The sequence below is a fragment of the Meriones unguiculatus genome, chromosome 6 (genome assembly GCF_030254825.1).
Source record: "Meriones unguiculatus strain TT.TT164.6M chromosome 6, Bangor_MerUng_6.1, whole genome shotgun sequence".
In the NCBI taxonomy this organism is placed as follows: Eukaryota; Metazoa; Chordata; class Mammalia; order Rodentia; family Muridae; genus Meriones; species Meriones unguiculatus.
The window spans coordinates 92,818,510-92,890,598 of record NC_083354.1 but is presented as its reverse complement, the minus strand read 5'-3'; the positions used below and the strand labels follow the sequence as shown (position 1 = coordinate 92,890,598).

Here is a 72,089-nt window from a genome sequence, read left to right as displayed (position 1 = left end):
AAACTTTTTTTTTGGTCCGTTTAAAGAGAATATTAAAAACTTTGGAGTTACCCTTAAAAATACAGAGATATGATCATGATTTAACCACTATTATTCATGTATCAATTTGTTTTACTACTTGAATGAGTTCATCACATTGCTATAGATATGACTGTATACATCTTCTGGTCATGTGCTAGTCACAAACACATGTGGCACCGAAGGGATTTTGCAATTGAAAGTTAAAAATATGGATCTGAATATCACGTATGTGCAAACTAGGTACTTTTCAAGGCATAAAATATTCACCACATCTGAGTGCACCCACACATGAAATTGAACCTTAGGCATTGCATACAAATCTCCTCTATTTAGAAATACATTTTTCTTTTTTTTAAGTAAGTATTTTATCTTGTAAATAAATATAAAGTTTTTATTATCATTAGCTACATAAAGGCAGATTAAATCTAAAATTCTCTGCTCTCTGTCATTCTCTGAGACGAAATGTTCTCAATATTTGACATTTCCTTCTATACTCTTGTTTTCCATTATAATTTTTTTTTCAATGCAGTTTATTCAGGAACCTTGAACAATCATCAGACCTTGGGGAAAGCCAGCCCACAGCTTAAATAGCCTCTGGGTAGCCAACCCCAGCGTGCCACGTGGGCAATGCAGATAGGTCCACATACATGGAAGCAAGCCAGATCCTCAGCCTTAGCCAAATGTGGAGTTATTTGTGACAGAGAGCACTCACCATCGGGAAGGTGGAAGGCAGAAACCAGCTCCATCTTTAAGGCACGGCATTACCCAGCTCTCTACAGTTCCCCCTTTTTGTTTTAGACACATCAGGCAAGAGTAGAGGTCTGATCTCTGATATTAGAAATAAATTGGGACTTTGTACCGATGTTCATTTAGGTGTCATCCACCCAAAGAGCATCAGACCCGTCAGATACCTTTTTCTCAGAGGCGGGACCTGGGGCATCAAACAGCATGCAATCAGACTTGCTCTTCTCTGGGTCCAAAGCGGCTGACCCTGAGTGCAGTGCTTAGCCTCGCATCCTGAGCTTAACATTTAGCTTTTTATGGTAGCCAAACATGATTGGGGAGACTGTCCTGCTTCAATGGCTGTAAAGGCCTGAATGATCATGGCTGCATTACGCTGTTGTGAGACTCTAATCTTGCATAAACACCACAGGCAAACCAAGGAGACCAACACCAGAAGGCCTGCTAACGCTCCCATGCCCGCCCATTCCTTCAGATGATTCATGGCTGCAGCAATCCATGGTGATAATCCTGTGGCTAGTCCTGCATCCACTCTGGTAGAATTAACTGTGATAATGGCCACTCTCAGCTGCTCCATCGTAGTATCGAATTCTCCAGTCCAATTACCTAAAATATAGCTAGACAATTGTTTAGACAGATTTGCAGCACAGGAAAAATTCTCATGTTGTATGCTAGTGACACAAAGTCCAGCATACTTTCATTGGCAGCCAGGTTGAGCGATTTTCCATAGGGTATCAATTTGCTCCTGCACGAGGTCAATCCTCTGATTGAACACCATCAAGCCTCCTTTCAGTTGAGCATTAATTCCTTTTTGTACATCTAAGGCATGAGCTACATTGGCTAAAAGATTATTCAGGGTCTGAGCAGTCTGCCCAGTATGACTCATGGCTAATGCCACGGTGGTAGCTCCAACAGCCGCCAATGAGATGGCAGTAACAGTGGCGGCTGTAGTTCCAAGATCCCTTTTCTGTCTGAAGAGAGTCATAGCATGAGGGGCATCAACGGGCACAGGCACCCAGCGAGGCATGCGAGTAACCAGGGCATACCTAAATTTACTAGCATTCCAGCATTGGGCAAAAAAGCAAGTATCATCACCACAATTACTTGGCTTTATCTAGCTAATAATGAATAAAAATGGGGGCTATAAACAAACAGGTGTGGGTTTATAGGAAATATTATGAGAAGCCTTAACCCCCTCGTTGGAACATCTTGCATCAGTTCTAGAACTAGCAGTGGTGGTGTCCCGGGTCTGAGTAGGTTCAGGAGACCATTGCCCCCAGGGGCGAGACGTGTTCCATGTAAATTGACTAACTCCATGTTTTCCTCCACTTTTGAAAGTCATTTAAGGTTCTTAAATTATCTTTTTTTTCCTTTTTTAATTTTTCATCAATTACACTTTATTCATTCTGCATCCCCCCATAAGCCCCTCCCTCCTCCCCTCCCAATCCCACCCTCCCTCCTCCCTCTGCATGCATGCCACTCCCCAAGTCCACTGATAGGGAGGTAATACCATAAATACAAAAGGGCTTTTAGGTTAAAAAATAACATGAATTTGAAAAAAAAAGAAAAGAGAAAAAGGAAAGGATCTCCAATGTGTACAGCAATAGATGCACAACAACAACAAAAATAAAATAAACTCAATGAAATTTTGAAACTTTGCTATTGACTTGATATATTAAACCCAGAATAGACTCTTCTTTGATATTTATTTGTACCTAGCATATTTGGAATTGACATTCAACTTATACTCAAAATTTATTTTCTGTGTTAGACTACAATCCCAGGAGATGTACATGCTGAATATCCACAACATTATGAAATGAAAACATAGAACTTTAACCTCTTACACAACAAAGAAAATACAGGTTGATCAAGAAAACTATCCTACGAAACATTTCATATGGATTTTGGTTTCTCATGTGCAGTCTCACCAAGCCAGCTCATATTAATCTATTTGGAAAAATAAATAAATAAATAAGATATGAATAAAAATAAGGCTACATCATGTTACTGCAAAATTTTTTTAAAATAGTCCCTTTTCAGGGTGAATGTCTAGTTTATTCTATTAATGTACCTCATAGAACCATAAAAACATCTCAAACACGCTTTATTCTGATCCCTCTCATCAATTGTAGTACTCTGAATTTTTTAATAAGAGGGTAACAATCAGCAACAAGATGCACATTCCTATGTAACTAACATAGTGTAAACTTCCAAGAATGCACAATTAAATTATAACCCTTAACTACATCACAGAAATTGTGCACTAAGGTTGTATAAATGCTTGTGTGTGATTAAAAAAGTGAGAGAAAGAATTTGTATGGGGAAAGTAATATTTCTTATCTGTCCATGAATAGAATTCTCCATTCCCATGGTTTTATTTTACTCCTTCATGCATAAAAAACTTTGTTGAGCGTAGAATTTGAAACCAAATGAGAATAACACTTCTGATGTCCATATTGGTTTGATATTTATCATATGATCTTAGCATAGGCACAGGTAATAAGAAGTGTGTAAAATATTCTTCATTTCCTACCAGTACATAGTATTTGTTAATTTTCATGTATGGAGTCTGTGAAAATTTGGATACTTTATGGAAATTTGGATATTGGAATTATTGTTTTATGCATATTTCTGTTGACTTTCTTGAGGGTAGGAGTTAGATATTGCTATTTGATTTTTCCTTTTTATTTATAATGTTAGCATGCTTATATATAGAAAAAGGTGTTTATAAACAAATGATAGCTAAAATTACAATATTAAGAAGTGTGAGTGGGAATTATAATTTGGAAATATTAGCAGTCCAGAATCTATGAGACATAAGAGTCAAGACTGATAAAAATCATACCCTAGGCTCTAGGTCTATATCTTATTTCCACATTATCTTGTGCATTACTAATATCGATTTAAACTTTTTGATAATGGAACAGATTTGGAAGAGTGAGTTATCTGATGAAGTGACATATAGTTTGTATAACTGTTAATATTCAAGAAGTGACAGAGAAATATTATGACAGAAAAATATGTGGTTGACATCTCCATGAAATCATCTTCTATCTTCCACTCTGAAGTGTGTAGCTTTCTTCACACACATGCACAGCTTATTACTGCTTGAAGAAAGAAGCTGCTTCCAGTGTTTCTGTTGTGATACTTCCTGGCTATCGTATTCAGAGGCCAGTCACTCAGTCACCTGCTCTACTGAGCACGGGTTTATCCAAACACCGGCATGTACCACAGAACCCACACCTGGAACATGCACATATTCACAAATCCTGTAACAGGCTCACAGATGCTTTTTACTTAGCATGAAGACCGTGGGCTGTGAACTTGATTAATTTCACCATGTCAAAACCAGTAGAATTCTAGTATGGTAAGCCTAGATTATACGCAGAATAGGCTGGGATAATTAATGTCTAAATTTTACTTCATGTTTAGAAAACATGGGAAATGCCAATAACACACATTAGCTGCATTTAGACCTAATTTTGCCAACCACAAAGGCAATTTCTTTGAGTATTGAACCTTCAGACTTCATCTTGAAACAATTATATACTCCCTTGGTTGGAATAATTCCTTTTCAAGAAAACAATAAAATGTGGTATGGAAGTAAAAATGTATTACAGATTTCTTTTTTCTCTGACCCAGGGAAATGGAATATTTTCAGGGCAAGCATTCTGACACTACAGATCTTAAGGATACCATTACCGGTTAAACATTTACATTCAAATATATATATTCTTCATAGAAATTAGATTCTCTTGAGATATTACAGCTTCCATATGCAAACTAGTATTTCTATAACATAAATTACAACTCTCAATCTACATAGCTTCTGTTACAGTTGCAGAACAGTGGAAAACATGATACTTTATTATATGTTTGATGATACAAGAATTTTTCCATGATTCATAATTAAAAAAAAAAAAAAAACAAATGCAAAATGTTGGTATGGCTTTTTAGAAGCTCGGGGGTAATTATCAATGACTCAGTTAAAAATCTGTTAAAATAAGACACTTAAGTCAAAAAGTTGAATCAATACCATGAAGTAATGTGCTACTTTGTCTTTGTCCACAGTTCCACCTGAATATAAGCTTAAAATTACTTATATATTAAATATGACCATGCTATTTCTACTACAGTATACTTATGAGAAGCAGAGAGACATAAGACTGTCAATAGCATTGTGTAAGTACATCAGATTTTACAGGAAAGAAAATTGGTTTTTCTATATTTTACTTGGAACATGGGAGTTAGTATGCATTTTAATTGCAGGAATTATATGGTACAAAATATTTTACTAATGTTTTTAAATGCAATCACAACTGGATGAAGGTTGCAGGTTCTCCTTTCAATACATATGCATCTTCTCCATGGTGCCCATAAGAGTCTGCAACAAAAGGTTTGCCTACTCATTCTATGTGTCAAAATGTTATTGACACAATCATTAAGGGTCATACAGAAGTATCTTTGGGATATTTCACATATGTGAATAAGCACAATTTGCATTGAAATGGATGTCAGACATTACAACTTCATCAAAAAACTACCCTTCCTTTATATCATCACAGTTATCTCAATAAGGATGATGTAACTCTCCTTGCAATATAAATTATCTCTACTTCAGCTCCACTTATTTCTGTACAAAGACATAAGTGACACTGATATTTTTCCAGTGTTCATCTCTATAATATCATCTAATTGCACTGATATTATTGAAAATAAGTGTCCATGTTATATATAATGGGCTTGAAAATTATTCTGATATGTGAGACAAACAAATCTGTGAATGTTTTGGTCTAGGTAGTCAGTTTAGATGATTTTTACTGTGTCTTTGGTTTTGGGTCAATAACATGAAGGGTTAGATTCTTTATCTGAAAATGGGTGGCAATGGTATTATAGCCTTAGAAATTTCTGAGAAACATATTGACAAGCCTTTACATATCTGAGCTATGGTTTTTAAAGGTGGGGAGACATAGCCAGCCCACAGAGGAAGAGGATCCAGGCAGTCCTGATGAGAGCTGATAGCCTAGGGTCAGACAGTAGGAAAGGAGGACTTCCCCTATCAGTGAACTAGGGGAGAGGGAGAGAAACAGAGGGGTAAACTGGGTAGAGATGAAGGAGGGAGGTACAACTGAGATACAAAGTGAATAAACTGTAAATACTGCTGCTGCTGCTGCTAATAATAATAATAATAATAATAAAGAAAATACAAAAAAATAAGTGAATATATAGAAAAACTTTCTTGAGTGTCTTCAATATCCTAAGAACTGTAAAATGAATATAATGATAAACTCTTTAAGTGTCTTTTATTCTGTGACACAATTTTATTAAAATTTTTGTGACTAGCAACAGCATAGGATAGAGCTTGGGTGACTATGGAGGCTATCCCCTTGGACAATGAGGCTTGTTGATTCTATATTTTATAAAAGTTCTCATGGATATCTCTTTTGACATCTACTCCTTGAAATATAGCAAAAGGAACATATCTTACTGAAGAAATTTGGGAAGAATATGTGACCCTGACCAGAACAAGTATGATTCCAATTGAAAACATCAGAAATGTGTACCAAACAGGTAAATTCAATAGCTTTTTTTCCAAATATAATTGAGAAAAGTTAAATAAAACTAACAAAGAACCTTAACTGCCTCTCCATCTCAGAAAAATAAGCAATTAAAATCCTTAAAATGCTGAAAAAATAAATTGAACTGTTTATTTCTCTCTATTTTTATATTCACAGAAACATGGCCTAAATGAAGCCTTTACCCAGTGAGATGTCTGATTGGTCCTCTTGACTCATTTTAGAATGTAACTCAGTCATGTAATCAAAAATAAAAACATTCATACATGAGGAATGGAGTGTGTTCTGGTTTATCATAATGTACAAAACTCATTAAAATAAATAAGACCCATTTTGAGTAAAAAGTTGGGCATTTTAAATCAATAGTTAATTTTCTTTCAAAATTGTCTTCATAATAAACCATGAAATGTGTTTAACCTCCCTTAATTTGTCCTCAAATTAACATTTCGTAATTACAACGAGACTCATCACGGTCTTTTATAATAGAGATAAATGTGAATTCTTTTATATTGTTCATCCATCACTTGATATTTTCAAAAACTCCCAATCAAAGTTCTGCAAAAAGAATTATCCTGTTGCATACAATCCCAATAATATAAGCAAATATCAAATGATCAGTTATTGATAGAAATTTTCAATGTGATTTATTTATGAAAATTACTTCAGTCCATATACCATTGTTCATTCATTAACTTGTATTGAGGATATCAAAGAATGATTCCTTTGATACCATATAACATGTTTTTAATTTTTTATTTACAGAAGATTAAAGCTATTTGCATCAACAGAATCTTCATGGAACCACAAGCTTACATATAGTTCCAGAATAGCCTTTTGTGCCAAATTCTACTTTCATATTTCCTATGGATGTCTGACCATTTCTTTGAGTCTCATCAGTGTATGCCCCTTTCATGCCATGCTGGAGTTTTATATAATTAAGTGAATTATAACATAGTTGATTACTCCTGAGGTGAAATCTTTTGCTGAAGATACCATGCAAGTCAAACAAAACCTGAAGACCCATGAACTGGAACAGACCAGAGGACCTCCACTTTGAGGACTAGCTTTTATGGTAGCAGAAGGCTCTGTGCTAGCTTCAAAAAGAGGAAGACACCCAAAAAGCTGTAATGCCTACCTATATTAATAACAAAGATGACATGGTAACTATAATGGTTCTGTAGTTGCATTCACTTTTTTGTGGAAAGCAACAGTATGTTTTTGGTTTGTATTGTCTGCTTTGCTTTCCTTTGGTAGGATTTACTTCTTTATTTTATTTTTAATTATTTTTGGATCAAAAATGGATTTTTAACACAGTATATCTGATTACAGTTTTGCTTCCACCTTTTTTTCTTTTCCGCCTATTTTAGTTTGCCACTATTTCAGCTCCAATCTGGATAAGTCCACATCCAATCTGTCTATTAAGAAAAAAAACAAACAAACAAAAACCAGCAAGCATCTAAAGACTAATTATAAAATAAAACAAAATAAAATGCAGTAAAATAAAAAATAGATGAAATTGGGTATTTCAGGGTGGTTTGGCTATAGACCATATTTTTTGCTCCTGGATGCTGAGATAAAAACCATATGCCACTACTGTCTGGATAAAAGGCAATTTTGAGATTTTGGTTATATTTTATTTCTTTTTACGCAAACAAATTTGAGATGATGAACAAAATACTAAAAGTGATATTATTTGAAGAGAGCCTAATGTCATGATCCATGTATATATTGTTTGATATTTGAATCTGTCAGAAAATAATTATCTCTTTAAACAATTAGTCATCAGTAAAATCAACTTTTATAAATGTTGAGATTTTGAAATACAGCACATATTTGTAGGGTTTCTAATATATAACAATAAACAAAAGATAATACTCCTATAGAATTGTTATCTTTATGCTCATTTTCTACTGTGTCCAAACTTTGCTAACCATCATTATATTCTGATAGTAGTTACATTAATACAAAATGTTATCAGCTAAAATGAAATGAATCATTCAGTGCCTGCATTTCTGCATGAAGTCTAGAATCTTAACAGAGTCATTTTTTATTTTTATTTTTATATTAATTAATTTATTCATTATATCTGAGTTGTAGCCCCCTCCTTCATCCCTACCAACCCTACCCTCCCTCCCTACCATGCTCCTCCTCAAGTCCACTGATAAGGGAGGCTCTCTTCTCCTTCACTCTGACCCTAGTCTATCAGGTCTCATTAGGACTGGCTGCATTGTCTTCCTCTGTGGCCCAGTAAGGCTGCTCCCCAATCAGGGGAAGGTGATCAAAGAGCCAGTCACTGAGTTCATGTCAGATACAGTCCCTCTTCCTCTTACTAGGGTTCCCACTTGGACACTGAGTTGCCATAGGCTACATCTGTGCAGGGGTTCTAGGTTATCTCCATGCATGGTCCTTGGTTGGAGTATCAGTCTCAGAAAAGAGCCCTGGGTGCAGATTTCTTGGTTATGTTGCTCTCCTTGTGGAGCTCCTGTCCCCTCCAAAACTTTCTGTCTCCACCTTCTTTCATAAGGTTCCTTTGCTGGGAGCCATTTGTCTTCCAGGCTGCTTTATTATTTTGATCTCAGCTAAAAGACTGCTTTCTCCCTGGCCTTCACAAGAGTCAGTGATAAGCTACTCTATCTCCTTTTGTTTGAGACAGCAGGTGGGATGTCTTGTCAAAATCACACCTTTTGCTTGACTTCCTTATGAATTCATTCATGTGCTGAGGTGCTTTTGCTCTGACTTTAAAGGAGTTGGAATAAAGCAAGTGGTCTAGTGTCTACTAGAACCTCTCAGGAAGGTCCCATGTGTTGTGTGTTGGTTTATTAATTTCAGTCCTCACTCCTGACTCAAGAACTATTCGACTCTGCTGCAGGGCTCCGTCACTCTGCCCACAGTTTGGCTATGAGCCTCAGCATCTGCTTTGATACCCTGCTGGGTATAGTCTTTTAGAGGCCCTCTTTGGTAGGCTTCTGTCCTGTTCCCTGTTTTCTCCCTCTTCCTATGTCTGTCTTGTTTGCCTTTCTGAGTCCAGGGTCCTCATTCTTGCTTAACTTCTTTATATGTACATATTTTATTATGTTTATCTTATATGATATGGCTAATATCCACTTATAAATGAGTATAAACCATGTGTGTGTTTCTGCTTCTGGGATACGTCACTCGGGATGATGGTGGTCTTTTTTCAGATATATTTTATTTTATTTTGTTTATTAATTATAGTTTATTCACTAAATATCCCACCTGCAGCCCCCTCTGTCCTTCCCTTCCAATCATACCCTCCTGCCTCTTCTCCACCCATGCCCCTTCCCCAGTCCACTGATAGGGGAGGTCTTCTTCCCCTTTCATCTGATCCTAGTCTACCAGGTCTCATCATGAGTGGCTGCATATCTTCCTCTGTGGCCTGGTAAGGCTGCACCCCTCCTGAGAGGGAAGAGATCAAAGAACAGGCCATGAGTTCATGTCAGAGACAGTCCCTGTTCCCATTACTGCGGAACCCATCTGGATACTGAGCTGCCACTACATCTGTGCAGGAGTTCTAGATTAACTTCATGAATAGTCCTAGGTTGGAGTATAAATCTCAGAAAACACCCATGTGTCCAGATTTTTTGGTTCTGTTGCTCTTCATGATAATGTTTTATAGTTCCTACCATTTGCCTGAAATTTTCAGGATTTCCTTGCTTTTAATTGCTGAGTAGTATTCCATTGTTTTAATGTACCATAATTTCTGTATCCATTCCTCAGTTGATGGACATCTGGCATGTTTTCAGATTCTGGCTATTACAAATACAGCTGCTATACACACATGGTTGATCAAATATCCATGTTGTGTACTTGGGCATATTTTTGGATATATGCCTAAGAGTGGTAATGATGATGATAAAAAAAAAAAAAAAAAAAAAAAAAAAAAAAAAAAAAACCTTGGTAGCAAAGCAGGACAACTTGTCCTTGTAAATACTGGTTTATTTAAAGGCTTTAATAGGGGAGGAAAACAGCCTAAAGCAAACATTATGGCCCAGGGTGCAAGAGTTCTCACCATGTTAGCTGTGCTAATAGACAAATCATAGTCTGTAGAAATGAGTTCATGTGCTTTGTGAAGATTATATTCTGCCCACATTCTGTTCTCATATTTAATATTAGAGGAGTAAATGCACTGTAACTCCTTGCAGCCATCAACCCATTTAAATTTTGCTATGACTTAAAATTGATAAATTTGACATGAGCTGACTGGTGTTACAAGTTATATGTTGTTTTGGTTTACTCAAAATATAGATTGGTTTTTAAAAAGTAAAAGAGAGAGAGAGAAAGAGGAAGAATATATTACTTTAGAACTTTAGAGGTATCTTTTAGTTGTCAGCATGTGTCTGATGTTATTTTTGTCTCCAAGAGTCTGTGTGTATGACATGTGCCTTTACATATGTGTGCAACTGTGTAGACAGGAGGTAGAGTTTGGGGAGTCTTTCTCTATATCTCTAACCACATTATTTTGAAAAAATGCACTCTTTGATCTTGAACTTTTTAGATATGCTAGGATGGATGGCTGGAAACCAGTGGGGTGGTCTCTTTCTGTCTTTCCACGGATCTGGAGATAGAGAGTGTACTACTCAAATCAGCTATTATGTGAAGAATATGGGAACAACTTTAGATCCTTTTGTTTGAATGATACATATTTTAAAATATTCACAGACATCTCTCTCCAGGTCAACTGCCTCTCTGTACACTTACTCTGCCTCTCTGTACACATAAAGAATTCACATTTCCCCTTTGAATTTCTTTTAACTTTAACACAGAGAAAACTATCAGAAGAATGGTCTAGGTCTCATGGACTCTAGGACTCTTGAAGAAATTTTCTGTGAAAATCTAAACTGAACCTCATACATATTTATAAATTCTACAGTGTGCCATATGTAGAAAGACATTACACAGTGCATGTTCATCTTTCAGACACATTTCTAATTTGATGCAAATTACAGTATGTTTTTCAGGTAAGTAAGTTTCAATTATTAACATTAAATTAGTGTGTAATAAACAATAATAAATAGAGTGAGATAAAACAAAAACTATTGCATCACCTGACTTTCTATTTTCTTCTTCCTAAGGTTGTCAAGAGCACTGGGTATAATGTGGAGACATCCCATTAAGGAAGAAATCCAAGGCCTTTCACTTTCTGTATATTGCCTGCCTATGGATCTCTGCATTTATTGTCATCTGTTGCCACAGGAAGCATATTGGATGATGGCTGATGAAGGCATCTATGTGTATACCAGAATTCCATTTCTTCATGTGAATACAGTGATATTTTATGTATTTAAGAAGACTATGGCTCCGAAGATGGCAGTGAACAGCATACACCATAGCTGAAGGGCAAAGGATCTGAAACTCAGAATTTGGTGAGTGGAGGGGCTGCTGAACACAAAACAATGACATTGAGGCTTCCAGAGAGAAAGGGGAATAACGGTGCACTGAGTCCATTTAGATTCCAGTCACCAGCGGACTCCTCCATGGTTTTCTCCTGGGGGGCACTTCCTCGTGTCCACATCCCTACTCCCTCTATGGCAGAGGCAACTAAGGAGGCCCACAGATTCCACACAGGCCGCAACAGTGGTGGCTCCTAGGAAAGAAATCCCGGCTCAGGATCTGGGACAGAAAATACTCAGTCCCCCGTCACCGCCGGCACTCCCCTGGGACAGGTCACCATAATCCTTCCCTGGTAGAAATGAAGGCTACAGAGGTGGCCTGCAGAGTCCACCACAGAGCACTGTGCCTGGGCCCCAGTACAGGTGGCTCCCAGCACAGCTCACAGTGCCAGTGGACACCAAGATCTGCTGCTTCATCACAACTGAACTGGCTGTTAGCCTACACCCACATTTACCCTATTAGGATCAAATCAGAAAGTAGAGAACAAGGGGAATCCTGGTGCTTTCCGACTGGTCCTGATAGAGAATGAGTGCGCCTTCAAGTGAGTGCTTGCGGAGGCCCAGATCCAGGGCCCCTCTATGCAAGCAGCCAGACAACAGATCCCTACCACCCACTCTCCCCTATTGTGGGAAACATAGGGATTCTTGGAACAGTGGTCCCAACACTCAAGCCCCTGCTCTGCAGTCTACTAGTGAATTCCAGGCAAACAATTCCTAGAGCGTAAGCAGATCTGCAAACCAGTGGCCTATAGGTCACTGAGGTAGTCAGGAAATCTGCACCTGCGCATTGTGCCTGCTAACAGCGCCTAAGAATAGCACCAGCATCACATTCTTCACTTAGGTACAGCTGAAACACAAAGGCATACTCTCAAACCAGTGGACCTCTCTAATCTTTCTGAAAAACACTCCAGAAACCAGCAAAAGACAGACCCAGTCTGAACTACAGATTACAGGTACGAGCAGTGAAGGTTACAGATAAGCAGATGGCCAGAGGCTAGTGTAAGAACACACCCAACAAAAATCAGGACATCATGGCTTCACCAGCCACCCCCAAAATCAATGGATATTTCAATTCATTGGAAACACAAGAAATGACTTTAAAACTATCCTTATCCAGTTATTAGAGGCTCATAAAGAGGAAATGAATGAATCTCTCAGAGAGATAGCCACACAAATAGAGACACAAAAAGAAGAAACAAACAACTCACTCAAAGAAATAGCCACATAAGTAGATGTATATAAAGAGGAAATGAACAAAGCTCTCAAAGAAATAACCACACAAATGGAGGCAAATAAAGAGGAAATAAACAAAGCTCGCAAAGAAATACAGGCCAATACAACCAAACGAGGAGAGGCATGATTAGCAACTTAAAGAGAGGAAATGAAAAAAAAAAATAGAAGTCATCATAGAAACGCAGGACTCCACATTCAAACAAATGAAAGAAATGGTGCAAAACATAAAAACAATATTAGAATCAATAAAGAAAATGCAAACAGAAAAAACCCTGGAGCTGGAGAACTTAGAGAAAAGAACAGGAACCACAAAGGTAAGCATAACCACTAGAATACAAGAGATGGAAGAGAGAATCTCAGGTGCTGAAGATACACTTGCAGAAATTGATATATCTCTCAAACAAAAAATAAAATTGGGAAAAGTTCCAAACACAAAACATCCAAGAAATCAAAGACACCATGAAAGGACAAAATCTAAGAATAATAGGAGTAGATAAAAAAGAAGATAGCAAGCTCCAAGGTCCAGAAAATATCTTCAAGAAAATCATAGAAGAAAATTTTCCCAACCTAAAGAAAGAGATGTCCACAAACATACAAGAGGCCTACAGAACACCAAATAGACTAGACCAGAAAAGACACTCCTCACGTCATATCATAGTCAAAACACTAAACCTACAAAACAAAGAAAAAATATTAAAAGCAGCAAGGGAAAAAGGCCAAGTAACATATAAAGGTAGACCTATCAGAATCACAACAGATCTCTCAACAGAAAAAAAAACGAAGCACAGTAAAGGCAATATACAGCAAGCCTATACCCAATATCCAACTAAACGGAGAGAAACTTAAATCAATCCCACTGAAATTAGGGGCAAGGCAAGGCTGACCACTCTCTCCATATCTCTTCAACATAGTACTTAAAGTACTAGCTAGGGGCTTATGGGGGGATACAAAGTGAATAAAGTGTAAAAAAATATGAAATAAAACATATTTTATATTTGTAAAAAAAAAAACACGGAAAAAAAAGATGAAGATATCAGAAGATGGAACGATCTCCCATGCTTATGGATCTGTAGGATTAACATAGTGAAGATGGCCATTATGCCAAAAGCAATCTACAGATTCCATGCAATTCCCATCAAAATACCAACATAATTCTTTGCAGACCTTGAAAGAATAATTCTCAACTTCATATGGAGAAACAAAAAACCTAGAATTTCCAAAACTATCCTGTACAACAACAGGTCATCTGGAGGTATCTCCATCCCTGATCTCAAGCTGTACTACAGAACAATAGTAATAAAAACTGCATGGTATTGGCATAGAAACAGAATGGTGGATCAAAGGAACCAAATAGAAGACCCAGAAATAAACTCACACACCTATGGATACTTAATTTTTGACAAAAAAGCCAAAACCATTGAATGGAAAAAAGATAGCATCTTCAACAAATGGTGCTGATCTAACTGGATATCTACAAGTAGAAAATGCTAATAGACCAATATTTATCACCCTGCACAAAACTAAAGTCCAAATTGATCAAAGACCTCAACATAAAATCAAACACACTAAATCTGTTAAAAGAAGAAGTGGGAAGAGCCTTGAACTCATTGGCACAGGAGACAACTTCCTGAACAGAACACCAACAGCAAAGGCTTTAAAATCAGCAATCAATATATGGGACCTCATGAAATTGAAAAGCTTCTGAAAAACAAAGGACCCTGTCATCAGAACAAAATGACAGCCTACAGAGTGGGAAAGGATCTTCACCAACCCTATATCTGACAGAGGGCTAATATCCAGAAAATATAAAGAACTCAATAAATTAAAAAGCAACAAATCAAGTAATCCAATTAAAAAATGGGGTATAGAGCTAAACAGAGAAATCTCTATAGAGGAATATCAAATGCCCTAAATACCTCAGTGGCCTACAGGCCTGGTGTACTGTCCTCCTGATATTCGGATCTCTCCTGTGCTCCAAGAATTCTTTTCCTGGATTCTACTCATAGACCCACAGAACAGGGGCTTCAATGTTGGGAATGCTGTCCCAAGGATTCCTGTGTTGACCACAGTGGGGGTGTGGTGGGAGGGATCAGATATCTGTCTGCTAGCATAGAGGGACCCTGGATCTTGTGCTCTGCATGTACTCACTTGAAGGCACACTCACTTGCTTGCAGGCCTAATCAGAAAGGATCACTCCATTCTGTATCCTTAGATTTGGGCCCCATAGGGGTAAATGAGAGTGTAGGAGATCCATCAGCTCCGTGGTGTCCATTGTTTGCCCACTGGGCAGGGAGACCCTTACTTGGGTTAGCCACTTCTCCCTTCTCAGTCACTGAGCATGGAGGCTGTTTGGGGCAACCACTGCAGCCTCTGCTGAGCACAGAGGCCCATGCTTGTTGCAAGGGGAAGTGCAGAAGGATCGAATGTTCACCACACTCAGGCCCCATAGGCTTATATAGGTGACCTGGATCCAAATTGTCCCAACTCACAAGTTATCCCCGCTTGCCCCGGAAGTCTCAACATAGATATTCCGGCTTCAGCTGCCCCTCCATTCACCAATTTCAGAGTTTTGGATCCTGTGCCCCTCAGATATGGTGCACACTGGTTGTCACCATCTTGGACTCCACAGGTTAATTTTCTTTTAAGTTAATTGTTAAGAGATTATTTAATTTTATAGTGGTTCAATTTTTTTCTACTATAACTGAATAAGTAAATAGTTCATGAGGTATTCTCTGATTTTCTTTTCTAATTACTTAATTACTAATTAATGAATTAATACTACATCCCAATATTACTTCCTCCCTCATTTCCTCCATGTCCCTTACTCCTACCCTCTTTCCTGTATCCTCCTCCCCTCCTCTTTAGAAAAGGGAGTCCATTCATCCTAGCATATCAAGGCTATCAGGACTGAGTGCTTCCTTTACCTTGGTGGCCTGGCAAGGCAGCCCTGGTCGGGGTGGGGTGGCAATAGAAAACCATACAAGAGAGTGCTTGTCAGAGATAGCAACAATGAACATAGTTGAGGAAATATCTTTGTACGATAGAACATCTCTTGGGTATATGCCCGGGAGTGGAATAGTATAGCTGGTCCTTGGGGCAGAGCTATTCCAGTTTCTGAGAAAGCACCAGAATGATTTCCAAAGTGACTGTACAGGTTTGCATTCCCATCAGCACATCCCCTTTCTCCAAATCCTCTCCAGAATGTGCTGTTACTTGAGTTTTTATCTTAGCCATTCTGATGGGTGTAAGATGTTATCTCAGAGTCATATTGATTTGCATTTTTCTGATGACTAATGACTTTGAACATTTCCCTAAGTTTGTCTGAGACATCTGATATTCATACAGATTGGGAAATGATCTCCACCAACCCTGTATCTGACAAAGGGCTAATATCCAGAGTATTTGAAGAACTCAAGAAGTTAAAAAGCAAAAAATAAAAAGTCCAATAAAAAAATGGGGTACAGAGCTAAACAGAGAATTTTCAATAGAGGAACACTGAAGGGCAGAGAAATACTTAAAGAAATGCTCAACATCCTTAGCTATCAGGGAAATGCAAATCAAAACGACTCTGAGATTTTACCTTACAACCATAGAATGGCTAAGATCAAAATTTCAAGTAAAAACACATGCTGGAGAAGACAAATCCATTAGAATTAAAAGAAATACAAAGCATACAGTCTGTAAATATCAGCAGCATTCTAGAATAGAAGTATTGAGAAGGAAAGAAAAAATGCAATTTTCTTTGAGCCTGCATGCATACAAGATATTGGACAGACCAGAAACTATGCTAAAGGGGTAATAAAAGTTTTGGAAAAGGAGTAGAGAATCACGAAGAATTAAAGATGCAAACATTTGATGAAGCAAACAAAATGAAACAAAACCAAAAACAAAACTCAAAAAGGATATGACTAAAAGGCCAGAATTCTGCCTAAATAAATAAATAAATAAAATCCACATCTAAAGATGCCCTGTATCTCCTTTTTTCAATTATGTTTAGTGTAGAGGCAATCTCCTTCAGTATAGATCTTTCCAAAATAATACTGCTTTTTTTATGAACACCTGAAAAATGTCTTAATATGAAGCATTTCTATAGCCAACTGAAAAACAATTTACTAAATTTAATTTCAAGAAAACAGCTTTGTGAAGAGCACATTTTGACAGTAAAATGAAATACTATTATTTTTGGGGGGGCTTTTGGTATCATTAAGATTGTGAATTTTGTATGATATTTCTCGAATTTCTTTCTGAAGGCACTTAGTGCTATGAACTTTCCTCTTAGCACTGTTTTCATTGTGTCCCATAAATTTGAGTAAGTTGTGCCTTCATTTTCATTGAATTTTAAGAATTTTCTAATTTCTTTTTTTGTTTCTTCCCTGACCCAGCTGTCATTGAGTAGAGAGTTGTTTGGTTTTTATGTGTATATCAGCATTCTGTTATTTCTGTTGGTGATGAGGACTAGTTTGAGGCCATGATGGTCTGGTAGGATACAAGGGATTATTTCAATCTTCTTGTATTTGTTGAGGCTTGCTTTGTGTTCAAATATATGGTCAATTTTTTGAAGGTTCCATGAGGTGCTGAGCAGAAGGTACCACTTGGGGATGGCTCTCACCATCACAGCACTGTGCTTTTCTGCACTCTCGTTCTTGTAGTCTTTGTGAAGCACAGAGACACACCCATTGTCAAGGCCTATAACTGGGCTCTCAGCTACACCCTGCTGTTGACACTGATCATCTGTTTCCTCAGTTCTTTGCTCTTTATTGGCCAGCTCAATGCAGCCACATGCATCATGCAGCAGACAGCATTTAGAATTTTGTTCACTGTGGCTCTCTTCACAGTGCTGGCCAAAGCTATCAGTGGTTATTTATTCAAGGTCACTGTTCCAGCTAGCTTGGTAAGGTGGTTAATGGTATCCAGCGTCCCTAATTTCATCATTGCATTCTGCACACTGACCCAACTTATTCTCTGTGGAGTCTGATTGTTTACCTCTCCACCCTTCATTGATCAAGATGCTCATGCTGAACATGGTCAAATCATCATTGTGTGCAGTTGTGTTCCACTGTGTCCTGGGATACCTCTGCTCCTTGGCACTTGGGAGCTACACCATGGTCTTCTTGTTCAGGAATCTACCTGACACATTTAATGAAGGCAAGTTTCTGTGATTCAGCATTCAGGTATTCTTCTGTGTGTGAGTCACCTTCCTTCCTGTCTACCACAGCACGAAAGGGAAGATCATGGTGGCTATGGTGGTGTTCTTTATCTTGGCTTCCAGTGCAGCACTCCTTGGCTTGGTCTTTGCCCCCAAGTGTTACATCATTTTGTTAAGGCCAGATAAGAACTGCTGTCTTGATATCAAGCACAAAACCTATTCAAGAAAGAATAGTCATTTCAAATTTAATTAAAAATTAAAATTATTCTGTGTTAGTAAATTAAATGAAATGGCTGAAGTATCCAACCTTTCTTTCTTTCTTTCTTTCTTTCTTTATTTCTTTCTTTCTTTCTTTCTGTCTGTCTGTCTGTCTGTCTTTCTTTCTTTCTTTCTTTCTGTCTGTCTTTCTGTCTGTCTTTCTTTCTTTCTTTCTTTTTCTTTCAGTCTATTCACTTTGTAGCACAGCTGTAGTCTCTTCCCTCATTCCCTCCCAATTCCACCCTTCCTCCTCTTTTCTCCTATTGCCCCTCCCCCAGTGCAGTGATAGAGGAGGTCTCCCTCCCTTTCCATCTGACCCTAGTCTATCAGTCTCATCAGGATTGGCTATATTGTCTTCCTCTGTGGCCTGGTAAGGTTGCACCCCCTCAGGGGGAGTTGATCAAGGAGCCAGCCCATGAGTTCATGTCAGAGACAGCCCTTGTTCCCACTATCAGGGAACTTTCTTGGAAACTGAGCTTCCATGGGCTACATCTGTGCAGAGATTCTAGGTTATCTCCATGTACAGTCCTTGTTTGGAGTATCAGTCTCACAAAGGACCCCTGTGCCCAGATTTTTTTGGTTCTGTTGCTCTCGTTGTGGAGCTCCTGTTCCCTCCAGGTCTATCTATGCCCCAAAGACAAGGGAACTCAAATTCATAAAAGAAACATTACTAATTTAAATCACATATCACACCCTACAAATTAATAGTGGGAGACTTCATCATCCCACTCTCACCAATGGACAGATCATCAATACAGAAACTAAACAGAGAAATAATGAAACTAATGGACATCATGAATCAAATGGACCTAACATTTATCTACAGAACATTTCACCCAACACAAAAGAATATACATTCTTTTCAGCACCTGACAGAATCTTCTCCAAAATTGACCGTATACTCAGTCACAAAGCAAGCCTCAGGAGATATAAAAATATTGAAATAACCTCTTGTATCTTATCAGACCACCATGGATTAAACTCGGAAACAACAGAAAGTCTGCAAACTTATGGAAACTGAACACTCCCTAATCAATAACCACTGAGTCAGAGAACTGTGGCAGCCTATTTGGAGTTAATGGCAAATTGGAGTGCGTTTCTCAGCAGTGGAATTTGGCCTCTTGGCCCTGGATCTAATCTAAAGCTCGGTGTCTCAGAGACTGACCCTGGCAGTCCTACAGTAGAGGGCTCTGACCCTGAGAACTAGACAATAAATTCCATGCAACCATGGTGACAAGACAGCAGGTTCTGTGTAACTTTGAGTGAGCCCTCATATGTTTTGGCCAAGTAGAGTTGCCTCCGTAAAAAGCTGCTTGTACTTCTTTGCTATTTAAGTGTTAACCTGACATGCAGTAAACAACACCTTGATCAGACTTTAGACTAGGTGTCCTTCTTTGTGTTGCCCTATCTCTTTTCCCCCCAGCCCTCACTCAGGCGGCATCCAAGTTTTACTGGAGGCAGGTGACAGGGAACAAATAAGGAAAGGACTTAAAATCTTTCTAGGATTCAATGAAAATAAAGGCCCAACTTACACAAATTTATGTGACACATTAAAAGCATTGAAAAGAGGAAATTTGATAGCACCAAGTACCTTTAAAAGGCAACTGGAAAGTTCTTATGCTAGCAATTTAAAACCATAACTAAAAGCCCTAGAACAACAAGAAGCAAACAAACCCAAGAGGAGTAGATGGCAGGAAATAATCAAACAACTAATAAATGGGATCTCATGAAAATGAAAAGCTTTTATAAAGCAAAGGACACTGTCAACCACAGCAAAATGACAGCCTACAGACTGGGAAAAGATCTTTACCAATCCTACATCTGACAGAGGGCTAATAAACAGAATAAATAAAGAACTCAAGAAGTTAAACACCAACAAACCAAATAATCTGATTTTTAAAAGGGATACAGAGCTAAACTGAGAATTCCCAGCAGAGGGATATGTAATGGCAGAGAAACACTTAAAGAAATGCTCGAAATCATTAGTTATCAGAGAAATACAAATCAAATTAACTTTAAGATTCCGTCTCACACCCATCAGAATAGCTAAGATCAAAAACTCAAGTGACAGCAAATGCTGGTAAGGCTGTGAAGAAAGGGGAACCTTCTTCCATTGATGGTGGGAATGCCAACTTATACACCCACCTTGGAAATCAATCTGAAGATATCTCAGAAAACTGACAATAGCTCTGCCTCAAGACCCAGCTATACCACTCTTGGGCATATACCCAAAAGATGTTCCACCATACAACAAGGCACTTGCTCAACTATGTTCACAGCAGCTTTGTTCATAATAGCTAGAAACTGAAAACAATTTAAATGTCCCTCAACTGAAGAATGGATAAAGAAACTGTAGTACATTTACACAGTGGAATACTGCTCACTAATGAAGAACATCATGAAATTTTCAGACAAATGATGGAACTAGAAAAGATCATCCTGACTCAGGTAACCCAGAAGCAGAAAGAAACGCATGGTTTGAACTCACTTATAAGCAGATATTGACCATAAAATACAGGATAACCATACTCCAATCCACAAACCTAAAGCTGAGTAACAAGGAGGACCCTAGAAACAAGACTTAATTCTTATTCAGGGCAAATAGAGTAGACATCAGAAGTGATCGAAAAGAGGGAGTAGGACTGGAGATGTCCATAGATTTCCTTTTAAAGACTCCAACCAGCAGAGAATCAAAGCAGATGCTGAGATTCACAGCCAAAGTTTGGGCAGTACACAGGGAGTGTTATGCAATGGTGGAGCAGATAGAAGGACACAGATGTGACAGGCACTCCATATGAAGACCAACAAAGCTTACAAATCTGTGCCAAAGGGGGCCTGTAGTGATTGAGGCACCAACCAAGAACCATGCATGGAGAGGATCTAGGCCCCCTGCTCAGATGTAGCAGATAGGCAGCACAGCCTCCATGTGGGTCCTCTAGTAAAAGGAGCAGGGCCTGTCTCTGACATGGACTCTGTTGCCTGCTCTTTAATCACTTCCCCCTGGTGGTGGGGTGCATTGCCAGGTCACGGAGAAAGAGGTTGGAAGCAGACCTAATGTGACTGGATAGGCTGGAGTCAGATGATAAGGGAGGAGAGCTCTTTCTTTCTGAGAAATAGAGGAGGGGAATAGTGAGCAAGAGTGAGGGAGGGTGGGACCCGGAGGAGATGAGGTGGGGGGGGGGTGCTACAATTGGGATATAAAGTGAATAAATTTAAAAGAAAATTAAATAATTTTATCTAAGTATCTTTGTACTGCAATCATTGTTTTTGTTCCCTGCATGAGATTCATGTCTTTTTTTTTTCTGTAACAGAATCTTACTATGTGTCTGTGTGTGTGTGTGTATGTGTGTGTGTGTGTGTGTGTGTGTGTGTGTGGCTTTAGCCTCATAATTTCTGAAAATGTATCATCATGTCCTGAAATGCTGTACTTATTTTGTCCTTCTTTTATAAAAACAGGGACAGACATTCTCCAATAGAAAAATGGGTACCAATTGTTGGGATGATTTTTTTGTGCATTTTTGTAAAAATTGTATTTGTATTACTTCAAATACTAGTTTCTAAATCAGCAGAGATCTGATTACAGGCTGGACTTTGGTATTGTTATTTACTAGCTGTATCATATTTTCTAAATACTCCCTTCAATACTTTCTAATTGGTTTAATAAGAAACAGAATGACCCAAAAGGCAGGAAAGGAAAGTGGTATTTCCAGGAAGGGAAAGGAACTCTGGGAAAGAATTGCGCACAGGAAGCATTGCCAGCCAGACACACAGAAAAGAACAAGTGCCAGGACTAAGGTACTGAGAACAGGTTACGTTACGGGCCACCTGGCCGAACTTAGGTCAGTCCAGTATTGTCAGGTTAGAACAACTGCAAATATACCTAGCTACAGTTCCTAATCTTCTAATAAGTATCAAAGTTCTCCATGTAATTATTGGGAGCTGGCAGTCCAAGAAAGTCTGATTTTATTTGGCAACAAACATTTTTTAATTGGCATACCATATGTTGGGCCAAATCCAAGCTTAAAACCTGAGAAAAGTTCCAGCAGCAAAGCAGAGAAAATGTTTGCCTAGCAATAGCTCATTGCTCTGTTGTTACTCAGGCTGGAGGCTTGGATCCTTTAAGAGAAAGCAGAACAGAGCCTCAGTGCAAATATGCTACAAGTTCTCCCAAGTGTAATGCAGTGGATCTTCCCATTCTATTATCTGGTGGGCTACACAAGGCATTATATTCTGTGAGCAAAGGTCTAAGGCACGCTGCAGACCAGAGTCAGGGCAGCAGGAGAAGACGGAGTGGTGCCCAGCTGCTGGCACCATGACCTAAGCTTGACCCATGTAGAACAAGCAAGGTGGAGCCTCAGGCACAGCAGCTTTGGTTTCTGAAAGTGCAGTACGGCCAGTAGGGACAGAAGACAGGTGTTCTGCACATGTTACACCCAGAGGCACTGGCACTGCCTAATGTGGCAGGACACAAACCCCCTAATCTGAATCCAGAGTTGAGCAAAGGAATGAACTGTCCCAAGGGAGGCAGAGCCAGAAGCCACCAGCACATGCTCAGCTGAGCTGCAGAAGAAATCCTAGCTCAGACTGAAAAGCTGAAGACCTTTTCAGAGTTTCCAATAAGTATGCTTGGAATTGTGCTTAAGTGTCAAAGAAAGAAAGAAAAATACTCAGTGTAAAAACACCAAAGAAATGTATAAATAGTTTAAAAATAATAAAGATAAGTTTCTGAAAAAAATAGAATTATATATTTTTTAAAATATATATTTTATGTCTTAAAAATGTAGACTGCAATGATGGAGGCCATTTGGATCCTGTTTAATTTTGTTTTGTTAATCAGCATAAATATCATTATATTTTTGGTAATGACTGCAATTTTATATATCCTTTTTAAGGGAGATAATAATACAGCAGAGTTAAATAAGAAAAGATGTTTAAATATCCATGCTAACTTACAAACAATAGAACAAAAATTAGACAATCCTTTGAATCTAAAGAATTTTCAAATGATTCCAATCTAAAACCTACTGCACCACCTTGTTATGAGACTGCAAATTGCAGTTCAAATCTGTTAAAAAGCCTAAAATAATTTTTCAAGCTATGATAAAGAAATTAGCACCAGATGAACAGGGTCCACAAGGTTTTGAAGAATTGCAGTGGAGACCCAGAGAGGCACAAAATTTGACAAGATTTTAAAAATAAAAATAATGAAAGACAATGCAGCCACTCCTGAAGAGACCTAACAGACTAGGATCAGAAGGAAGAAAAAGAAACCCTCCACTACCAGTGGACTTGGGAGGGGAGTGTGTGAAGAAGGGAAAGGAAGGGAGGGATTGGGAGGGGAGGAGGGAGGGAACTAGAGGGAGGATACAAAGTAAATAAAGTATAATTTTAAAAAAAGTAGTAATGACCTATGGCTTACACTCATCATGTATAAAACAGATACTTAATAACGAGGCCACTCAAAATCATGTAATTCCAAAATACTGAAAGGAAATGATGACAGCCATCCTAGGACCTGACCCTCAACTACAATGGCTAACAAGGTAGAAAGATGTCTGCAGTTATGAAGTAATTAAATAGAACTAGAGGCATTGATATTGTCATGGATCAGTTACTACATGAAGGTCCTTATTCTGAATTAAGACTCAGATTACGCTTCACAATGCCATTTTAGAACAATGTCATACAATAGCTTTACATGCTTGGGACAAGGTTGAACAACAGGGACCATCTGAATCATTTAAAAAACATAACCCAGGGTTCAAATGAATCTTTCACTGACTTTTTACAAAGATTAACTACAGCTCTAAATAGAATAATATCAGATCTCTAGAAATTTTCATTGAATCTTTGGCTTTTGGAAATGCTAATGCTGAATGCAAAACAACCATTAGACATTTGCACCTATGAGTTGTGTTTGGACAATTACAAAAGATGTAGAAACCCAAAATGCCCATTGCTGTATCTGTGAAAGATCAAGCCATCCCCTAAAAGACTATAGGAGAACAGTTTTTAAAGATAAAATATTCTCTAGCAATTATTCAGGGAGGAAGTTTTCTATGAAATGTAGAAGATACGGAAGGAACAGACATCGGGCTTATGAACACAGGTCAACAAAAGGCAATTCCTTAATGTTGGAAAACTAACTTAAGGGTCTAGCGCAAGGCCTGGCAAAATCTATATGAGCCATTTGTTTCCTGTCAGCCAAGAAAACTCTTCTGGATAGCAACTGGAAAATTAAAGTGTGATAAGACAAACAGAGCTGCTCAAAACTTAAGTTTTGAAAATTTAACAGAGATAGAACAGCCCCTAGGGATAAAGCAAGAGAATCTAGCGACACCAAAAACAGATGTTTTGGTAAACTACTATAAATAATAAGAGAACGAAGTTAAAATTGCAGTTAGATGAACTTGAGATTGAAGGCTCAGTGGATACAGGAGCAGATGTATAATAATTTCACAGGTTTCCTAGCATCCAGATTGACCACTTTAAAGGGTATCTACACAGCTCCTAAAAATTGGGACATTGTCTCAGGTAACAAGGTCTAAAATGGATAGGACCAGAAGGGCAAATGGGAAAATAAAGCCATATGTGACTAATATAGCCATGAAATTTTACGGCTATTGAAACAGTGGGAAGCACAAATTAGCATTACTCCAACTTTAAGGACAAGCCATAAAAAAAGAAAATGTTTCTAAAAAGGATAAAAGTTGTTATCAAAGATAGTTATATCCAGGTTGTCCATAAGCAGGACACAGGAGAGGTTGGCTATTCCAATTTATATGGAGAAGTCATTGATGATAGAGCACTAACTGCCCTACCACTAAAATGGTTAACTGAGAAGCCAGTTTGGGTAGAGTAACGGCTTATGACCAAAGAAGAGTTACAGGCACTCGAAGACCTAGTACAAGAGCAGCTGGAGGAACAACATATAAAAGAGTTCACCAACCCTTAGAATTCTCCTATATTTATCATTTTTTAAAAATCTAGAAAGCAGATGTGAACAGATCTGAGAGCAATCAATAAATCCATTTAGCCTACGGGTTCCATACAACCTGCAATGTTTTTAACTTCATTTTTACCTAAAGCATGACCTACAATGGAAGTATTTTTTTTAACTTAGCTATGTTATGTAAATATGTTTTTGTTGTGATCACAAGTGGTGTGGGATTTGGGAATTTTTTTAGTTTATCCAAAGCTGATAGCAGCCTTCTGAGAGGATGTGTGATCTTTGCCAGATGGAAACTGCCATGTGAGAGGACATGTGATCTTTGTCAGCTGGAAACTGCCAAGTGCCAAGGCCATGAGTGTTGTCAGCAGAAAAACATCCTTGTGAGGAATCTGGGAGAATATAAATAGTAGCAGAGACAGAGACAGAGAGAATGCTCCTGAAATACTTTAGAGAATGCTACATGGATGCACTGATGATTTGTGTCACTGATATTTGCTGGACTGTTGGAATCCTGACAAAGAATTGTGTAATACCCCCCCCCCAAAAGAACTAAATCTAAGGTCTATATCTCCTGTCCCTACTAACCTTCTTTCTCGTCTACCTAGGGTCAGGGTTTTGAAGGGAGGTTGAGAGCTTGGGAGCTTTAAGAGCTTGAGATATGGCTGAGGAGCCTGGGAAAATTTATTCCCTTTACTAAGATAATACAATGCCCTGGAGAATCCTTCACAGACTTCATACAGTGACTGGCTTCAGCTGTTAATAAAGTCATACCAGATGTCTGTAAAGTCCATGTCTTTATAGCAGACATGGTAGAATATTTCTAAATGTACAGCAAGTAAAAACTTCCTAAAGAGACTTTCCTAGTATTGGCTATGCTTTGAAGATTAATAAAAGTCTTTGAATCTGTGGAAAACGTGGCCCCTTGAAAACTAATGCAGTAAATTACTATGAGAAATACTAAGAAACATAATGAAGTTTATGTTTTATGTGAATATTCTGATGCCTTCTAAAAGATGAACATGTGATAAAGGATTTCTGACATTTTTGACATGTATAAAGTTTGTCACCAGTATGGATTCTATGATGAGAGTAAAGATTTGAGACCCAGGAAAAGTATTTACCACATTTTTAACTTATGTAAGGTTTGTCAGCAGTATGGATTTTGTGATGAGAGTGAAGATTTGATAACTGGGTAATGGACTTGCTACATTCTTTTACATTTGTAAGGTTTCTCACCAGTGTGGATTCTGTGATGAAAATAAAAATTTGAAGCCCAGGTAAAGGACTTGCCACATTCTTTACAACTGTAAGGCTTTTCACCAGTGTGGACTCTGTGGTGAGAGTGCAGATTTGATACCTCGGTAAAGCATTTGCCACATTCTTCACAACTGTAAGATTTGTCAGCAGTATGGATTCTAAGGTGAGTTTGAAGAGCTGAGATAAGAGAAAAGGATTTTCCACATTCATCACATCTCTAAGGCTTTTCACTAGTATGGATTCTGGGATGGGAGTGAAGACTTGAGACCTGGGTAAAGCATTTGCCACATTCTTCACATCTGTAAGGTTTGTCACTAGTATGACTTTTATGGTGAGCTTGAAGATATGAGACACAGGTAAAGTATTTGACACATTCTTTCCATTAGGAAGGATTGTCAACTGACCAGATCCTGATGTGAGCTTGAAAAGTTGAGTGGCATTCAAAGGACTTGCCACATTCTTCATATTTGTAGGATTTATCAGCAGTGTGGATTCTGTGCTGAGTTTGAAGACAAGGCACAAAGTGAGGTCCATATTCTTTACATTCTTAAGGTTTGTCACCAATGCGGATTCTGTGGTAAACATGAAGATTTTACACACTGTTAAAAGATTTGCCATATCATTGACATTCGTAAAGTTTCTCCTCCGTATGGATTTTCTGGTATATCCTGAAGTTTCAGTATTTCTGGAGATATTCTTCACATTCTACACATGTTTAAGTTTTCCTTACAGTATCAGATCTCCTATGTGTAGTAATATTTGAGGAGCTCCTGAAATATATTCTACGCTTAGCTTTTTTTTGCAGAGAATCATCGTGCGACAGATGCAAGGATATGTTTTATGAACTGAGAACTCTCTAAAGACTTGCCACATTCCTTAAATGTGTATGCCTTCCTTCTGGGTTAAATTCTCTTCTGCCACGTGTGCCATGAATATCTTTTGAAACACATTCCACATTTCTTATAATTGTATTGCCTCTCTCCAGCAAGCATTCTCTTATGTCTGTTATGGTATGTAAATCTCCTAAAGTATTTTCCACATTCCTTACATGAACATGGGTTTTTCTCCAGCATGAATTGACGGCTAAAAGACAGACTCACAATTGGTCGTGGAACAGATAAGAAAATGTTCAGCTAAAAGATATATGTGTGTGTGTTTGTCTGTGCATCAAACCCCTTCCTGGAGTGCTCAGGGCTCTGTAAAAGAAAGAGTGACAAAAGACGATTAAGATTACAGGTGATGGATGATACACAAAAACAGTGTTTTCTGCACACAACATGACAGATGCACACAGGGATTCAAGTGATAGCATGCACAAGACTAGAACAAGGTACACTCAATTTATAATCACATCATATAAGGAAAGAAGGACACGGATCACTGTTACTTCCTGAGAACCTATGAACATATGAAGCCTGCTAGCAGGCTTTTTGTTGGTGGTGGTGGCATTTGTTTCTTTGCTTGCTTGCTTGCTTGCTTTGAAGAACATGACCCCTGGTAGTTCAACTATGCTCCAGGCCAGATGCAACACCCAGGAGTATTAGGACAGTAGATATCGAGCTCAATAGGTATAAAATCAGGCAAGAAATCCCACAAAGATGGTTTTGTGTGAAGGGGAGGAATGTCAAAGAAGTTGGGAACTTGAATACGATCAAATGACCTTGCAAGCCCTTCTAAAATAATGGATGAAGATGTTAAAATAAAATATTAACTGTAACCAAATTAAGTTTCTAAGAAAACTCAAATGTAAATATATAACACAAAAGAAACAAGATAATATATGGCATTCACATGTAAATTAACTTATTCTTAAAATTGATATTTAGATTTAAGTGGACAATATTTACAAAGGCCAATAAATTGTATGACTATAAACAGTTCTTAACAAACTCCTAATATATTTTTGAAAATATAGATAAAATCAGTTCAAATTCTGTAGAATCTGAATCAAAGAAAGAACTCTGCAATCCTCCAAGATGTATACAGCTATAAAATTTATATTTTCAGATTTTACATGATACTACAAAACAATGAAAACCACGTAATGAGAGCAAACAAATGGCACATGAAATGGTAAAAAAAAAAAAAAAAAAAAAGTCTTGTATCCTCTAAAAAGGTTTTATTGAATGCTAGTGTTGGTTTCAATATTAGTCATTTCAGGGCCTGCTAATATTCCAGGATGTGTTAGTGAAACTTCTTCCTTTCTCTTTAAAACACATTTGAGTTCATTTTAGAGAAGACCTTTCCAAACTTTACTGCAGGTTTGATTTCTGCCTTGCCTTTGGTCTCCCACATATGCAGATGCTTCATAGAGATTTACTTTATTCTTTGCCTTCTGTCTCATCTATGTCCACATTCCAGGGCCTTTTGCTTTGTTCAAGGGAGTTGATCAGCTCTGGTTTAGACACTGAAAGCCTGTGTATTATAAAAGACCTGTGACCACTTCTGGGGATAATAGTAAAAGTGCATGGGTTTCTATTAAACCACTGTACTGATTACAAATTTAATTTCTTAATTGCCATTTCATAATATTTAAAACATTCAAAAACCTTTGTATTAATATTGTATACCTTGGGTTTATTTTCTAATTACTCCTGACCTTAAATTCAAGCATGTTAGGAAAAAATTAAGATGCAGATTACATTATAATCTGTAAAGTTCTGAAAACTAAAACATATAGTAAATGATTGAAGGAAGTATGTCATCCTCAGTAGAGGTGAATACAGGGACAAGATGAAGTTACCTAAAGTGCTGTGTTCTACATGAAGACTCTCCAAGTTCTTTTTTAATTAGCATGATGAGACAATTCAACAGACCTCTAAAACATACTTAAAGGGAACAACCAGGATAAATAAGGAATAATGAAAGAAAAGAAGCTCACCTACAAAGACTGGGTTGTGGTTCTCCAATATGACATCTAAATACAAAGTTTTCTGTGCAGAATCCAGGCATTCCCACTCTTCCCGAGAAAAGTCTATAGCCACATCATCAAATGTCAAACTGTCCTGTCATGAAAGATAACTGTTTTATCATGTGCCCAGATAAAAACATTTTTCCCTACACTAGAGAAATATGAATTTAGCATAAAATTTCATCTGTATTACATAAGCATTATTCTAAAGGATGTCCTCTAAATTACCATCTATACTAACAACAATGTGTGCTAGAAATATGAAAGGTCACATTATCTGGGACCAATATAAGTTGCAGATCACAGGCTGCAATGGGATGTGTGATTGTGAAGCAGATTATCTTCATGTATAGTTCCAAGCCAATTCACTGTGAATCACCAGTCAAGGGCTTCTATTGTCCATGACAAATTAGTGTTGTAGTAACAGCAGGCTGGAGAGATGAGCTGCAGAAATGCATTCCTGGATGCACACACTGCTGGCAAAGGAATGGAGCTGAAATAAATAGCAAGAGGCAGAATTGACATATCTGAGAATGAAGCAAGATTCTTCCTCCACATGGCTCCAATGACATCAATGAAAAAGACCATTGAAGTGCTGACTCCTGTGCTCTTCCTAGGACAACGAGAGAGAAAGTCTGAACCTCTAAGGCCTGAATAAATGCTGTGAACACTGTGAGCAGACTGATAAAGGAAATGTGAAGCCAGTAGATTGAGTATCTGATCAGTGACATGCATAACAAAGCTAAATCTTTCATGAAGCTACAGGGTCCCACAACTCCTTCCAGGACAAAAGAAGAGTATGAGAACTAAAGCACACTATGTTCCTCGTCAAAAATATACCAAGAAACCAACAAAACCAACAAAAACCAAAAAGAATTTTTATTAAACAACTATATGGACATCATTCTCACCAATCTGCTTCTGAGGATTTGAGATAGCTTTAAAATGTGCAGCTTGCCCTTTGTACACATTGTTAGATGAATCATCACAGACTTATGAAGAAGTGAAGAACCACCTATGAAAGATATGTCCTGATTGACAGTGTAATTATTTCTTGTACTTTTCCATGTTGTCTTTCTCTTCTTCTTTCATTATTTACTCTAATCCAAATACATTGCAATTTTTTATTTTTTTATATTGTTCTATTATTTATCTTGATTTTACAGTTTTTCTGCATGCTTCATTGGTCCACTGAGTTCTTCTGTTTTTCTATTATAAAAACTGTGTGCTTTCCTATCATTCCTATTTTATCTTCACTCAGTCTTAATCCTATATTAATTCCTATATTATCTTCACTCAATCTTACTTAAAGTACTAGCTGAAGAAATTTAGCCAAAAAGGAAATTAAAGGGATAGTAATGAGGAAGGAAAAACTCAAACTATCCCTGTTTGGACATGATATGATAACTCTTTAGAAATACAAATACATATGCCCAGGAAAAAGTTAGAAATAGTAATCAAACCTATCAGTGTGGCAGGATACAGAATCAATCTGTGTAAATCCCCTTCCCTATAAAGCAACAACAAACATACAGAGAAAGAGATTATCGACACACTGCCATTCATAATAGACTGAAAGAAAATAAATGAACTCGGGAAAAAACCTAACCAATGAAATGAAGCACCTCAAAAATAAAATCTTTAAACCTATGAATAAAGGGGTAGTGAAAGTCACTAGAAAAAGGACAGATATCCCATCTTTGTGAATTGATAGAAATAATGCTGTGAAATGGCTATTTATCAAATGCTCTTAACAGATTTAAAGCAATCTAAATTGAAATCCACATTTCATTAATCGTGGCTATAGAAAAAGAAAAACTGTCCTAAAACTTTTGTGGCATGATAAAACAACCTGGATAGATAATAAAGTCCTGAACAAAACATTTAGTTTACCTTCTGATTTCATAAGATAGGTGCCACAGCTATCGTAATAAAAACAATTTGGTATTGGAAAAAATGTAGACCATTGGAACATATTTGAAGACCCAAATGTGAGCACATGAATTTCAGCCATTCAATATCAGAAAAATATATCAAAAATATAATCTGGGGAAAAATAACACCAACAAATGGGAACACTGGATATCCACATACAGATTCAAATTAGTATCAAATCTATCACCTTGGCCAATATCCAAATGAAAATGAATCAAGAGGGCTGGAGAGATGGCTCAGAGGTTAAGAGCACTGGCTTCTCTTCCAAAGGTCCTGAGTTCAATTCCCAGCAATCACATGATGGCTCACAACCATCTATAATAAGGTTTGGTGCCCTCTTCTGATATGCAGGTGTTACATGTAGGCAAACCACTGTATACCTAATAAATAAAAAATTAAAAAAATAATAAAATATTTCTTTCCTTTAAAAAAAATGAATCAAGAAACTAAGCAAAAAAACTGAAACTTCTAGAAAAAAAATAAGGTAGTAATCTGCAGGATATATGTATAAAAAAGAATTTTATGAATAGGATCTTGTTTTCTCAAGAGTTAAGGAAACAATGATAAGTGCTTCAGGATAAAACTAAAGAGTTCTAAATAAATAACAAAAGATCACTAGGTAAAGAGGAAGACCGAAGAATGGAAGAATGTCTTAATCTACTTATTAAGAAAATGGCCTTGTGGCCTAAATACAAAGTAATAAAAAACTGCCAGTAAATAGCTCAAACATATTCTGCCTCCAAATTAGGGATACACAAATCAACACAACCTTGAAATTACATTGTTCCCCAGTCTGAATAACCAACTCACTGAGGAAAATGCTAGAGAGTGTGAAGGAAAATGAATCAACATTTCACTGTTGCTTGGACTGAAAACTGGTGAAGCCACTAGGGAATTTGTGTGCAGAAGTCTCAAACACCTACCTATGTCTCCCCAGATGATTCACCTATAGCATTCCAGGGCATATACCTAAGGGACTCTATATCCTGCTCCACAGGCACTTGCTTAGCTATGTTAATTTCTTTTCCAGCCACAATAGCTGGAAATGGAGTGAACTTAAATGCCTTTCAACTGACAAATGGTTAATAATAATGTGCATGTAAACAACAAAGTACTACTTATCTGTAAAGAAAAAAAATGAGATCAAGAGTTTTGCAGGTAAATGCCTGGAATTAGGAAAGATCATATGGAGTGAGGTAACCCAGACCAAGACACATAAACATCACATATTCTCTCTGGTGGTAGGTTTCTAGCTACAACTCTTCAATATGAACTATATTCTGGAGCAAATGTGGAAAGAAAGGAACTAAAAATGTTTCACTGCCTGTGTAGGAGGAAAAGAAACACAAAAAGAAGAATATAGGTGTAATGTGATCCGAGAAGGGATATGGCAAAAGACTGGGCCTAATTAGGGGGTGGAGAAGAAGATAAATATAGAAAAAGATGAGAGAAGAGTAATATAACAGGGAAGATGGATGAAAAAGTCATAAACATTTACACTGTTAAATATATCCCTAAGAAACCATAACACTAGTGTTTTACATAATACAAATATTTTCATCTGTGTATAGATAGACATACACTAGAACTGGAATTTTCTCATCAGGATTAGAAATGGCAAAGTGCCTTCCAAGATCAAAACACCACATAATAACAACCCCAACACCATGCATGAGAATCCGTATTTTGAGTTACTGATCAGAGTTCTCCAAGAGGTTAGCAAAATTTTACATGCTTTTTTAATGGCGTTGGTTGTTTCCTTGGTGTGAAATGGAAATTCTTATTGCTGAGGACATTATGCATTACAAACACAGGGACAAGTGGCCTTTCAGCTGTAACTGACTTTAATGTCTCCACCCTGCGGAATGGTTTTGATGGTATCAGACTGCACTAGGCAACCTTCCAAAACGGGAAGCAACCAAAGTACTACCCAGCCCTAAATATCTGTGAAACACAGTAAAGATTAGCAGGGCAAAATAACACTATTGGTACACTCCAGGCATGCACACATTGGTGGTAACTAGCAGTTATCTATTTGGACATATGACCCCGGGTATACAAGGGACAGGATGCCTGGAACTTGAAACCTGGCCAACTACTCAGTGTCAGTGAAATCATGGATATGGCTGAAAAACCAAAAACATCACTTTCCTAAAGCAGCAACTTCCTTTTGCAAGAGACTCCATTATAGGAAATGACAACCGATAAAAATTCAGAGTTGTGGAGCCCAGTCTGCAGGGCTGCTTCTACACAAAATATTGAAGCTGAAATACTGTAAGAGTCAGAGGATCAGGGAGTATTCTGTGATGTTATATCTCTTCGTAATGTCAGAAGCTACACTAGTGAAGTCTCACAACTGTGACTGCTTAAGCAGAGCTTGACAATAATTGGACTACAATAGACATTGTATAGTGGACGAAGAAAGGCCCATGAATCTTCAACATTAAGAAGGGATTTAAAAAAAAAAAAAATTCAGGAACGCTAGAAGCTGAATAAGTAATTTTCCACAAGGAAGAGATCACCAATTGGTTATCTAATATCAAATGATCAGCCCTGAAGATATACATACAAGTAACATTAAACAAACTAAGGATGTTATACCTATTAACGTATATGTTTATGTCTATATGTGTGTGTGCATAAAACAACAGTTAATGAAAAAACAGACTTTAAATTTTACATATAGCAAGAAAAAGTACTTGAGAGTATTCAGAGAGAGCTGAGTAATAGGGAATATGTTGCAGTTTTTATACTTTGATAAAATAAGAACTTAAAAGATTTTACTTGTAAGAAGATAAAGGAGGAGAGGACAAGGAAGGAAGCCACCGTGGGTTAGGTAGTAAAGAAAACACATGGGCCGGGAGGCAGAACGGCATGAAAAGGCCCAGATGAAAAATACAGGCAAGTCTTTATAGAATTATGGATGGGAGGTAGTCTGATTAGGAATGATTAAAGCACATGAAATGGGATGGGGCTGGGAGATAGAAGATAGTGTACATGTATTATCTGCCCAGCCCGAGGTGATATAAGACAATCATAACATCTAATATGTGTGTGTGCCTTATCGATTGTGACTGCAGCTTCAATAAGACCACCTTTATAATTACAAAGCTAATAATGAACAATATTTAGTCCAACACCATTTATTTTCAGCAACAGGCCCCCACCTGATTTTCCACACCCCATGTGTTGATTCTCTGTTGTGGTGATCGGGCGTTCTCCCAGTCCGTGGGATCCAGCAACAACTCCCCTTTTCCTCCCATAGCATTAGGGTGTGGCGACAAACAAAGCCTACTCCTGACTTCCACCCCTTCTCCTTGCCTGACTAGTGGAAGCCATGCCTTGGGCTCTCTCCTCAAACTCCCTCTGGGCCAGCCTCGGAGCAGGCAGTGAGCTAAGCAGTGGAATTTGGGTAGAGCGCGAGGCCACCAATTTCTGGGAAAGCTACATTAGGGTGGGGTATGGGAAAACCTGCAGGAGGGAGGGGTCGCACAGGCATGAAGTGGAAGGGTCCCGTGGGTCTTCCACTGGTTAGCCTGTAGTTGTAGGCCAGAAGGCATAACCTGAGGCAGGACCCCAGAAGCCCGAGGGAGGCATGGCTGCTGGGCTGTTTCTAAAATGTCGACCTTGTGGCCTGTAAGGGATGAAGAGTCTCTGGGGACACTTCCTCCAGTCTCCCAGGCAGGTTGAGGTTCCTCCTCGTGGTCCCCAGGATGGAGGTGAAGAAAGAGGCTTTGCGGGTATGGGACATTGGGGCTTGGCCTTCAGGCTAGGGGCTGGGTCTTGGCTGGTGTCCCGCGCTTCAAAAAAGAGGACAGGGCCACAGGACAGTATTTAAGGGGCAGTAGCCGCCTCCTGCAGGCATAACCACCTGGAGGTGTTCTGAGTATACACTGGAGAGGAAGGACTCCTGGCAAAGCATCCTCGGCAGAATGGAAGATCAGGGAAATCTGGGTGGCAGCAGCATGGCCAAGGAATCCCAGCATACAAAGATTGTTTGGCAGGACAGGCAGAAGAAGGCCTCGCTATCACCTTTTGCAAAGAGCCTTACCAAGCTTCAGGGCCAGGCAGGAGATAGCCAAGAAATTCGGGCTCCCGAAGTCCTGCATCCGTGTGTGGTTTCAAAACCGCAGAAATGGAACTGGTGAGGCAGGGAAGGCCCCAAAGCAGTCCACCGCAGGCTCCAGGCACAAAGCCTTCCAACAACTCCCCAAAGAGGTTGCGCTAGGGCACCAGGAAGAGGTATCCCCTCAGAACGGAGAAGGCCTGGAACGCAACTTAGCCCGACACAGATCAGCAAGCTAGTGTAAGCGTTTGAGACTGGTCCATCCCCAGACTATGCTACAAGGGTGGGACTGTCCCTGAGCACAGGTTTGCCTGAGGACAGTGCAAATATGAACAGGAAGGTGCAGAGAGTTGTTTCTAAGTGGACTCCACTGCCTGATTTTGGATCACTTCCCCCTGGCGGGGATGCCTTGCCTGGCCTCAGGACATGAAGATACCTTCAGTCCTGGTGTGACTTGATGTATGGGGAAGGTTGGGAGAGGCGCTCCCCTCTTCTGGGGTGAAAAGGAGAAGAGAAGGGAACGAAGGGGCTGAGAGGAGAGAGGAGGCACCTTTGGGATATGAAGTAAATAAATAGTTTTTTTGTTTGTTTGTTTGTTTTAATAATCTGTTTCTTGTTTGGTGTGGCTGAGCCCTAGAATATACATTTTATCCAAGAACTTTTGCTCAGTGTTACAGGAGATTATGGTGGGATTCAGCCAGCCCTAGCACACACCTTTAATCCAAGTGCTATCTGTACAAAGGGTTTAATAAAGCTCACCCTAGGTCAAGAGGCACAGCAAGAAACCAGCTGTCAACCATTAGTGTAGGAGTTGAAGGGTATTAAAGACAGTAGAAGGAGAAGGGCCTTTTTAGCTTTTGGCTCTCTAGCTCTCCGACTTTGGGGGCCTTTTGGGTTTTGAGCTACCAAGCGTTTTGCCTTGGGAGTTTTGGCCTTTTCCTCAGAAGGCTGAGTTAGTCAGCCTTCTGAGCTTTTTCCATTGGGACAGGAGCTGAGAAGGAAGGTCAGCTAGCTGCTTTCTCTGCCTCTCTGAGCTTTTCACCCCAGCATCTGGCTCTTTACTGGTAAGAGAGAACGGTTGGCATTTTCATTTCTTAAAACAACAACAAACCTCCCTTAGAAGGATTAAAGTGAAGCAGTTAAAGTGTTCCCATGTTATCAGCAACTACACTTGATGGATAAGAGTTAGAATTGGAGGGGAAAAGAGGTCAAGTTAAAGTGGAATTTTCAGCAAAAGCAGGAGGAAGACCATCAACTTCATCACAGAGAGTGTCACAAGGTAATAGAAAAATATTTAAGTTCTAACTTTTCTTTTATTTCCAGTGTTAGTTTTGCTTAGTCCCAGTCATTTCCATATTTTATTTTTGTCTGTGTCACTTTTACCTGATAATGTTTTGATTTCTTTCCAAAGCTGAAAATCATCACTACTAATTTTTTTTTCTGGTCTCACTGCACTGAATTCTCCCTGAATTTCTCTTTGTGTATCTCTCTACCTCATTATTGTTTGGTGAAGGACATTATGCTAATTTATGAGAACAAATTTGATCTGATGATATAGCCATTGAATAATGTCATGTTGCACCATTAAAAGTGCGGGATATGGTTGAGGAACCTGGTAAAACAACAACCTTATTCACAAAGGTAATTCAAGGCCCCAGAGAAGTCTTCACCAACTTCTTACAGAGATTGGGTTCAGCTATAAATATAGGTGTACCAGACTGACACCAGACAAGCACTGATACCGATATCCAGGCATGAGAATGGAAATACTGAATGTAAGAGAGCATTTAGACCATTAAAAGCAAAAGGAGTCCCAACAGATGAATGGATAAGAGAGACATCTGCTATTGGCTCTCAGGAGCATCATGCCAACGTCATAGGACGAGGTACAGCTAGAGTTCCTAGTTAACAAACTACCCGGTGCGTTAATTGTGGTGAATTTGGCCATTTACAAAGAAACTGTAAGGTTAAAGACTCTAGAACACAAAATAGGAGGTGTGTTAACTCTGAGGCATGCAGTAAATTTACTCATAGAAGGGAACAAGCAGATTCTGGCTATAAGGGAATGCAAAGGCTCCCAGGGTTCCATAGAAACTGTGGCTAGGAAAAACATTGGTCTAGGGATTGGCCTTCCAAGTGTGACATACAAAATAACCTCTTGCCATCAGGAAACCAATGGTGGGGCCTGTCAGCTCAAGGCCCCTCAGGAAACAATACAAGCAGTCTTCCATTGGGCAGCTAGGAGATAATAGGCAGGCAGGAAAATCAAATCTAAGGATTTCAGATTTGATACATATAGTACAGATAAACCTCTTACCATATCCCCAAGAATTGAATGTTAACAAACTAAACACAGGTGTTTACGGTCCCTTGCCTACAGGGACAGTAGAGATGATCTTGAGAAGTAGATTAACTTCTCAAGGATTTATTGTACACCCAGGTATTGTAGATGGGGACTGCAAGGAAAAAAATAAAATCATGGCATATGTAGAACAGGGGATGCAAATTAATGCAGGGGATAGATTTGCTCAGCTGATACTGTTTTCCTACATCAAGAACAAAACCGCTCCCTTAGAAAGAACAGGCACATTTGGGAGGACTAGAAAATGTGTGTTCTGGAAAACAGTGCTTAATGATCAGAGACCAAAGTTAATGGTACAAATGAAGTGTGCTGAAATACAGGAGCTGACTTCAGTATCCTCTTCCAAAAATCTTGGAACGCAAAATGTCCACTTCAGAAGGTTTATACACAGTTTCTAGGAATCCGTAAATTATCTCCAGTAAGACAAAGAATATGGTGGATTAAAGGTGTGGAACCAGAAGGCAAACAGGGAAGTTGAAACCTTATGTAGCTGACATACAGATAAATTTATGGGGAAGGGATCTTTTACAACAATGGGGAACTCAGTATAATATTCCTGCAAACCCAGAGACAGCAAATGATGAAATTGGGAATGAAATGGTAGATGTTCCTAGGGAAGGTATTGATATGTATAATCAAGAACAATCACAAGCTGTGGCCAGAATTCAAGGACAGGACATCACCGGGATTTAGTTTCCGGTGGCTATCAAATAGACCTGTGTGGCAAGAGTAGTGGCCAATAACAAAAGAAAAATTGCAGGCTCTTGAACAACTGGTATAAGAGCAGCTGGAGGCTCAACATATAGAAGAGTCTACCCGCCCATGGAATTTCCCTGTGTTTGTTCTAAAAAGGAAATCAGGAAAATGAAGGATGATAAAGGATTTAAGAGCAGTGAATAGAATCATTCAACCAATGGGTCCTTTACAACCTGGAATTCCTATGCCTTCTTTTTACCTAGATCTTGGCCTATAATAATAATTGACTTAAAGGATTGCTTTTTCACAATACCCTTGCATGGGCAGGACAAGGAAAGGTTTGCTTTCTCAGTACCTACTCTGAGCAAAAGCCATCCAATAAAGAGAAACCACTGGAGGGTGTTGCCACAGGGAATGTTAAATAGTCCAACTTTATGTCAATATTTTGTGTGACAATCATTAGAAATAGTTTGGAAGCAATTTCCTCAGTCTATCATTTATCATTACAGGAATGTCTTCTCTGGACTTACATACACATGTTCAGGGACCTACTGCTTGGCTTAGGGAGTATTCAGTGTTATCCTGGGCTATGGAATGGCCTCATGGAGATTATACATGGGTATCCATAAACCTTTGGAACATCCTTACTGGAACTATACCTGTGTATTCAGGGAACAATGGAATACCCTTGCTGGGAGTATACAATTTACCCTGGGGCCTATGAATTTTTTTTTTCTAAGGCTAACACATGTACACAGGGACCTATGAAATGTCCTCTCTGGTACTATACAGGGGTATCCTGGGACCTATGGAATGGCCTCGCTGGGACTATACAAGGTTGTCCGTGGACCTATGGAATAGCCTCACATGGACTGTACATCCAGGGACCAATGGAATGGCCTCACTGGGACTATACACAGGTATTCAGTGATCTATGGAATAGCCTCACATGGACTGTACATTGCGTATCTAGGGACCTATGTGTTGACTTTTTTTTTTAAACAAACCTACTTTATTTAGGGTTATTGAATTCCTCTACCTCACTTCCAAGCCCTCAACTCTGAGCAGGAAGGAAAAAAGGTTAGTGGGGACAGGGGTTCGGAGTTCTCTCTGCTACTTTCCACTGGGTAGGGTCTCATAGGATTCTTTGGGGGTCATACCAATATCAGTTGTCCAGAAATCCAGAAGTCCAGGTAATCAGCAAATCAGCAAACAGCAAATGTTGCAGCAGGACAAACTAGCAGCAAGCAGTCCTCCTCCAAGCAGCTGCACCTTCTTCCTCTGGGCTGTCATATTTATACCTCTCAATGGCCTCAGAATTTAGCTAATTCCACCTGGCAAAGACCACTCTCTACATGGGACACTTAACATGTCTAAAGTCCCCAACAACAACAACAAAAAAAATGTTTACATATCAGAAACCGAAACATTCACAACATTTTCCCCTTTCTGTTTAAAAAAAGGCTTTTTCTTTAGCATTAATAAACTAAATACAATAAGAATTGTGAGAATTATCAGGTAAAAATTACATTTACAATGTTCAGTCCATTTGTATTTGGCAATATTGGAAAAAGTATTCTACTGTTTATCCTGTCCTGGTGAGTCCTAAGTTCTGTACTACACCGCTTTCTTATATCTATCAACTTGAAAGCATCTATCTAGACCTTAAAACATTTTTTAAGACAAAAACCATTGTCCTAAGCTTAAATGTAGTAAAACTATAACTATTTAGTCTTCAACCTCCTCAGAAACTCCAGAAGGAAATAATATTACCTAACCATATAGGAAGTATAGAGCGAACAGCTTCCTGAACTATAGAAATTACAGAGTCAGTTGACAGCCAGAGGTTTCCCTGTGTCATTGGGGCATCCAATCTTTAGCCTTCTGGCCCAGAATGTCAGAGAGGCTTTCCTGTGAAACAGGAATTTTGAAGAACTGACCACATAGTCTCTGCAAAATTGGACAGTCAAATTTCCAGCATCCTGTTTCTTTACAGTTTGCTCAGACAGTGTTCTATCAGCAGCTGAAGGACAGTTGTTTTTTTTTTTCTCCAGTGCCTAGCTTGCCACACTTGTTTCTTTGATACCCATCATCTTCTTTGAAGTAGATTAGAGGTGATGCCAAGAGCAGATATGGCTCTCTGTCAAAAAAGCCTTTTATTATTAAAATATTTTAAAATGCCATAGTCTACATTTCTCTAAATGTTTAAAGCCCACCTTTTTTTACCTACCATATAATCATATCTATCTATCTACAGAGCAACGTTGCTTGTCTCTAGTTATGATCTACTTAACCTTGAAAATATATACAGGAGTCTAAATAAAGCTTATTTCTGTAATTAACTAATATCTAACAAGACTATAAGTAAGATTATTTATAGGTTGCTAACTACTATATTCATTTTCAATCATCCTGAACAGTTTATAGTAATCTTCACAAGACTAGAGTTTTACAACACATTTTCAAATGAGCAAAATTTGAACGAAGTTACCTTTTTTCTATGAATATACAATAATCCATACTCATACATATATTTGATACCAGTAGATTCAACAATATATCTTTTATCCTATAATCTTATATACCCATCCTTTTAGTTTTTTTTCTTCTTTTGCCTAATACTGGCTAAGAGAGAAAGATAAGAGAAAAAGAAAGATAGAGGGGGAAAAAGAAAGAGATCACTGATTTTAAACTTTACTTTGTCGTTTTTTTTGTTTCCTCTAATCATGACCAATCTTAACCCACCAATCATAACCCACCAAACAACTAACAACACCCTACTCCACCTCTTGGGAATGGGGGCATCATGTTCTTAAAGTTATTTTTGTTGTCTGATGGAAAACATCTCTTTGGGTACCATTAAAAAATTAGAATATTAGCTAAAATATTTAGGATACAACGCTGAAAGAGCTAGCTATATCTTTTTTTTGTCCAGTCTTAAATAGTCACAGCAAGGACATCCATAGATCACTGAATACTTGCACATCGTCCCAGTAATTCCATTTCATATAACCCTGGATACCCGTGTATAGTCCCAGAGAGAAATTCCATAGGTTCCTGGATAGCCATATATAGTCTGCTATTCCATAGGCTGCAGGATACTCATATAGAGTCTCAGTGAGTCTATTCCATAGGTGCATGGATGCACCTTGTATAGTCCCAGAGAGGACATTCCATAGTAACTGGATAGCTGTGGATAGTTCTAGCTAGGCTATTCCATAGGTCCCAAGATAGACATAATCCCAGTGAGCCTATTTCATAGGTACCTGGATATCGTGTATAGTCCCATCAATGCCATTCCATAAGTCCCTGGATACCCATTTATAAACCCAGAGAGGACATTCCATAGGTCCCTGGATACACACATATAGCCCCAGACAAGACATTCCAAAAGTCCCTTAATATTCCTGTATAGTCCCAGCAATACCATTCAATAGATCTCTGTCTCCCCGTGAGTAGTCCCAGCAAGGACATTCCATCGAACCTGAATACTCATGTATGGTGCCAGTGACGGCATTTCATATATCCTTAAATACCCGTGCATAGTCCCAGCACGCACATTCTATAGGTTCCTGGAAACCCATGTAAATTTCCAGTGAGGACATTCCATAGGTCCATATACACATGTGTATAATCCCATCCAGGCCATTCTTTAGGTACCTAAATACTGGTGAACAGTCCCAGTGATACGTTACTATAGGTTTTTGGATTCCCATGTAGAGTCACATCAAGAGCATTCCATAGGTCCCTGGATACTGATGAATAGACCTAGCAAGTCTATTCCATAGATCTCTAAATGCCTGTGTATAGTGACAGTGAGGACATTTCATAGCTTCCTGAATGCCCGTTTTTACTCCCAGAGAGTGCGCCTCATAGGTCCCTGTATCACTGTGTGTTAGCCTAGTGTGGGGATTCCATAGGTCACGGGACCCTGTGTACCCTGTATATAGTCTTAGCAAGGCCATTCTCTAGGCCCTTGAATACCGTTGTGTATTCTTAGCAGGGACATTCCAGAGGTCCGTGGATGCCTGTGTATAGTCCTAGCAAAAGTACTCCATAGTTCCCTGAATAACTTTATATAGTCCCTGCGAGGCCATTCCATAGGTCCCTGGATACTTGTTTTATAGTCCCACTGAGATGATTCTATAGGTTCCTGAATACCTTGTGTATAATCATAGCGAGGACATTCCATAGGCCTCTGGAAACCCGTGTATAGTTCCATCAAGGTTATTCCATCAATTCCTGGATACCCATGTATCCAGGAAATTTCAAAAGTCCCGGGAATATCTATCTTCCAGTGAGGACATTCCATAGGTCCCTAGATACCTGTCCATAGTCCCAGAAAGGACATATCATAGGATCCAGGATAGCCATGTATATTCTAAGAGATGATTTTCCATAGTTTCCTGGATACAGCTGTATATGCCCTGCAAGTGTATTCCATAAGTCCCTGGATATCCATGTGTAGTCACAGCCATTCCATATGTCCATAAATACTTGTGTAGAGTCCCAGTGAAGATATTCCATAGGTCCATGATTATGCTTGTACAGTTAGAGAGGACATTCCATAGGTCCCTGAATATGGTTGTATATAGTCCAAGTGACTATATTTTATAGGTCCCTGGATACCTGTGGATAGACCCAGCAAGGATATTCTGTAGATCCCAGAATACCTGTATATTGTCCCACTGAGAACAATTCTGTAGGTTCCTGGATTCCCATGTATCAATATTCACAGTGAAAACAGTCCACAGTGAGGCAATTCCATAGACCCCTAGACACCCATGTATAATCACAACAGGGACACTCAATATGTCACTAAATACATGTGTATGGTCCCAGGGAGGCCATTCTGTATGCCCCTGGATACCTGTGTACAGTCCCAGGGAGGCCATTCCTTAGGTCTCTGGATACCCATGTGCAGTCTCAGCGAAGCTGTTCCATAGATTCATGAATACCCATGTATAGTCCCAGTTAAGCCTTTCCATTGGTCCTGGGATATCCATGTATATTCCCTGAATGAGAACCACAGGATATCGGCCCTGTGACCCTGGGAGCAGGTCATTCCATGCAATAGGGGCTGCGACCTTCAGCTTGAGAACCCCATGATATCTGACCTGTGAACCCTGTGTGTGTGTGTGTGTGTGTATGATGAGGCCATTTTCACTGGAGGTATTGTTTATATATATAAACATATATATTTCAAGATATATATGTATATATATGGATAGATTTTTTAGATAAAGGCATATATATAAGAATTTTTACATCATTGTGTATATATAGGTAGATCAATGTATAAATATATATGGACTGATAGATCAAGGTATGTGTATACATATGTACATATAAGGGTATATAGATCAACGTATGTATATATATATACACATATGTGGCTAGATCAAGGTATGTATGTATATGTACATAAAGATAGATAGATTAATATATACAAGAATACACAGATTATAGTATATATATATGAATAAATATTATATACATGAAGGTACATGTATACATGTATATATAATTAAGGTGAGAGGTTAAAAAACTTAGAGTTAATTCTTGGAACGGGCAAAATCACCAGATCACAGTCCTTTCAGAGCAGAGGTCTAGCCACAGTCCCCTGCCCAGATAAACCTTAGGCTGTGACTGGGGTCACTTAGCCCCTAAGAAAGCCCCTGGAATGTGCTAACTCCCCCTCCCCCTTGCTACAGCCTAACCTGCACGTGTAACAGGGCAGTACCACAGATCAGGTGTCCCCAGGTAGCCAGGCCTGAGCACTTGCAGTCTTGGGGCCTAAAAACAAACCAATCATTTTAAAGGTCAGCTCCCCTAGAGGCCCTCTCACGCAATCCTGTAATGCCAAGACCTGCACTTCCCTGCTTGCGTTTTGTCCCCTTAAAAACCCTGTTCCCCTGGAGTTGGGGGTCCCTTGCCCATTTGTTTTTATAAAGAGCAGCCACCCAGCTCGAGTTTGTAATAAAGACCCTCATGTGTTTTGCATCAGACTAAAAGCCTGTCAGTCATTTGGGGACTCAGGATCTGGGTATTTCAAAGGTATATGTATGTAAATGTATGTGTGTGTGTGTATATATATATATACATATATATGATAGATCAAGGACTGTGTATATATATGGGTCAATATAGTTTTGGATATATACATATATAGATTTGGACAGACAGATTGGTTAAACTGTATATATGTATCTCAAGATATATCTTGGTACTCCTCTCCCTGGAGGATTTCTGGCCCAAGATGTTCAGTATGCTTGCCTACAGGTGACGCCGGAATCACATGACATCTTGTGTGAGGGGGCATGGCATCCTGGGGGTGTGGACATATACATACACACATATATATACATATATTATATGTACATAGACAAGCCTCTATCTCTTGAGTACTGAAAATAAAGATGTTTCTACCACCGATTCTGTTACATGATATCCTGGGGGGACATATGACATCCTTGGGGGGGGTCACATGACATCCTGGACGAGACACATGAAATCCTTGGGAGAGCCACATGACATCATATATATATATATGATATATATATCATATATATATATATCATATATATATAATGAGCAAGTAGCAAGTAGAGTGGAGCCAGTTTTCAGTACTCTCACTATCTCATCACCTGGGAACACATGAATAAAATATGTATGTACATATATATGTTTAATGTATATAAGATACAATAACACATATATAAAATGACCAATAACTGTGGGGCTGCTTTGCCAGACTGCCATTAAGCTCATCTTCTAGAGACATATGAACAAAACATGTATTTATATATAAAAATGTTTATAAATTAATATATTCTAACATGTATAATATGTATATTAACCTATATATGTACATAGAATAAGTTTGCTTGGCCATAGAGCCATTACTCCATCTTCTAAGGACAAGAGAAAAAATACGTATTTTACATTCATTTAATATGTGTAATAATATCTACATTTAACATATATAACACATAGAATAACGTATATGCATGGAAAGCATGAGCAAAAACCGCAGTCCCACTTGTCTATCCTGCCCTGACTCCATCTTCCAGGCACACACAAGTAAAAACATGTATTTATATATACTTAATGTATATAATTCATATCTATTTCACGTATATAATATATACCATAATGTAAATACCCACATAAAATGAGCAAAAACACCAGGTGGAGCTCGCCAAGCCTGTCCCCACTTTATTTTCCCAGGGACACATGAGTAAAACACATCTCTTAATACACGTAACATATACAATCCACACACATTTAACATATAAAATGTATACCATAACTTAGCATGTGTGTATATAACAGGAGACAGAACTCCCGCACTCTTTCCATCTGCCTCCTTGTTTACCAGCTCAAAGAATCACCTAAGGAGCAAGAAAGGGCGGGACCTCTAGACCCAGGACGTCTCTGCCATCGCCATAATTGACAGGACACGCCCGCTCGTAAGCGGAAGTGCATACTGTTGTGCAGCCAGAGAAGGAAAGGAAGGTTGCCCGAAAAGAAAGGGCGGTATCTCCAGTCCCAGGTTGTCCTGGCAACGCAGTGATTGACAGAACTCGCTTGACGGGACTCCGGAGGTGCCAATTGTCGTGTAGCCAGAGGGCGGGAAAACATTGTGCAGAGGGCCGTATCTCCGACGTTGCCCCTAGCAACGCCTTGATGGACAGTTCGCATACTAGATGTGCCTCTTGATTTGCAAGGGGGTGGGGAGGAGAGGCTGGGTTTGCGCCTGCGCAACGCGGCTCCCTGGGTGGAGGAGGTGCCACAACCGGCTTGCACTAATTCAGGGTATTGCGCCCCTGGAGGCACCGAGCATGGCGACCTGCCCCCCGCAACCGCGTCGCGTCACCCACCTCATCTTCGACCTGGACGGACTCCTCCTGGGTGGGTAGGTGGCCCCACTGTCCCCCCACGTCTCGGAGGGCGAGAGGGGGGAGAAAAGGGGAGAGGGAGGGCGAAGATCCAAGTTCGAGTCCCGCCGCCCCGCGTGGTGGTGGAGAGGTCCGGGGTCACGTGGTGGTGAAGAGGTACTGGACCCGGCTTCCCCACTCCTAAGCAGTCAAGAAACCTCCCCTCCCCCCGTTTCCCGTCTCCCTATTCTTCCCGTCCACCCTACCAAGGTCCAGTACGGAAGTGGCCACGTCTACCGGGTCCCCTGCACTGCCTTTCCGGTATGAGGGCTGTCTTCGTGGAGCGCCCTCCCTCCCTCCAGCTCCCTGAGCCCCACTCCTCCCCTACTGCCGCATCAAGCTGTTGTCACCATCGCTGCGCCCCTGTCCTCCCTCCCGTGCCTCAGTTTACTCTCCGCCACCGCGCCGTGCCAGGGGGGCGCGTACCTGCCGGTGGCGCCTCCACTGACATCTGCTCGCCTCTCTTCGATTGGAGGGTGAGAGGAAAGGGGACCAGCAGGGATTGGAGTTGTGCAAAGTGGTCCCCAGAGGGAACTGCTAGGGCGATCGAGGGAGAAGGGAGTCTCTGTCACGTGCCCCCTGTACACGCGCTTGCACGCGCACACACACTCATGGCTGGCGGTAACCCCTGACACCAAATGCACATATATGTATCTGCGTGTATGCACGTATTTATCTATAAGTGTGTGCATTTGTATATATGCATAGGTCCCATATATGTGTATGTATATGTGTGTGTACGTATGTAACAGTATATACTTAGGTCCTGTATGTGTTTATGTGTGTATAGGTATGTGTATTTACTTGTGTGTATATGTGGGTCCTATATATGTGTGTGTATGTATACATATATAATGTATATATTGTATACATATATTTACATATATGTAAACATACACCCGTGTCCTAGGAGAGAGCAGGGTGGGGCTGGACCTGCCCTTAGGTCACACTGTGGTGTTTCCTGGAATCTGGATGGGATTGTTTCTGTCACTGCCCTGGGGACATTCATTTCCGCCTGAGACACCCCAGGTCAAGTTGGAAGTATGAATGATTGACAGGTGGGGGAAGAGGGACCTGAATGATGAGGGAAGGGGCGGAAACAAGGTCAAAGAGAGAGGCTATGCACCTGCAAGGACATCAGTGATGGACAGAAGGAGGAGACAGGACCTGAATGATGTGTAAATGGAGAGGAGGGATCTGAATGATTGACAGAAAAGAGGAAGGGTCATGCTGTCGTAGAGGGAGGCTGTGTTCTTTCAAGGACATTAATGATTGACAGGAACACAGATGAACATGATGACTGACAAAGAGAGGGACCAAAATGGTTGACAGGGAGAGGGCGGGAACTGAATGATTGACAAAATGAGAGGTAGGAAGACAATGTCATAGAGTCTATGCAAGGAAATGAATGATTGACAGGGGAAGACAGAGGGACCTGGGTGTTTGACAGTGGGAATGGGAGGGGCACATTGTCTCGTAGGAAGACTGTGTACCTGTGAGGACATGAATGATTGACAGGGGAGAGGGAAGGAACTGAAGGATTGATAGGGACAGAAGCAGAAACCTAAATCATTGACAGAGGAAGGGGACATTTATTTCAGTGTATCAGTGGCATCATTCTAATGGAGAGAGGCTGGACACAGGAAGTGAGAAAGTGATTGACAGGGGAGGGTATCTATGACACTAATTAAGAGAGGTGCATTGAGTCGGAGGGACTTTCTGGCACTTCCTGTCAGACAGGAAGTGCCCTAGGGATTGGGTGGAGAGGAGGGAGCAGCTGTGCGGCCAGGCAGATGGTTCCTGTAGGTTTGACTCAGCTCTGACTGACAAGACAGTGATTTGGGTTAAAGGGAGGATGTGAGTGGGTAAGACTTCCATGTCAGACAGGAGTGCCCTGGGGAGTGGGCTACAGGGGCTTCTGGGTAATTTTTATTTCTTGTGGTTCATGAATGTGAGGGTCTTAGCTTGTGTGGGCATGGCTGTGAGGGCTTAGCCTGTGGTATGTGGCTTATGAGGGGCGTGCCCGAGGGGTTTTCTGGAACCCACTGGGCCCTCCCACACCTGCTATCAATCAAGATAGTGCACTTCAGAATTTTCCTGAGTGCACTGGGCTATCTTCTACCAGCTGTCAAGTGGTTGACACGAGGCACAGTGATGACTTCACAGCATCACCTGACCCTGCTCTCCCTCTGGCAGACACCGAGCGACTGTACTCCGAGGCCTTCCAGGCCGTGTGTTCACGTCATGGGAAGAGCTATGACTGGGGCGTGAAGTCTGCGGTAATGGGGAGGACGGCTCCGGAGGCCGCACGGGTCATCATAGATGTCCTGGGACTTCCGATGTCAGTGGAGGAGCTACGGCAGGAGACTGATGTTGAGCTCGCCCGCCTGCTGCCTACAGCCGAACTCATGCCTGGTAAGTACCAGGCTCACATGGGGGATTGACATCACTGAGAGATTACAGGCGTCGTATGGGCCAGGGGCTGTCCATCGATGAATAGCAGGCTGGGTTGTCTCTGTCACGTGACCTTGGCTCCTTCTTCTTCTATCATGAGACTCTGGCCTTGCCCCTGTCACGTGACCTTCTTGATCCCCAGGGGCAGAGAGGCTCATCCGGCACCTGCACTCGCACAGCATCCCCTTTGCCTTGGCTACCAGCTCAAACTCCGCCTCCTTTGCCATGAAGATTACCCGGCATGGAGACTTTTTCCGCCTGTTCCATCATGTGGTGCTGGGCGACGACCCCGAGGTGCATTCTGGGAAGCCGGCCCCAGACATATTCCTCACCTGTGCACGGAGGTTTGCTCCTGCCGCCACTCCAGACATGGTGAGGAGGCCACTCCCAGCTTAGTGGGAGGGGTCAGGCTCTCAGGGGAGGGTCAGGGGTCACAGGAGAGGATGGGGGACAAAGGGAAGGGTCAGAGGTAACAAGGAAGGGTTAGATGTTGAGAGTTGGGTCACAGAGGAGTGGTGGGGGTCACAAGAGGGTCAATGGTCACAGGAGGGTTGGATGTCACAGGGGTTCACAGGGGAGAGTCAGGGTGTGAGAACCTACCCTCAGGGAGGACTCCCTTTGTGGGACACTCACCCATTACCCTAGGATAGCCCTCAGTGACCTGGTCCTTGTTTCTGGATCTCCCTGTGGTGTGATTACAGACTGCTGGATAGGCTGAAGACAGAGACAGAAGGCTAGACCTCTAACACAGTAGTGTCTGGGCCTGCCCACTCCGGTTGTTAGCCACCCACTGTTCCTATGAATCATTTGCATGTACCTCATTAGCATTCCCAACCACCTCATTAGCATGCACAGTGAGCTCCTTAGCGTGCACGTCATTAACATGCACAATGATGTCAATACCATATGCCTCATTAGCATGCACAACCACTGTATTAGCATGTACCTCATTAGCATGCACCTTATCTCTAGGTCCTGTAGGAGGAGCTCCAAACTCATATGGATTTGCACACAGAAACTGTCACCTCTCAGAGTCACATGATGACTGACAGCAGAGGAGCTGGTGACCCAGGAATCATTTCTGGGATACATGATGTTAGTTTCAAGGCTCCCCGGGCACCATGTTATTACCATAATTATTATCTTACCTTCCCTGACTTTGACTGGCTTTATCATCATCATCATTAGTATTGTCATTATTTCATACTGTATTTTATATTCTATGACATATACTGTGTATTATACATAACTACCTACATTATATATACATAAATATACACTGTGCTGTATATAATAACATCTGTACATAACTGCACATTATATACATAACACATACTGTATTGTGTATACTAATATATGATGTGTATCTATACATAATTATGTACATTATGTATGTCTGTATAACTATATATTATATACACATACAGTATTAAATATAACATAACATATATAACACATATATAGTTATATATGTTATAACTATATACATTATATACACATAACACTGTACTGTGTATACTGTAAGATATATGACATGTCTGTACAAAACTATATACATTATATACACATAACATTCTCTATTGTATGTACTATATAGTGTGTATCTGTACATAACTGTGTACACTGTATTGTGTATACTAGGTAATATGTGTATCAGTACATAACTATACATTCTATACATATAACATAGATGCTGTATTGCTTATACTATGTAATATATAACATGTTTCTATACATAACTATATATTATATACACATAACACACTGTACTTTGTACACTGTAAGATAATATATGTATCTGTACATAATTATACATTACATACCTAAACACACACCGTATTATATAGACTATATAATATATAATGTGTATCTGCATTACTGCATACATTATATACACATAACACACACACTACTGGGTATATGGTAAGATATGACATGTGTCTGTACATTACTACATACATTATATACACATCACAATACTGTAGTGTGTACACTAAGATATGACGTGTGTCTGTACATAGCCTCATACATTATATACACATCACACACTGCACCATGTATTCTGTAAGATACACGACGTGTATACATAGCTACATACATCATATACCCACAACACACACTGCACTGTGTATACTGTAAGATCTATGACTTGTGTCTGTATATAACTACAAACATTACATACATGTGACCTCCCCTCTGTCCATGTCCCCACAGTGCCTTGTCTTGGAGGATGCTCCTCACGGTGTGGATGCAGCCCTGGCTGCTGGGATGCAGGTGGTCATGGTTCCTGATGAGAACCTTAGTCGGGACCTAACATCGAAGGCCACAGTGGTGCTGCGCTCCCTGGAGGACTTCCTGCCCCAGGCGTTTGGTCTGCCAGCCTACAAGTGACACCGGGGATCATGTGACATCCTGTGGGGGTGGGAGATGGCATCCTAGGGGTGCATACATATACATACATAGATATACATATACATATATGTACCCAGACATGCCTCTATCTCTTGAGCGCTGAAAAATAAAGGTTCACCAACACATGGTTGTGTGACAAGATATCCTGGGGAGGGGGGGGAAGCATGATATCCTTAGGCAATTGCCTTAGGCAATTGTGATTATGTGTCTCAGAGAGGGTCACTTTGCCCCTCTGACTTTTACCCAATCCTGTAATGCTAAGGCATGCACCCCCCTGCTTGTAGACTTTCCCTTTAAAAACCCCACTCACCCAGGGCTGGAGGTCCCACTTCCCTACAGCTGCATCAGTGAGACTTGGGTTCCAAGTTCCATTGCTCTCATAATAAAGCTCTCTTGCTCTTGCATCTAGTTGTCTCCTGGTGGTGTCTGAGGGTCTCATGATCCTGGCACAACACTAGAGATTTTAGTCACTTCGGCAACACACAAACCAAAATTGGAACAATCTAGAGAAGATTAGCATGGCCCCTGTGGAAGGATGAGACACAGATTCATGAAGTGGTCCATATGTCTAGCCTCTGACCTACAGCTTTACCTGCCTTATTAAGGAGGACTGTTTGGTGCCCAGGATCATCCAACCCACAGCCCATGGTCCTGTCTGCCTTTCCAAGAAGACAAGTGAGACCTCAGGATGACCCAGGTTAGACCCCTCCAGCCCAACAACCTGCTTGTGGGTCCAACTGGGACACAGCCAGCAGAGGAGAGCTGCAGGCTGTTCCCAAAGATCCAGCATCTGAGGCCCTACCCATTATCCCAAGGAGGGCTGCCAGGCTCTAGAAACATCCAGCCCCTGGCCCAGGGCTCTTCCAGGCTTCCTGAGAAGTCCAGTGCCAACACGAGGGACAACCAGATAGTTAAAGGCCAGCATAAGAACACAACCAACAAGAGCCAGAGCAATATGACATCACCAGAACCCAGCTATCCTATTAAAACACCCACTGTCCTACTACTATGCACCTGCACCTGCGCTTCCCCCCTGACCGCTTCTCGGTCACCACCTGGCCTCCTTGGCCAGAGCACACACTCCAGCTGTGGCCACACAGAGTCGGCAGCCTCATGCTCACCTCTGGGGCCCAGGACATCAATGCGCCCTGTGAGGGAGTAAGCTGTCTTCCTGGCTGCTCTCTGAGTCCCTGTCGTTCCCTGACCCCTCTCCCGGTGCTGCTGCCTCGTGGCTGGGACTCTCCTGGTGGGAGGGCGGGGGGGGGAGGAGGGAACACCCTGCACCTGCAGATTGGGAACCTGCTCACCTGTGGCTGCCTTCAGAAAAAGTGCCAGTCCACGCACAGCCAGGAGCTTAAAGACAAAGGCCTTGAGTGGAATGCCCAAATCAGTTGAATTCTCTTATACAAATTAATGAAAAATATTCAAGTGTGTCTCTCTTTAAAGTGAGTTTACCCATACAGCCATCCTGAATCTTTATAAATCAGTTCAAAAAGACTAAAATAGAGCAATAGAGCTTGCAAATATATGAACACCCAAGAAAACCTGTAGAAAGACAAATGGTAGAAATTTACAAAATAAAATATACTTATGAAAGTGAATTGTGCTTGGTGTGACATTATTGTGTATTTGCTAAAGCCATGGTGGGGTGTTAATAAAAAATCAAGGACAGTGGAGGAAATATTTTCAAATACTAAAACAATCATCAAATATTTAAGGGTGGTGACACATTTAGTTTTTAAATGACATAGCATAGACCAACACAGATTCAAAATTTTATATCTAGCTTCAATAATCCATATCTTGATGCAGTAATTCAAGGTAAATATAATTTTTAAGAATCATTTTATCTCATTAAATCACAAATTTGTCTCATAGAAGACTGGAGACTTTGGATGCTGGGCAGAGCCCCTTTTACGTCATTATAACTAACCCTTTGTTACTCTCCTCTTCCTCTGCTCTACTTTCAGCTGCTCATGCATCAATGTGTATGAGTATGTGTTTTACTCTATATGATGCAGCAATAATCCTGTATGTTAAAACACTGTACTTTTGGTTACATGAGCTATGTATATCTGGCTTGTCCATGATGAATGAAATGGTTATATCATGTAAAAAAAAATTCAACTTTTATACAACTAAAAAAAGTCAAAGTGGTTCATGTCAAGAAAACAGTATTTTTACTATGAAGGATTAAAAATCTGGTCTTATACAATGCAGTTCCCAAGCTTATTTTTCTGAATACACTTAAACAAATTTGTACTATATATTTGTTTCTGGGATATATATAAGCAGATCAAATGGAGCAACTGCAAGTTTTCTAGAATGGTGATACGATGTCTAAAAATCATCCTGGATTATGTTTTCCGTTGTTTCATTCTTATGTGTTATTAGCAGTGAAAATGGTTTCATCCCTAACTGTATCTTGATCCTAAGCACTTTCCTCCATTCTTGCCTGTAGCCTTATAATTGAGGTCTCTCTTTCTACAAATTATAACCATATGGCCTTTTCTTTGTATACATCATTGTGTGTCTTCTAAATCATTTCATGAAGGTCTATAGTGTATCTGGCCTGCATTTAACTGAGAAGTATACCTTTGGTGTCTGCTCTTCTGTTTCCACTGATCTTTATTTTTCTCCAGAATCTTCCTTGAATTGGCATTCTTTTTGTTTGATAACTACCCTTTTCTTGGGACAACGAACAAAGAAGATGTAATATACAGACATATTTTCAACTCCACCAGAGACACAAACAAGCAGCCCATCAACTGTACACCAAATTTTCTGATATAAGAGTTTTAGACAGAGTCTGGCTGAGGTGAGTGCAGATGGCAATCATTGTCAGCACTGTGGGGATTGTTCTACAGCTTCTTGCAGACTTACAGAAATGGATGTGAACTCAGAACCCAGCAGAATATTTTCTTTTACATTAGTGGATTAAGAGATTATTTAATGATATGCTATTTCAACTTTAGTTGAATGAGTAAATAATCTGTGAAGTATTCTCTGATTTTCAATCTAAAATATCTGATGAGTAGCCATTTAGAAATAACACAGGAAATTTCTCAGATTTATGTTCTTTTTTATTTTTTATTTTATTTTTTTCAGATTTATATTCTTTGAAACTGATTTGTATGCCTATTCTGTGACTATCATTGTCCTAATAAGAATATTGTAAAAGCTAGTGTCAGATGGAAGGGGAAGGAGGACCTCCCCTATGAGTGGATTTAGAGAGGGCCATGGGAGGAGATGAGGGAGGAAGGGAGGGTGGGATTGGGAAGTAATGAGGGGGTGGGATACAGCTGGTCTGCAAAGCGAATAAAATTAATTAATGTAAGAAATAAAAATTTAATTAAAAAAGAATATTGTAAACAAGCAGTTATTAAGAATTTTTGAGCATTCATTAGCCCATACTTATATAAAAATATTACTACCACTTTTTTGACATTTTCATATGGTCTAAAACATTTATAGACTTTTCATTTCATATTTATTCGTGTCCTGGAATATTTTCTGTGAACTAGGCACAAATCTGAGTCATTGAAGTAGAGGAAGACTCAGTTGAGTAATGCCTTAATCTGATCAGTCTATAAGCAGGCCAGTAAGGTAAATCCTTGAACATGGGAGATCTTTCCATCTTCTGATATCTTCTATTTCTTCATTTAGTGACTTGAAATTTTTTTTCATACAAGTCTTTCACTTCCTTGGTTAAAGTTACACCAAGACAATTTATGATTTTTATGGCTATAGTTAAGGGTATTGTTACCTCAATTTCTTTCTCAGCCCTTTTGGCTTTTGTGTGCAGCAGAGCTACTGTGTTTCTTCTTCCTCCTCTTCTTCTTTTTCTTTTTCTTCTTCTTCTCCTTCTCCTCCTCCTCCTCCTCCTCCCCCTCTTCCTTCTTTTTCTTGTTAATTTTGTTTCTAGCCACCACTTTTATGAGGGTGTTTATCAGCTGCAGGAATTTTCTAGAAGAATCTTTTGCATAACTCATGTATACTATCATATCATCTGCAAACACTGATACTTTGACTTCTTTCCAATTTGTATCCCTTTGATCTCCTTGAGTTGTCTTGCTGCTCTAGCTAGGACTTCAAGTACTCTATTGAAGAGACAGAAAGAGAATAGGCACCCTTGCCTTGTCCCTGATTTCAGTAGGATTGATTTAAGTTTGTCTTCATTTAGTTGGATGTTGACTATAGGCTTGTTGTATGTTACCTTTACTATGTTTAGGTATGTGCCTTGTATCCCTGATGTCTCCAATATTTTAAACATAAATGGGTGTTGTATTTTGTCAAGCGCGTTTTCCAAAATCTAAAGAGATGATCCTGTGGGGTTTTTTTCCATTTGTTTGTTTATACAGTGGATTACATTGATGATTTACTGTATAGTGAGTCACCCCTGCATGCCTGGGATGAAGCTTTCTTAGTCATGGTGAATAGTGTTTTTGATATGTCCTTGGATTTGGTTTGTGTGTATTTTATTGAGTATTTTCTCTTCAATGTTATAAGGGAGATTGGTCTGAAACTCTTTCTTTGTTGGGTCTTTGTGTACTTTAGGTATCAAGGTGAGTGTGGCCTCATAGATGAGTTTGTTAATGTTCCTTCTGATTCTATTTTGTGGAATAGTTTAAAGAGTATTGGTATTAGCTCTTTTTTAAAAGTCTGGCAGAATTCTGTGCTAAAACCATCTGGTCCTGGACAGTTTTTGGATGGGAGACTATTGGTGACTGCTTCTATTTCCTTAGAGGATACTATTTAATTTGTTTAACTGATCTGGATTCATGGCAAGTGGTATCTATAAAGATATTGGCCATTTCATTTAAATTTTCAAATTTTGTGGCATATAGGCTTGTGATATAAAAGCTAGCCATTCTTTAGATTTCCTCAGTGTCTTTTGTTATGTCCCACTTTTCATTTCTAATGTTGATTTAGCTAATGTCTTTCTGCTTTTGAGGTAGATTGGCTAAGAATTTGTCTATCTTATTGGTTTTTTTCAAAGAACCAGCTGCCGGTTTCGTTTATTCTTTGAATTGTTCTCTTTTTTTCTAATTTATTGATTTCCTCCCTGAGTTTGATTATTTCCAGCTATCTACTTCTTTTGCATGTGTCTCCTTTTTTGTCTAGAGCTTTCAGGTGTGCTTGTATGAGATGTCTACAGTTTATTAATGCACTTTGGGCTATGAACTTTCTTCATAGCACTGTTTTCATTGTGTCCCATAAATTTGGGTACATTATGCCTTCATCTTTATTGAATTTTAGGAAATCTTTAATTTTTTCTTTATTTCTTCCCCAACCCAGCTTTCATTGAGTACAGAGTTGTTCCACTTTCATGCGTGTGTAGGTTTTTTGTTATTTCTGTTGTTATTGAAGTCCAGCTTTAGTCCATGGTGGCCTGATAAGATACAAAAGATTATTTCAATCTTCTTCCATCTGTTGAATCTTGCTTTGTGACCTACATTATGGTCAATTTTGGAGAAGGTTCATTAAGTGCTAGAAGAAGGTGTACTCCTTTGTGTTTGGGTGAAAAGATCTGTAGATGTCAATGGGCTCATTTGATTTATGAACTGTTATTATCATTATTTCTGTTTAGTTTCTGTTTCGTTGACTTGTCCTTTGGTGAGAGTGGGGTGTTGAAGTCTGCCACTACTAATGTGTAGAAATTGATGTGTGGGTTAAGTTTAATAAAGTTTTTTTTTTAATTTATTAATTACACTTTATTCATTTTGTATCCCCCCATAAACCCTCCCTCCTCCCCTCCTAATCCCACCTTCCCTCCCGCTTTTTCACGCATGACCTTCCCCAAGTCCACTGATAGGGGAAGTCTTCCTCTCCTTTCTTCTCATCTTAGTCTATCAAATCTCATCTGGAGTGGCTGCATTGTCATCTTCTGTGGCCTGGTAAGGCTGCTCCCGCCACAGGGGGAGGTGATCAAAGAGCCAATCAGCTCATGTCAGAGGCATTCCTTCATCTCATTACTATGTAACCCACTTGGACACTGAACTGCCATGGGCTACATCTCTGCAGGGGTTCCAGGTTCTCTCCATGAATAGACCTTGGTTGGAGTATGAGTCTCTGGAAAGACCCCAGTGTTCAAATTTCTGGTTCTGTTGCTCTCCTTGTGGGGTTCCTGTCCTCTCCAAATCTCACTATTTCCCACGTCCTTCATAAGATTCCATGCACTCTGCCCAACAGTTGGCCATAAGTCTCAGCATCTGCTTTGATAGTCTGCAGGGCAGAGCCTTTCAGAGGCCCTCTGTGGTAGGTTCCTAGCTTGTTTCCTATTTCTTCTTCTGATGTCCATCCTCTTTGCCTTTCAGGATAGGGATTGAGCATTTTAGTCAGAGTCCTCCCTCTTGAATAGTTTCTTTAGATGTACAGATTTTAGTAGGTTTATCCTATATTATATGTCTAAATGAATGAGTATATACCGTGTGTGTCTTTCTGTTTCTGGGACAGCTCACTCAGGATGATCCTTTCCTGGTCCCACCATTTACCTGCAAATTTCATGATTTCCTTATTTTTCATTGCTGAGTAATATTCCATTGTGTAGATGTACCACAATTTCTGTATCCATTCTTCAGTTGAGGGGCATCTGGGTTGTTTCCAGCTTCTGGCTATTACAAATAAAGCTGCTACAAACATGGTTGAGCAAATGTCCTTATTGTGTATTTGAGCCTCTTTTGGATATATGCCTAGGAGTGGTACAGCTGGATCTTGAGGAAGCGCTATTCCTAGTTGTCTGAGAATGCGCCAGATTGATTTCCAGAGTGGTTGTACAAGTTTACATTCCCACCAGCAGTGGAGGAGGGTTCCCCTTTCTCCACAACCTCTCCAGCATGTGTGGTCACTTGAGTTTTTTATCTTGGCCATCAGAAGATGGATGTAAGGTGGAATCTTATGGTCTTTTGATTTGTATTTCCCTGATGGTTAATGAGGTTGAGCATTTCTTTAAGTGTTTCTCTGTCATTCGATATTCCTCTGTCGAGAATTCTCTGTTTAGCTCTGTTCACCATTTTTTAATTAGATTACTTGGATTGCTGCTTTTCAGCTTCTTTAGTTCTTTGTATATACTGGATATTAGTCCTCTGTCAGATAAAGGGTTGGTGAAGATTATTTCCCAATCTGTAGGCAGTCGTTTTGTTTTGATGACGATGTCCTTTGCTTTACAGAAGCTTTTCAGTTTTATGAGGTCCCATTTATTGATTGTTGCTCTTAGAGCCTGTGCTGTTGGTGTTTTGTTCAGGAAGTTGTCACCTTTGAGTTCTAGGGTCTTCCCCACTTTTTCTTCTAACCGATTTAATGTGTCTGGTTTTGTGTTGAGGTCTTTGATCCACTTGGACTTTAGTTTTGTGCAGGGTGATAAGTATGGATCTATTTTTCTACATTGAGATATCCAATTAGACCAGCACCATTTGTTGAAGATGCTATCTTTTTTTTTCCATTGTATGGTTTTGGCATCTTATATTTTGCCTTTTCATGGCATCCTTGATTTCTTGGATGGTTTGTGTTTGGGATTTTTCTGATTTTATTTTTGCTTTGAGAGAAGTATCAATTTCTGTGAGTGTATCTTCAGCACCCGAGATTCTCTCTTTCATCTCTTGTACTCTATTAGTGATGCGTACCTTTGTGATTCCTAATCTTTTCTCTAAGTTCTCCAGTTCCAGGGTTTTCTCAGTTTGTGTTTTCTTTATTGATTTTAATTCTGCTTTCATGCCTTGCAACATTTCCTTCATCTGTTTGAACGTGGATTCCTGTGTCTCCAAGATGGTCTCTATTTTTTTGTTTGTTTCCTCTCTTAATGTCACTACTTCTGCTTCCATTTGTTTGGCTATATTTGACTGTGTTTCTTTAAGAGCTTCATTCACTTTGTTTTTCTTTGTTTTTATTTGGGAGGCCAAATCTTTGAGAGATTTATTTGTTTCCTCTAACTGTTTGAATCTGCATGGCTATTTCTCTGAGAGATTTGTTGGTTTTCTCTTTATGTGCCTCAAATAACTGGATAATCATAGCTTTAAAATAATTTTCTTGTGTTTCTAATGAGTTGGAGTATCCATTAATTTTGGGGAAATCATGATATCTTGATTTACGTTGGTTGTGTTCTTTCGCCGACCCTTGGCCATTTGGTTATCCATAGTGTTCACTGTTTGTTCCTGGATTCTGCAGATCTGACTGGTCTAGCTCTGGTGTCTGGAGAATTCTTCAGGAAGATGAGGGAGGTCCAGTGTTTTCAGTGTGTGCGTTGGTGATTCAGCTATACCTGTAGGAGGAAAGTTCATTTCACAGGCACAGAAGGGCAAATGCGGGGTAGCATGTGATTGAGCATGTGCTTGTAGGTATGTCCTATGAGACAGGATGTTGGAGAATGATGAGGCCTTCAGGCACTGAAGGTGTTGCAGGTGCTTAAGGGATTGCAAGTGCTGTTGAAGATTGCGGGTGTGTATTGTTTTTGCAGGTCTGGTAGGCTTTGGTCGATATTCAGCTGGTTATCTGCCACTGAGGGGTTGGATAGCCCTCACAATCACTGGCTGGGCAGCCCTGTGTAGTCAGTACTGCCACTTGCAGACTTGGGATCTGGGAAAGATTTTACTGTGGATCTGAGTCTGTGTGGTTGGCACTCTTTGTGCGCTCTGGCAGGTTTAGTTTCCGGTGGGGGGGGGGTGTACTTCGAGGGTCCATAGCTTAGCAAGAGGGTATTAGGCAGGGTGTGGGCTCCTCAGACGTGTGCTCTGAGGGGTGGCATTCAGCAGGTGGTTACAGCTCTCCGCTGCAGCTGCAGGGCCTGAAGCCCTGCTTCTGCCCTCTTGGGCCCCAGTCACTGAGCTTTGCAGATTTGGGATCCAGGAAGGATTGTATTGCGGAACAGAGTCTCTATGGTTGGCACTCTGTGATTGGGCCTGCGCGCTGGTCCTGGCAGTGGGTGCACTCCTCCAGTGTGGTAGGGTTTCTGGAGGTGTGTGCTACCGAGGGGCAGAATTTCCTGTGGTGGGTACACTACCACGGGGCAGGTTTTCTGGAGGTGTGAGCACTGTGACGGGGAGTGATTTCTGGAGGGACGTGAGCTCTGCTCCGCTTTTTGTGGTGGGATGGTGTTCCATGGGGTGAGGGGGAAAGGACGCTCCACATGTCTGGAGCTCGGCAAGAGGGCCCTAGGCGGTCCAAGGTATGGACTCGTCCGATGTGTGTCCGAGGGGTGTTGTTCAGTGGGCGGTTACAGCTGTCCACTGCGCTAAGGGGCCTGGAGCACTGTCTCTGCTGTCTTAGTCCCCAGGCTGTGAGCTTTGCGCTCAGCTACCTGATGCTAGGTACTGTGTGCAGGCTTCCCCACGCGGGAGGCCCAGACAAAGGAAGCGCTCCACTTCGTTCCCAGGGAAGTCTGTGCCCAATCTAAATCCACAAGCACTTCACGTTTCTGTGGTGTCCCCTCTCCTTTAGAAAGCCCAAAAGTCCAAATTCAAGTTTCGATTGTCTCTCCACTCAACAATTTCGGAGATTCATGTCCTCTGCTTCTCCAAAATGGTGAGCTTTATTCACTGTCATTTTGGAACCTCAGCTTCTATCTTTTGGTGTGTAGGTTATCTCTACTTTTTCAGGCCTGGGAACAACAAAATCAGTTGCTCTATATTGGTCCCCATATGCATGACAGCCAATGATGATGGGTTTTACCCAGCCTGTCACCATAGGGAGATATTTGCATATAATAGCTACTCTGAAGATAGTGCCACCCAGAATGTTTCAGATGGTGCCATTTGGTGGTTTCCACATTTGTTTCAACTTGGACTCCTCTACCCTCTTCTCATCCATTGGTGATTGTATCATACTTGATACCAGTGTTGTATTTTTTATTACCTCTGCAGTGTCCTTAGTGACCTAGTCATTGGTGACCACATGATTCTGTATGCCTAAGTCATAAGTATGCAGATCCAGTTCCACAAAGAGAAGCCTGAGTTTTTCTTTAATCAATTCCCAGATGTTTCATGCCATTTCATCCGCTTGCATCTCCGCCACAGAACCGCCATGGATTTTTCTAGACATACAACCCAGCTCAGAACTGTGGGCACATAAGTTATCCGGACCCAGCCCCAGCTGGCTCAGCATCCACACACACAAAGAAAGTAGAAAAATCCAGGTCCTCCCCTGGAAAAGGTGTTTATAATTTAACTATATTTATTCCCTTAGGCCCCAGGGGAACCTAACTTCTAGGTAGACAGATGAGGGGAACTCAGAAGACTGTATTGATATAATTACAAGAGGTTTGTTCAAGCCATGTGCGATGTGGCTGCCCCCCAAACCAGCAAGGAACAGCACCGAGAGACAGAAGCCCAGGGTTTTTTTTAAGGATAAAGTGTGGGGAAATGCAGGGGTTGCAAGCTTGGCAACACTGGATTGGATAGGGTAGTTGACTTTTCAAATGATTGGTCTCTTTTAGGCGCCAGCCCAGTCAGTCTTGTCCTGGCTGCTAGGCAACTCTCTCTCATCCCACTGCAGCAGGGTGGAGACCTTTGGCATTCCTTTGCAACAGGGTGGGTCTTGTCTCAATTCACCCACTCCTCCTTTCTTCCTTCTGCTTTTTGGGAAAGTACTGGGAGAAGTTAGTTTAATATGGGGTATAGAATTCATAAAGAAACCTATAAAGCTAGCCTGTTCCTTTCAATTCAATACTCATTCTTGACAGCGGGTAGATTCAGTTGTTGTCTGAATTGCATATTTATGAAATCATTAACAATTATTTACACTACAAAAGAATAAATTTCTTTTAAAGAAAAGAAAAAACTACATGACTCAGCTTGGGTTGATTTCCATGAGAGGCCTCACCTTCACTGTGCAAAAAGGGAAGGGGAAAAGGGAGAGATGAGGTGAGAGAGAGGGACTGGGAGGGCAAGCTATGATCTGGAGCAATGCTAATTAATTAATTAATTAATTAATGGCCAAAACCCACCCAATCTAAATGACAGCTGGTATCTGTTACTTTTTGGATCATTCTAATGGTTTTCCATCAGCTGCTCAATTGCTGTAGTCCTAATGAACTGGCCCTTTCCTTTCTTCTCCTGGTAACCTTTCTCTTCTTCTCACTGCTCATTGACACCCTCTGTGAAGGTAAGCCAAGGAAAATGGCAGGAGCTGAGGACTTTCCTGGTCAAGAAGCTGCCATGGCAGAAGTTGTCTGGGTGAAAAAGAAGGAAAAGGGAGTGAGAGGAAAGTAGAAGAGAGAATTTAAAAAGCCAGAGGGAAAGGAAAAAGGCAAGAAAGGGATTATTTGCATTACCTGCCTAGGGATGATACCACCCACAGTGGGCTTGGCTCCTGCACCTATTGGCACTCAAGAAAATGCCCCATAAATATACCCACAGGCCATTCTCATGGAGACAATTGCCTAATTGTGGTTTCCTTTCTCCAGGTGTGACAAGTTGAAACTAAGTATGACAGAAGGGAAAGAAGAAAAGTGGGATGGGAGGAAGGGCACAGGAAAGAAGAAAATGAAAAGAATGGTAATGAGATAAAGGAACTAAAAGAGGAGTGGGAAGAGGAAGAGGTGTGGCCGAGTAGTCACAGTTGTGGTCCCATTCATGAGGTTTTCTCCCTGACTCTGTAGAATAACTGAGAATGAACTCATCATTATATCCTAGCTAGAGCTCTCTACCTCACCCTTAGTAGGTGATTAGTAGGTAGCAACTAGACATATAAGACATTTTACATGTCAGGTGACTTTGATCTCTTGAGGGACAGCTGTTTTCATCCCTTAAAGGAAGAGACAATGTTGCTCCTTTGCCTTTTGCATTTTAAGAATCTTCCCACAACATTCTTAGATCAATGGCTGTTTCAGTTGCATGTTTGTTTTACTGTTAGAGATTTTAAATCATTTGGGGCAAGTGGCAGTACCTCTCCATGCAATGGGTATGTAAGAGTGCTTTTTCATGGCTCTGTACCATTACCCTGACAAAAAAAAAAAAACAGTCCCAGCACAGTTTGTTAGACTAGATTGCTTAGCATACGCTGATGTTATCACCTGCCACCACCAGGTGGAGCTCCAGATAAAAAGGACCTATCTATCACTGCTCCCTCAATCTGACTTTCTCTACTGGGGCACTCCACCCATCACCCCCTTTCTCTTCTCTGACGCTCTCCCACTGTCTTTCTGTCTCTTTCCCACTCTTCCCTTAAATAAACCTCTTTGCATCAAACCTGTTGTGCAGTGTATAATTTATATAGTATTACATTCATTATGTGTGATGAAAAACAAATTGTGACATTAAATATAATCATGGGTATATGATTTTTCTGTCTTCATTACTGCAAGTTTGCATAGTAAAGAGGACCAAAGAAACTTTCTCTGAGAGCCTCCTAGCTGCAACATCAGCTCTGTGATCTCCTGTGGTGATAAAACTTAGAAGTAGAATCCCAGAGGTTCATGGTGTTATAATATATAAATTATACACTACACAACAGGTGTGGTACAAGAAAGTTTATTATGGGAAAAATGAGACAGACAGTGTGGAACATAAAAGGGAAGAGAATACAGAGTGGGGAGGGAGACAGAAGGACAGGTAGAGAGAGGAGAGAGAGATGGCAACTGCTGCCTTTACTGGGCAGGCAGCAGGTGATGACAATGCCAAGTTGCTAAGCAACCTGGAGGCTGTCTGCCTATATGCTAACACATGGACCACCTTTCTCAGAAAAAACTCTATGCTTTCATTCACTATTTAGTGTTACCAAAATAATAAGCTCTCAGAAGTTCTGCCAGACAATTGTGACAGCAGGAGATTTTAAATTTGAGGTTGTTGATGATTATTAATATTTAATATTGATTTATCTTTTAGTTAAGCAGCAGCTAATCCTAAACCAGTTGTATACCCAAATCACCACACAGAGACTAGGATTTATTTAATTAACCTAGAGCACAATGCTGGGCAATAATTACTCCACCCTAAATCTCCAAGCCCACATAGCTTCCTCCCATTCAGATTTTCCACATTATACTTTCTTTTTAGTCATGTCTTAGTCCAGTTCATTTCTCCTGATGTTTCCAGGTCCTCTTCTCTTAGATTTCTCCTCCCACTTGCTTCTTTCTCCTTCCCTCCAGACCAGGAGGTCCCACCCTATTCTCTCCATTGCTCAGCATTGGCTGTTTGTTTTTCTTGGCAATACAGAGAACAAATGGTAGAATGTTTACACAAACTTGAGACAGCAACACAGAATAAGCATCGCAATGCAATGTCCAGATTGAAACCAGCTAGTGGGGTGGAAAAATAAGCATTTGAATGAACAAGGGTAGATTGTATACATTCCACAAGAACATTATACCAACAAAGGTCCATGAATTTTGAGGGTAAAAGAGTTCCATCTTTACTTTCACCCATTCTCAGCTCTCATGGGAACATTTCATCCAGTTTCAAGCAAGGGCAAGAATCAGAAGAATGGTTAAGCTGGAGTCATTTTAGCACTACCAATGCTCTGTCTCAGCAGAAACCACCAGTATTTTCTTATCATATTATAGTTTCAAATACCTTGAAATATCATTTGTGTTCAACGCTAAGCAGCAGTTATGACTGTCTCTAGATAGGAAGGTTCTTTAATGCACTCCCAAATGCACATAAAACACACTATGCACTAAAGAGAACTATTTTCATGGCAAAGCCCCTTCATTCCCATTTTCCTGATGCCTGGGAATGCAGAGAGGACTGCAGAAGCCCTGAGTACTTGCTCCCTCCTACGCAGTGCTTCAGCATCCTCCAGGTGATCCCCAAAGCTCAATGGACCTGTGTGCCTCTGCTCTTCAATTTCATCTTCTACCTTCAGTGCTGCTCTACATCTTCCCCCAACCTTTCAGTTTATGTTTTATGTGCTGTGTAGAACCATTAATCTCCCCGTAAAATTCCTCTGTGTATAGTCAGGGAGAGTGAGAAGTATCTCAGCAGAGGCAAAGAGGGTCGGTACTGAAGTGCTTCTAAATGGAAAAGCCTCCATGACTGATGCTAAGCTATTTGCTTTAATGAATACTTGGGACCTTGCCTGGCTGGAGGACCATTTATCACAGAGGGAGGTGGTGTGCCGTGGTCCTGTGCTGTTCCTTTAGAGGGATCACTGGGTGACAGAAGCACAGATCCTTTTTAAGTCCACAATTTTGTCTACACCCAAGAACTTAGGTATATCACCTACAAACTCAAAGTGTGCATTTCCTTAGTCCTTGTAATTTTATGTCCTTACGTGCTTATCAGCTACTGTTAAAAACAGTAGCTTGCAATATCTGGTTATCACATTCAGCATGAGAGATCATCTCTGGGAAGAACAGAGCTCAGAGATGTGTTGCCTGGTTACTGGTCTCGGGTTACACACAGGGACCTGACACAGCTATCAAAAATGGGGCTGGATGCTCACATTAGACATAATTATCAGCCTTTGTTTAGTTTGAGGAAAGCAAGCCCACAGACTCAGATTAGAGCAATCAAAAGGGTCTTCAGTTTCTTCAACACAGCACCAACTGCAGTGAACCTCCATCTTCTGGCTTACCTGTTCATGTTGCAGTGGCTTCCGGCAAGATGTTGGTGGAGGTCACCAGGCATAAAGCACTCTCCTTCTCTCCGTGGGCCTTCCTTATCTCCCTGTAGTCATCTTAGTTGTCACACTGGATGGTAATAAGCAGAAGCCAATTATTTTTGGACTCTAAGAAGTGCCAGTGGGCTGCAGGGCACTGCCTGTCACACAGCTGGGCCTCTAGGGAGTTGTCCCCACTTAGCTCCTCGAAATAAGACAACAGCAAAGCCCCTGGCATAGTTTCCACTCAGCAAACTGTTGGAGGTGCCCTGCTGGTTGAGGTTGCAGCTCTTGTCTGGACTGACAGCCATTTCCAGCTTGGCACTAAAGACTGAGCTACCTCCCCTCGGCAGGGTCCCCTGCTCTCTGCCTGACATCATTTGTGTTGGGATCAGTAAGCAGGCACTTCTATAGGCAGCCCCAGTTAGACCAGTTATCAGGCATTTGTGAAGACACCCTGACCACCTGGAATTACCAGCGTATGCCCTCGATCACCCTATAAGAGAACTGGAGCCCTCCCCTCTCTCTCTCTCCTCTTCCGCTCTCTCTCTCTTCCTTTCTCTTCCTTACTCTTCCTCTCTCTCTTTCTCTCTCTCTCCCCCTTCCCCTAATAAACCTCCCACGTGGAACCGATCTCGTGGTGTGATTTGTGAACCCTCATGTAACCTCCACAGGCGCACAGGAGCACGCTTCCTAACATTCCCGCTTTGGTCCTAACATTGGTGCGTTTGGGCTGGGATATGTCCCTCCAGTTAGATCACAGAGTGGGTAATGCCAGCACCCATTGGAGCTTCTGAAGACCTATTTTTCTCTAAATCCGCCTGAGATCTCCACTTTCCTGCTTCCAGGTCGCTACAAAGCCATCCAACATCGGCTACATTGGTAAGTTTCCCTTTTGGTCAGCATATCCCTTTTGCTAGACCACATCCCTACTAGGACCTCAGTTTCCCTTGGGAGCCTTCTACACGTGGTTTTCTCTACCTGCTCTTGCATAAAGCCCTAGCTAGGCAAAAACCGTGTCCTTTCGGCCGTGCCACGGGGCACGTGCTTCGGTCGCTGGCCAATATCTGATGAGATATTGTACCAGACCAGACCAATCTGTCTAGAGACTCGCCTTCTTCTGGGACGCCATTAAAAGGCCTCGTCTCTCTCTCACCTCCCAATGGGTAATGCCCATACGATGCAGTCTATTCCCTCGACTTCTCCACTGGGATGTCTTCTACAAAATTTTAAAACTTTGGGTCTACAACCCCAGTTAAAGACTTCCAGACTCATATGCCTCTGTAATGAAACTTGGCCTACATACTATTTAGGTAAGGGTCCAAATTGGCCGATTAACGGCACGTTAAATCCCGGCATTTTATGGGATCTTCTTAACCATTGTCAGCAAACTGTAAAATGAAAGGAGGTTGCCTATATCCATGCTTTCTTTCTCCTTCGCTCTAAAACTCCTCTCTGTTCCCTGTTCTCCTACTAAACTCCTTCTAACCATTAAACTAAATCTAAGGAGTTCTGCCTTTGACCCAGCGGATAAAGTTCCCCACCGCCGCTGCCACTGCCTCACTCCTCCTGCCTCCTGCCTGGGTGGCCTGCCGCCCGCCCTGCCCAGCTTGGCCACAGGCGGTCGGGCTAAGGTAAACAGCCTGAGTCGTGCCAGTCCCGGCGGCCAACAGCGCTCTGAGACTCGGAGACACACAGCGCCGTAATCGACGTTTCAAAACTTGGTAGGGAGTTTTGCACACTTTAAAATTCCCGCAAAAATGCCTGGGCACAGCCATCTTGGCTTTCATCAGAGGCTTCCACATGGCCGGCACCATCTTTAATTCGGGCAAAGAGGCCCTGCCTCCCGTGTGCCTCTCTCCAGTGCGATCCCTCTGCCCCTTTCCCAAGCAGCTTCTATTTTAAAGCTCTCATCCTAATTCCTATATTCCACTCACATATTTTCAAATGCTTTATATAATCTTTATAATTTTCTCATTGGGTTTATGTTCCTGGTCTTTTGGGGTTTGTAAACTGGGCACAATATTTTGGGGGCTCGTCCCAGGACCCCAGGACTCCAGGAACCTGACCCGGAGGTTTTTATGCCAGCCGTAAGTGTAATGTTTCTGTACAATGTTTGTATGTGTAGTACTTTCTGTTCTCTGTTCTAAAAATTCCTCATAGCTCGAGGTGTCTGTATCTGGGTAGCAAGACGTGATCAAGGTGGTCACAACTGCCGAAGTACAGGGGGACGCCCCTAGCTTCATCAGTATTTTCAGTAAAATTTGGCCAGCTGGTTAATGTTTTTTGTCTCAATGTCGCTTTGCAGTATTTGTTTGTGTCTACCTTCTGTTTTTGTTCTGAAAGGCCTCATAAAACTTGTTTAAAATGTGTGCCTATGTGTTTTTAAGGTCTATGAATGCATATGTATAGGTTACCACGTGGTATGTGAAGTGCCTCAGTGCCTCACTGCCATCTTGACTTTACCATGTGGGTTATAATGTGACCGCCATCTTGGTATGGGTAAAAAAAAAAAAAAAAAAAAAAAAAAAAAACAATAATAATAAAACCTTGGTCAAATAATTCTCATTTCCTTCTAGGTTAAAAGGATGGGTTATTTCAAATTGGTATTGGTTTTAGAAATTAAATTGTTTACACTGGTAAACTCTGGTTTTAAAATCTGGGTTTGACTTTTAGGATTATGGTTATGCTTTGTGACTTCTACAAAAGGGGTACTTTGTTTTGATATTACAAAAATGGCTTTTAAAAGTTGTTTAAATGTTTAAGGCTATAAAATGTTTAAAGTTCATCAGGCATTTGGGTATGACTATGATCTTGGGCAGTCTAACAAAAAATTTAAAAGTTTCTCGATACTTTGGGGGAGAATAAAAATACTTTGGTATTTATTTTATTAATTTTACTAAGTAAAACTAAGCCATGTGGTTTGCACTAATTGAGAAAATTACAGTTTTTAAAATGTATCTTATGGAGAGCTGTTTGTTTGTTAAGCTGCTTTGTTTATAGAAAAAATTGGGCAGTTTCAGAACTCCTCTTTGTCAAAACGGAAAGGATTTTCATGAGAGTTTTTAAGGTATATAGAATGTTACAAAAGGTTAGTGAATGTATTATAAAAAGCCAGAGAGTTGATATGATTTGAGAAAGAACTGTATTTAAATATGTTGTACTTCATTTAAAAGGCTGATGATTCCTCATTACAAAATGTTTTTTATGCTCTTTTAAGGGGAAAAAATTCTAGCTGATAGGTTTGGTATGGCTAAAATAATTTGTACAGTTTAAGATTGTTCTGTACTGTTCTGTTATGCAGTTGGTTCTAAAACTTATTTGATCACTATGTTAAAACTTTTGGTTGTGGGGGATTATGGATGCTCCACAATGTTTGCTATATCATCAGCAGCACCTAATGGCTATGTTTGGTATTGTCAGTCGCAGTCTGTGTTAACACATGGCTAGCCGCCATGATGGTTCAGGGATAATGCATAAAGCTGTAGTTTTTGCTGCCATATTTGTTTAGGGCTTCCAGCTGAGTTCAGTTATACGTGGCCAGCCGCCATGCTGGTCCGGAGATAAAGAGGGTGGAGCCATGAGTTTGCGATCATTTTTGTTTAGGTCTGAGTTATGTTCAGTCGTCTGATTAGTGCTAAATGCAAAGCTTTTTACTGTTCAATTTTAATGCAAGTGGTAGGAGCAGCAAGATTTACTAGCCTCTCTATAAGCTGTATCTGATTAAAAGGTTTGCTTTAATTTTGGTTCAAAATGAGCAGATTTAAAGTTATGCTAACAACTACAGTTGGTTGAGATGTTGAGCTATACCTAGTGTCTTTGTTTAGTTTTTTTTTTTTAAGGTTAAGCCTAGGATGGGTAACTAAAGTTGCCTTTGTAAATCTACTTAAAATATATAGTCCTAGAACATGCATCTCAAAAATATGCTAGAACTAGAGAGTATAGCATTCTGTTTTTATAGGACACAGTTGAGAGCAGATGATAAAAACAGCAACTCAGATATGCTGGCCCTCAAGCTTGTCAGAAATCTGAATATGGCATTTTTAACATGTGTAAGCTTATTGTGACAGAAAGTCCCCATATCCTGGCAGTAGCTCTCCAAGGTCTCCGAAAAGATTTGGGCACAACAACAGATGACTTCGACTCTGGATTGTGGTATGCTAACCACTGGGCAATACTGCCTCAACTGGCCCACTGCTAGGGCCCAGCCTAAACTGTGGACAAAACTGTGGACAAAACACCTGGAGAGTCAATGTTTCACGTTGCTAAGGGTGAGGTGAGGCCATTCTCTCATTTCTTTCTCCACAGAAACAGTCTCATCTTCTGTGCCTAGCTGGACCACCTCTGCCCATAATGTTATGAGACCCCAGGAGCCAGGGACACTTCCTAGGTGATGGACTAACAGTCATCTCTGTCATTTTAATTGGCACATGGATTGGTATATTTATTGAGCTCATAACTTATCCTTCTCAGGTCTCTGATCACCTTGACGGCTATGCTAAGCTAATGGTAGCTTTGCAGCTAAAGAGCAGACAGTTAGATCCACTGTTAGCTCACTAATCAGTTTAAGATATATCTATATCTATATCTATATCTATATATCTATATATATATCTATATGTATATATATATCTTATGTAGGGTCTAAGGATAAAAGGAGTTTAGGTTATAAAAATACAAGTTACACATATTTAAGAGTCTTAAAATGTGTCTTAAGGCTGGTAATACAACTTATAAATGTTTGAGGGTCTAAATAATGTTTTAAGGTTGGTAAATGCAAGTTATAAAGGTTACAAGGTCTAAGGTGATTTAAGGTATGTTAAATAGGTAAAAAGGCTTAATATTTCTTCCCCTTGTTCTTCTACTATTGTATTGACTGTCCAGAGTTTTGACCTTTATCAGTAGGACTCTAATTTATTAATCTAACTCTGGTACAAAAACATTCCACTATACCACTATTCCACTATTATGGTCCTAAGCTCAAGATTGCAAGCCTCCATAATGTGTATTTTTATACTAAAGGTTAAGATCAAGTGAGTTTCCCGTTTATTTCATAAAAGGCTTTTACCTCTTCAGAGTTCACCTTAAAAAGTACTTATGCCGTTAACACATATGTATGTCTACTGCTTTTTTTCTCAATGCATAGTACAAGTGTGATACTAACATGTCTAAAGTTTTATCTCCTTCTTAAAACTTAAAAGTAATTCTTGTTAGCTACAGAAAGTCCACCTAAATCTACTTCTCAGGACAACTAGATTCCAGATAAGTACTGCACTCATTGCCTATCTCAAAAGGTGGGACTCCATCCCTTTCCTGGTTTGGGATTTCCTTTCCTGGCTACCAGACTGCTATTTACTGCATACAACCACTGGCTGGATTGGTGAGTTCACTCCATTTTCTCAGCATACATGCCTCTCTTGGTAGGGGAGGCTTGACCACAGAGCTCTGGCAAGTTCCTACTATCTTTTGAGACGGGGGACCCCCCCTCCAGCCGTAGCCTTAATTGTCTAGGTTTGACCCTCTATGCTGACTTTCACTTTAGGGCCACACTCTCCCTTGGGAGGTACACCCCCTCTACAGGTTCCTTCCCCCCCCTCGCTCGCTCATTCGCTCATGGGAAGGTCCCCTCTCCCACACGGTTCTTCTACTTCTCTGCCCCCAATGGGAGACGCCCAGACACCCGTCCCTCCAGACAGGCTGGAGAATATCGGGTTTCTACACCTAGTGTCAGCAGGCACTAGGGCCTCTAAGTTTACACACTCCTGTAACCAAACCTCACCTCAATGACAGATCAAAAACAAAGCCTTCTTTAATATTGCCAGTGATTGGGTAAATAAAGTCCCATCCAGGTAGACAGAGGTTCCCATGTACAAGCCTCATCGATCCAAACCTTTCGATGTATACCTACAGGATTTTCTCTATACTCAACTTTATCTTTTGCCTATATATGTGTTTCAGTGTCCTGCCAGACACAGATGTTTCCTATAGCCACAACAGCGCCAAAGCAGCTAGAGGTGTTCAACTCCGACCTCATGGACTTCCAACAAGCTGCAGGTGTTCACCCCTGACCTCACAGACTTCCAACAAGCTGGACCTGCACCTTCCCTCCCAGCCATGGATGTTCTTACAGACCCTGGAAAGCATCAAAGCAGCCAATTCTTCCTGGACTTGGCCAACATTTCAGCC

General features: G+C 40.3%; 1 protein-coding gene, 1 non-coding gene and 1 pseudogene across 2 annotated transcripts; 2 read left to right on the top strand and 1 right to left on the bottom strand.

The window, feature by feature from the left end:
* Positions 1-26,298: 26,298 nt before the first annotated feature.
* On the bottom strand, positions 26,299-34,707 carry LOC132654883 (zinc finger protein 239-like; annotated as a pseudogene).
* Positions 34,708-46,273: 11,566 nt separating this feature from the next.
* On the top strand, positions 46,274-51,778 carry LOC110541460 (pseudouridine-5'-phosphatase-like). The gene is made up of 4 exons (XM_060385738.1): positions 46,274-46,482; positions 48,705-48,923; positions 49,105-49,334; positions 51,177-51,778. The coding sequence occupies exons 1-4, from the start codon at positions 46,278-46,280 to the stop codon at positions 51,351-51,353; spliced, it is 831 nt and encodes a 276-aa protein (XP_060241721.1). The 5' UTR covers positions 46,274-46,277; the 3' UTR covers positions 51,354-51,778.
* Positions 51,779-51,840: 62 nt separating this feature from the next.
* Positions 51,841-51,944, top strand: LOC132655049 (U6 spliceosomal RNA). The gene has a single exon (XR_009592631.1). It is a non-coding gene; the product is annotated as a U6 spliceosomal RNA (small nuclear RNA).
* Positions 51,945-72,089: the final 20,145 nt, after the last annotated feature.

Excerpts from the sequence above, each read along its gene's own strand:
- LOC110541460 (XM_060385738.1), top strand. The coding sequence starts at position 46,278 with ATGTGCCTCTTGATTTGCAAGGGGGTGGGGAGGAGAGGCTGGGTTTGC. Across the intron at positions 46,483-48,704 it reads CCTGGACGGACTCCTCCTGG|ACACCGAGCGACTGTACTCC; the intron begins GTGGGTAGGTGG and ends TCCCTCTGGCAG. Across the intron at positions 48,924-49,104 it reads TACAGCCGAACTCATGCCTG|GGGCAGAGAGGCTCATCCGG; the intron begins GTAAGTACCAGG and ends CTTGATCCCCAG.